This window comes from Benincasa hispida, chromosome 3 (assembly GCF_027475165.1).
Source record: "Benincasa hispida cultivar pf3 chromosome 3, pf3_genome.v1.1, whole genome shotgun sequence".
NCBI lineage: Eukaryota > Viridiplantae > Streptophyta > Magnoliopsida > Cucurbitales > Cucurbitaceae > Benincasa > Benincasa hispida.
Window position 1 is genome coordinate 58,274,405 of NC_143480.1, and position 72,089 is coordinate 58,346,493.

Sequence of the window (72,089 nt, forward strand, 5' to 3'; positions counted from 1 at the left end):
TTAATTTGAACACTTCAAATTGATATCATTCCAAATTGACTCAATTTATTAATTCAAAGTGTTCATGTTTTATGAGCTAGTAGAGGGACCTTATGGACCTACAAATCATGAGCTCCAACGATTTAAGATTAATTGGCTAAAACTCTTTAGACCAAATTAATTAGTATTCGTTAACTATCAAGTCACATCACTATAGCTCGATAATTGCACTCTCCTCATTGTAGATATATTTGTGTCCACTTGATTTAACCATAATCAGTAAGTAAACCCTTTCCAGGTTGTTCCTAATAATGGCTGGGTCAATATGTTGTTTTACCCCCGATATTACATCTAGCTCCTTAAGTTCCACTGATCCTCTAGTGAACAATTGACATGTAATCTAATCACTAAATCGGATCCCTCTCGGGCCAATGAGAGGGTGAGGCCCCTTGTTCAAGACCTGGATTCAGTACTTAAGAGAACAATCTTTCTCCTATCCCTAAATCAGGTAGACGTGAATTCCTTTCTGCACTCTATGCCCTCAGCTATCTACTCGGTCTTACCCCTAAAATGGGAGGCTTCTTGAGCTGGTGCTATTGAGCCAACCCTCATCTATGAAAATCTAAGGATAATCTCGAATAAATAGGAGTTCATAGTTAGCTCAGGATTAAGATCGAGTTACCTAGGTCATCTAGATGAAATAATCACCCTTAAACAATAAACAACGTTATAAAGTAAAAGTGATTTATTTATTGGTTCGATCTTATGTAAACCCATTGCGTAGGATGCCCCCACTCCTCATGTCAATACATGAATGAATCAAGATCACTTCGTTTCTAGCACTTTACAATAAATTGTAACAACTGCAGAGTGGGCTGCATCCAATAGTGTTACCAGAATAAGGCACCCAACCTTATTCGTATACTATAGATCATTTTGACTATTTACTCGAACCTTATCTATTTTTATGTCTCAACATACAGTTTCATATAATAGCCATGGATCTTAGTTTATTAGATTTAGACTTTATAAGTGCAATTTATAGATTTCAATAAAAACTTTATTGAAGTAATGTCGAATAACATCTTTATTGATAATAGAATATGTTTAACTTTACAAGCTACGAGTTTTAGGACATACAACTCAACACAAACAGGCCCTGCAAAGAGTCCATGATCTCTCTTGCAGTAGCTAATCTCTCGTTTTTCATAGACAATACATCAGATATATTGGCTAAAATATAAACCTAAGCCTTCTTATTAGCTTTGATCCATTTGTCATATGCATCCTGAACTGTTCGGTTTGTGTTAGGCTAGAGGGTGGAGGACACTCCTTCATTAAAATGAATTGGAGATCATCTATTACTAGTATCGTGTTAGTATTCGATTTGCATGTTCTGTAATTATTATCGTTAAGTTTTTCTAAAGCTAGCAGTTGTATAATGAACACATTGCTGAAAAAGTAAACAAGTTATTAGAGAATTGATTTAACTCTTTTTAATCTAATTTATTTAGCAAAAATAATATACCCGTTCTCATTATTCTTTTGCTACGATACTTCAGTGAGTCAGAATAGCCCCACCGAAGGGTAGTCAACTATTCCTTCACTGAATCAAGACATTCTTGACTAAATACTAATACCATAATAACTCTTATCCTTATAGTACTTAGTTACCATTTATTTGGTAAAAATCTTTACTAACACTTAGTAAGGCTTGAAAGTGTATACCCGCCACTTTCGAATTATAGAGATCAGAATCAAACAAGCCCTCAAAGGAGAAATAATTGTTTGAAAAAAGACCTACCCTATCCATTTCTGGAGTTCACAGTGTTCTGAATCCTATGTTACAACCGTCTAAAGGGATAGCCATCGCTAAACGACTAGCAAAGGGTCGCATAAAGCCAACCAGTAGGTGCAACGTAGGAATCTCACGGTGTGACCTAACGGAAGAGACTGTAGGACATGTTGACACACACCCTTCACCCACTTACTATGAACTACTTCCCCTATTCACCTTGTTATTGACCCACGCAAACACTTTCCGAAGGGAGGTTACCATAATAGCAACTTGAAGTCGAGCATGGATCTCACGGTGTGAACTTTTAAGGACATGAGAGCTAGAAATAATATATCTTATATACTATTAATCACGCTTGATCGATTCAGATTAATTGATTTTCGGGCTTATAGAGATTAGTTAATTCACATCGATTGAGTATCTATGCATGCATAATTTAAATATATGATATGTTGGCTGAAAACAATGATTTAATTTACATTGAATGGCTACTTGATCTGACAACCAAATGAATCCATCACCGTTTCATACATCCATTGCATTTTACTTTTTCCTGCTTGTTTTGAATTTCAAAACCACAAACCAAAACGCAGTTTTTACTGTTTTTCCACAGTCAAATATAACAGAAGAAATTAATTTTTCGCTTCTCTGTGGTTCGGCTCTTTACTTACCACTGTTGCTACGTTTTATTAGTAATGGGGGTAGTTTGGGTATTTTACAAATTTTCTTTTGACTAGAATTGCGGCTTATTAACGATGTAGGTTTCGATCCTATCAATAGGTAAGAGTAGTGTCTACGACTCAATATGCCTACCATTTTGGGGATTCGTCTGATTGGGGAGCTGGGAACGTAACTATACAAGAAGGATTTTACTCCTTCTCCACAGTTAGAGTAAGTAGAGAAATTGCTTCCTTAAGGGATGTGCTTGAACAATGTGTGTCACACTCTTTCCTAACCCGAAAGGGGTTTTGGTCATAGTTGGACTATGTTTATTATTCATTAGAGGGATCTATGGTACTTAAGGAGTTAGATGTAACTACAAGGGCAAAATGATAATTTTGGCTTAGCTGTACTTACGAGCAATTTGTGAAGGGTCATCAAACCTTTGATTGGTTATTTCTAATGGATACAGAAATATATTACAGTGCGAAGAGTGCAACTGTCCGTCTTTGGTGGAGTGACTGGCAATTAATGGAAGTTGGGTTATTTAATTAAAGAGTTTAATTGATTATCCAAGTACCATTTTAGCTTAAATCTATAGGTCCATAAGGTCCCCTCAGTAGCTCAATTGAGATTATAAATTACGGTTTTGGCATTAGTTTTCTTTTAATTTCTTTTTGAAATTTGTAATTACTCACATGTTTATGAGCATTAATGTGTGGCAAAGGGTCTATAAATTTGCTAGAGTCATTAGAATTGTTCTAAAGCTGTAATTGTTTGGTTCTGACAAAGAGAACAGTCTTTTTTTTTGGTGAAGAAAAGCTCACAGACCCAAAAGAGGCTCCGAGAACCCGACCCAGTTCAATGAGTTCCACACACGTATGCCTACTGATTTCGCGTCCGACCCATTTCGCATGCCCGACTTGCCTGAGATCTGAACCGGTTTGGCGTTTCCTCCCGCGTGTGCCTACTTCCACTTCCAACTCGTCAAGCGCCGACCCACTTCCCAACCTGCACGCCCGTTTCGCCTCCAGCCATTGACCATGCCTGCGCACGTTGACTAGTCGGTCCAGATGGTCTGGAACGATCCAGTTGACTTGGTTGAGCTGGTTTGACAGGTTCAACCTTGTTTTTGGTGTTTTTGAGCCAGTTCGAGTGGTTTTTGTCCGGTTTGGGTTTGTTCAAAGAGTTTGAGGTCGGTTCAAGGGAGCTGCTTGCTGGTTTTTATAATAATTTAGTTGTTTGTTTGTTTTGATGCCAAAATCGATCCACTTTACTATTGTTTAATTTATTATACATGTGATGTATTATATTGTTTTATTATGTGTGCATACAATATGTCATATAGTTTTTTTTAAAAACCCCAAAATAGGATAAGCATGTGGCATGCATTTGATATATTTTATAAGTGTTATAATGTATGTATGCAAGCTTAGTTTTAATATAAGTATTATATTAAAGCATATTTGTTTAAGTAAGCATGTTATAGATGAATGTTCTGGGGTTATAAATGTTATAATTTATTTTATAATTGTTATAAAATAACCTAAACTTTTAAAATCTATAACAAAGATAAGATGCATAATCACCTAGGGTTAACCAATACAAATCAATCATTTTTTTTAAGAGTTAGAATAGGTCGATTACTTGTAAAACAAGAGTTGTTTACTTACCCGGGGAGATCTTGTCTAAGGTTGGCGGTACTTAAGTTGACGGTTTATGGAACACCTCCTACCTGGAGATCAAACTTGCATATAAGTCAATAACCCTAGTTTTATGAGCATGCATGAGTGGTGTAAGGTAATAAAATTGGTTTATCACCTAGACACCATAGGTTAATCCCGATATAAGAGTTATACTAGGAAAAATCACCTAGATTGGGGTTGTTTAAAATTAGCCAGATAATAACCAAGTCAATACCCATTTTTCTAAAATAGAACACTTCAGTGGGAGTCGTAGTTGAGGCTAGAAAGTCATGCCCTAACTAACCTACATGCTCTTAGATGCAATTGGGTCCTCAGCAGCCATAAAGAACTGGAAACACATGCATTAAGATGCAGGATTCAACTATGGTGATTAACTGTCAGGAAAGTTGTGTTCAAATAATCAATTTGTTCCTTAAATCTAGATTAAACATGTGATGCAAAGATTCATGGACAGCCTAAAAAAACCTAAGCATGCTTATCTAATCTGTGCTACAAGGGTAAATTCAAAGCATGAACGACACAAGGATGTGTGCGAGCTTGAATTTAACTAGCGAAGACATGCATTTATGATAGGGGTGTCACTTCAACACATAAAAGCAAGTCTAAATTAAACAAGATTTAAGAAAAGCATAATTCTAGATTAAAACATAAAAATTGAACTAGAAACTCATCAAAATACAAAGAATGCTTAATCCAAGAACTAATCAAAAGATTACCCCATTAATTCATAGACAAACTAATGGGATACAATCCAATACAAATTCATAATCTGAAAATAAAATAAATCGAACCTATAGACACTAAATATCAAAGGGAATAGAAGAAGAATGAAGCCTAACTTTGGCCTCCATGCATTCAGCTCCAAGAGTTGGCCTAAACCCCCCAAAATTCGACATATTTTGACCTAGGGCCGAGGAGAGGGATTTATAGGATTCATCGCAGCGTTGCAACGCTTGGAATAGCATTGCAACGCTGATGCGACGAGAGGGAAGCGTCAGACAAGCAGTCCAATGCTTAGCCCAATGCTCGATTGCATGTGTGCTCAGCTCCATGTTCGTCATTCTTCACAACATTGCAACACTCTAAAGATGTGTTGCAACGCTGATGCTTCTGCCTTCAAGTTTTGGAGTGAAGCGTCGAGATGCTTTAGGACGCTGGCTTGATTTAGCTCAAAGTGTCACGACACTTGGTATAGTGTTGCAATGGTGCGTCCACTATCAGATACTCGCTAATCGATGCTCGACAGCTCAATACTCAATCCTCGTTCACTCGGTAGCATTTTCTTGATTACTCAATAGCCTCTTACTCGATGGTACTCGATGGTTGCCTCAAACTCGGTGGCATCTTTGTCTTTTCAACTTCTTTGAAGCCCGGATGTTCAAATTAACTCCAAATTGCTTCAAATTAATCCCATTCTTCACCAAATTATTAATTCTACCTCTTGATTGCTCGATACCAAAAATATAGGGAAATAAACACATAAAATCCACTAGCGAGCCCGAAATAAGCTAGGAATAATAGCTCTTCTTGAGAGCTAACACCTATGCAAATCAAATGATCCCCTTCAAGGAGTTCACAACTTACTTAGGATTAAGGTCAAGTCACCTATGGTCATTCTAGTGAAATGTAAGTCTCTTCATCAACGGTGTTCTATAGTGAAACTAGTCATTTCATAGTCCGGTCTTATACAAACTTTTTGTTTAGAACACCCCCACTCTCATGTCTCCACATGAATAATCAAGATCAGATAATTTATAGCAATTTACAACAATTTTAACATCTACAAAGAAAACCATATTCGTATTTTCACCAGGATAAGGTACCCAACCTTATCCATCTACTACAGACCGTTTCGATTATCTCTTAAACATGATCCACCTGTGTGTCTCCACTGTTGGAATGAGGAAGCAGGCAGCGGAAGTAAAACAGGATCATTAAGCATTCTAATTCATTAATTTTGGCTTTAAATTAAGCATGCTCATGAACTAAAAACAGAGTTTCAACATTAACCTTTGAAGAACACCTTGAATCATGATTCTCAACTACAATCTCCTTGTATTCAACTCGTGAACCTCCACAAGGACTTCCCTACTATTCTCTTGGTACCTTAGATTGAGTTGTGGGACTCAAAATAAGCTTGAATTGAAGGAAATTTGGAGGAAATAGTACTGATTTTCAGCAGCTTGGAGAACTCTTCTTCAACACACAGAATTTCAGAGTTTCAACAACAGTTGCATTCCCTACTTCCACTCAAAATTGCAACCTTATATTGCATGACTTTCATGCAACTAATAGCCTTGCATGAATCACAACTCCAACTTGAATTAATTAAGAATTTTGAAGTGGAAGAGTGATTGAGTTGCTAGCTTTAAAAAGTGGAAAAATCCCACTTTTGTGGGTTTTTCCATTTTCCAATTTTTTAACTTTTTCTTTTTAATTTGAAATTCTTTCTAAAATTAAAACTTAATTTTAGTTTTAAGTTTATATTTTAAAACTGAAATTATATTAATTTTACAAAAGTTAATTCAAACTAATTTCTCTAATAAAATTAATAATTAACAATTAATTCAACAATTTAATTAATTTTTCTAATTAATTTAAATATCAAATATTTAAATTAATTTGTCACCAATTCCATTATCATGAATCCCTATTCATGAATTTAATATTTAAATAATATTTAAATATTAATCGATTCTCCAATTCTGTTTAATTTCAATATTAAACGTGTAATTATATCACATCAATTCCCTTAATTTGAATTTGAATGTTTCAAATCAACTTATCACGCTATTCTAAGACTAATCCATTTGTGAGCTAGTAGGGAGACCTCGTGGACCTACAAATCATGGGCTCCAATGGTTCGAGATTACTTGGCTAAACTCTTTACATAGAATTAACCTCCATTCGTTAACTACTGGGTCACTCCACCAAAGCCCAGAGTTGCACTCACCTCACTGTAGATATATTATGTCTGCACGATACAACCATGCTTAGTAAGTTAACCCTTCACAGGTTATTCATCATAACGTTGGGTCAAAAGGCTGTTTTACCCCCAAGATTACCTCTTGTTCCTTAAATCTCACTGATCCTCTAATGAACAATTGGTATGTGATCCGATCATCAAACCGAGTCCCTCTCGGGCTAATGAGAGGATAGGTCCCCTTGTTCAAGACCTGGAGTTAGTACTTAAGGGAACAACCTCTCTACTATCTCTGAAAGTGGGTAGGAGTGAATTCCATCTTGCACCCTATGTCTGTAGCTATCTACCCGGTCTTACCCTTGAAATGGGAGGCTTATTAAGCTGGTGTTGTTGAGCTAACCCTCACCTATACAAATCTAAGTATAATCCCGAATAAACAGAAGTTCTTAGTTAGCTCAGGATTAAAGTCACAAGTTACCTAGGTCATCGCTTTGAAATAGTGACATTTAAACAGTAAACAATGTTATAAAATAAGAGTGATCTAACTCGTGGTCCAATCTTGTGCAAACTCATTACATAGGACACCCCCACTCCTCATGTCATCACATGTACGAATTAGGATCACTTCGTTTGTAGCACTTTACAACTCTTTGTAACAACTACAGAGTGGGCCGCATCCAATAGTATTACTAGAATAAGGCACCCAACCTTATTCATATACTATAGATCATTTTGACTATTTACTAAAACTTGATCCACTTTTATGTCTCCACATAAAGTTCAAGTACTCATATAATAATTATGGATCTTTTAGTTTATTGGATTTATTTCTAAAACGAAATAAGCAATTCATATATTCAATGACAACTTATTGAATTTTCAGAATAAGTTTATTGCTTACAAACCACGAGTTTTAGGACATAAAACCCAACATCCATATACATGTTTAAGTTACAGAAGATAACCTTGAATCTTAGTTTATTAGTTTTGTGGGTTAATGCTACTAAATGTCAAATAAAATACTACTTATATTATTAAATAAATAAATTATTTGTACATTACAATTACAAACTATAGAACCTACGAGATTTAAGGTATCAACCCCAACATATAGCCCAGTAGTTGCACTCTCCTCAATATAGATACATTTCATTTCACTCAGTATAACCATGATTAGTAAGTCGATCCTTCACAGGTTGTTCGCAATTACAACTGGGTAAAAATTACCGTTCTACCCCTACAATTACATCATTCTTAAATCCCACTGATCCTTTAATGAACTATTGATTTGTGGTTCAACCACAAAACCAAGTTCCTCTCTGGCTAATGAGAGGGTAGGGACGGGTTCAAGACTCGGAGTCAACACTTAAGAGAACAACCCATCTACTATCCTTTCGGGTAGAAGTAAGTTCCATCTTACACGACTATATCCCTAGTTATCTACTAAATCTTACTCCTAAAATGGTAGGCTTATTGAGTCGAAGAACTTGGGCCACTCTCACCCATGTAGATTAAAGGATAATCCCAAATAAACAGAAGTTCATTGTTAGCTCAATATTAAGATCAAATTGCCTAGGTCATCATTTTGAAATAGTCAGGCTTAACAGTAAACGACGTTATAAAGTAAAAGTGACTATTTTAAGGTCCGGTCTTATGCAAACTCATTGCATAGGGCTCCTTCACTCACATGTCTTCACATGAACGATTCAGGATCACTCGTTTGTATCAAATACAAAGTGGGTCGCATCCATAGTGTCCCTAGGATAAGGTACCTAGCCTTATCCCTATACTACAGACCGTTTTGGCTATTACTCGAACTTGATCCACTTTTATGACTCCATATATAGTTTAAGTATTCATGCTATAGCCAAGAGTCCTTTGTTTATTGGATTTAGGGTTTTTCAATGCAATTAACATATCCAATAACATCTTTATTGAATAAATCACAATAACAACTTTTGTAAAATAGAATCCGTTTATTGTTTACAAACCACGAGTTTTAGGACATAAAACATATAAAACTCTCACTTGGACTAAAATTCCAGTTGGGTCACTTAATATAATATTGATTGTGAGAGAAAAAACATAAATACAATAAACTAGGGCATCACGTACCCATGGCTTCTCCCACTTTCCCTAGATTTACATAACTCGTAGTCTTAGACTCGATAGATTACCCTCAAACACTTTAGCTATGAGGGACTTCATAAATAGATCAACAATTTGCACTTTAAGACTATTTGTTTGACGATCACGTCTCCTCGTTGTATAATCTCTCTGGTGAGATGATATTTGCACTCAATGTGCTTCCCACGCTTATGGCTTCTGGGTTTTTTAGAATTTGCAACTGCACCAATGTTATCATAATAGAGGGTGATAGGCAGATGCATATTTGGAACCACTTCCAAATCTGTTAAGAACTTTTTAAGTCATACAACTTCCTTTGTCACTTTACATGCAGCTATGTACTCAGCCTCCATGATGGAGTCAGCAATACAACCTTGCTTTATACTCCTCCAAACTACTGCTCCTCCCTTTACAGTGAATACTGATCCCGATGTAGACTTCCTTGAATCTTTTCGATATTAAAATCAGAGTTCGTGTATCCTGTAAGGATAAAATCCTTAGCGTTATACACGAGCATATAGTCCCTCTTTCTCCTAAGATACATGAGATATCCAATGATCATATCCTGGATTGGATTGATACCTATTGACTATTCCCACTGCATAGCATATGTCGTGTCGTGCATATAACATGACATACATCAAGATACCAACTGTTGATGCATAGGGAATACATCTCATATCCTCAACTTCTTGAGATGACTTAGAACACCGTTCCTTTGACAGATGAACTCCATGCCTGAAAGGAAACAAACCCCTTTTGGAATTCTACATTTTATATCTAGAGAACATCTTGTCTATATACGATGCTTGAGACAAGGTTAACGTTTTACTCTTGTGATTTTGAATGATTTGGATTCCAAGAACATATTGAGTCTTTCCCAAATCTTTCATTTAGAATTAGGTTGCTAGCCATTACTTAACGTCAGTAAAAAAATCCTACATCATTCCCAATGAGTAGGATGTCATCAACATACAACACAAAGAAAGCAACAATGGTTTTGACAATTTTCTTGTGGACACAAGGTTCATCAATAATCCGTCCAAAGCTATAGGATTTTATCGTAGTGTTAAATCTTATTCTCTGGGATCTAGATGATTGTTTTAACCCATAAATGGGTTGTTTAAGCTTTCAAACATTTTTCTTTTGACCTTGTTTAATGAACCCTTCTGGTTGAGCCATATAGATACTCTATTCAAGATTGTTATTTAGAAAGGTTGTCTTGACATCCATTTGCCAAATTTTATAATCATAAAATGTGGCAATGGACTAAAATATTCTAATCAACTTCAGCATGGCAATAGGGAAGAAGGTTTCTCTCTGGGTATAATCCCTTGCCACTAATCGAGCCTTAAATACCTTATCGACTTGGTCTCATTTCCTTTTGTAGATCCATTTACATCCAATAGATTTTACTCCATTCGACTGATCTAAAAGTTTCCATACCAAATTAAAGTACATAGACTCCATTTCTCGGTCCATGGCTCTCATCTGATGGTCTCGGTCTACATCATGCATTGCATGTTCATAGGTTAATGGATCCTCAATGGCGTCATCGGGTATGACGACATGAGTTTTGTTAAACTCATGTAACAGTGGGGTTGATGGACAACCCTCCCACTATGTCAAGGCACTCTTAACTCTTGAGAAGGATGTGACTGATCAGAATTACCAGCTTCATCAACAAATTTTGTTGAAAGATCGACTTGATTAATAACTTTTATTGGTTTATCTGTAGCTTCTTTGAAAATTTCACTCAATACTAGTTTATTACGAGGTTGATGATCTTTCATGTGATCTTCCTCTAAGAATGTAGCGTTTGTTAATAAAAATACTTTGTTATCTTGAGGATCATAAAATAGATCACCTTTCGTCTCTTTGGGGTATCCTACAAATAGGCACAGTTTTAAACGACGTTCCAATTTTTGTGAGTTTTGCACCAACACATGTGCAGGATATCCCCAAATTTTGAAGTGATGTAAACTACCTTTATGTCCTTTCCACGACTCATATGGTGTTTTAGTAACACTTTTTGAAGGAACCATGTTCAAATTGTATATAACAGTTTCTACTATGTATCCCCAAAATGAATCAGGCAATTGAGCATAGCTCATCATTGAAAGAACCATGTCTAACAAGGTTCTATTTGTCCTTCCCGATACACTATTCTGCTGAGGCATGCCAAATGCTGAGAGTTGAGATTGGATTCCATGTTCTATTAAATAGTCCTAAAATATCAAGTCTATATACTCTCCACCTTGATCTGATCGAAGTGTTTTAATTGTTTTACCTAATAGGTTCTTAACCTCTGCCTTATATTCCTTGAACTTTTCATGGGCTACAAACTCGTGATACATTATGTAAATGTATAAATACCTTGAATAATCATCAATAAAACTAAAGAAACACTCATACTCTCCTCGTGCTTTGATAGTCATTGGACCACAGAGATTTGAATGCACAAGTTTTAAGGATTCTTTTGCTCTAAGACCTTTTCTTGTAAAAGATCTTTTCTCCATCTTACCCTCAAGACTCCTCACATAGAGGTAAAGAGTTGTCTTCTAACTGACTTAGGAGTCCACTCTTAATCAATCTCTCAATCCTATTGAGATTAATGTGGCCAAGTCTTAAGTGCCAAAGATAAGTATTAGGAGAAACAACTGTTTTAAACATCTCAGTAATTAAAATAGCTTTTTCCTTAGTTGGTCTTAAAACATTTAAATTGTTTTCAACTTTAGCTGAACAAATTTGAACAACTCTAAGCTAATAAACATTTCATTAACTTCAAAAGATACTTTGTATATTTGTTCTAACAAACAAGAGATATATATTAGATTCTTTCTTATATTAAGAATTAAAAGTACATTTTTCAGTAAAATGAATCTATCCCCAAAAAACAACTTCAAGTCTCCCACTTCTTTAGTTGAGACGACCTCTCCTGTTCCAACTTTGAGAGTTGTCTCACCTTCTCTAATCTGTCGCCAGGAACTAGTTTCCTGAAAAGGAATACAAACATGGTTAGTGGCCTCTAAATCTAGTATCCAGGTAGAGTTATCATTCTCCACTAAACATGTTTCAACAATGAGTAAATCATATTCACCTTATTTTACTTTCTCAAATTTCTTCTCGGCAATGTATTTTGGGTAATTTCATTTTCAGTGCCCATATTCATTGTAGTGGAAACACTTTTCTTTGTTCGTAGCTTTTCCCTTGCCTTTGTGGGTTGCAAAAGCCTTACTTTTCCCTTTTTCCTTCTTTTTCATTTGAATACTCTTATTCTTTGAAGTGGAAGGTCCAGACTTAGTTCCTGAGGATGATCCCTTTTGGAACTTCTTTGAGATAACAACATTTGCTTCCCCTTTTTCTCCCTTAGTCTTCATAAGAGACTGGCATGTTTGGAGCTCATTCAAGAGAATAGTTAGATTGTGCTTAATCTTGTTCATCATCGCTTTTATGCAGAATTGTAGGAAACTCTTTGGAAGAGACCCCATGATAAAACTAATCTGACTTTTCTCATCAATGATAGCATTGTTTACCTCCGCTATATTGAAGTGGACCATCATATACAGAACATGTTATCTAAAAAAGATTTCTTCCTTCATGTTGGAGTTGTAAACATATTTGAGAGCATCGTGCCTGATAGATTAGGATAGTTATTCAAACATTGCCTGCAACAGTCCATGATCCCCTTCGCGGTGACCATGTTCTTGTGTTTCTTAGCCAGAACATCAGATATGCTTGTCAAGATATAGATTCGGGCCTTACCATTTGTCCTAATCTTTCTATCATAAGATTCCCAAACATTTTGGTTTGTTGACAAGCCGAGAATCAAAGAACATTCCTCTGTTAAAACGAACCTAAGATCATCGACTACTAGTATCGTGTTTAAATTTGATTTCCAAGTTGCGTAGTTGTCTCCATTTAATTTTTCAGAAAAGAATAGTTGAACTAATGAGCTAGACATGCTGAAAAAACAAACAAGTTCTATTAGTGAATTACTATTTAAATCCAATTAAGTTTTAATAAAAGTAATCATGTACATATATTTCAATGAGTCAAAATAACCGCTACCGAGTGGTAGTCAATTACTCATTCACTAAACCAAGACCTTCATGACTAGACACTATACCAAAATAACTCTTATTCCTATAGCATTTAGTTATCGCTCGTTTGGTCAAGAACTTACTAACACTTAGTAATTCTTATAAATGTTGTTGGGTTTTCTGTCCTAAAACTGGTGATTCGTAAACAATAAATTCATTCTGTAAATTAATAAAGTTGTTATTGAAGTTTGATTCAATAAAATTGTATTGAATATATGACTTGTTTATTTCGTTTTTAGAAATAAATCCAATAAACTAAAAGATCCATGACTATTACATGAGTACTTGAACTTTATGTGGAGACATAAGAGTGGATTAGGTTCGAGTAAATAGTCTAAATGATTTATAGTATATGAATATGATTGGGTGCCTTATTCTGGTAATGCTATTGGATGTGACCCACTCTGTAGTTGTTACAAGGAGTTATAAAGTGCTACAGACAAAGAGATCCTGATTCGTATATGTAGTGACATGAGGAGTGGGAGTGTCCTATGTAATGAGTTTGCACAATATTGGACCACGAAATAAGTCACTCTTACTTTATAACATTATTTACTATTTAAGACTAACTATTTCACAACGATAACCAAGGTAACTTGATCTTAACCCTGAGCTAACTATGAAGTACTATTTATTTGGGATTATCCCTAGATTTTTCAGAGGTGAGGGTTGGCTCAACAGCACTGACTCAATAAGCCTCCCATTTCAGGGGTAAAATCGGGTAGATAAGGGGACATAGGGTGCAAGATGGAATTCACTCCTACCTGCTTTCAGAGAAAATAGAAAGGTTGTTCCATTAAGTGCTGACTCTGGGTCTTGAATAAGGGGCACCACCCTCTCATTGGCTCGAGAGGGACTTAGTTTAATGATCGGATCGCAAACCAATTGTTCATTTGAGGTCAGTGGGACTTAAGAAACAAGAGGTAATCTCAAGGGTAAACGGTCTTTTGACCCAGTCGTTATTATGAACAACCTGTGAAGGGTTAACTTACTAATCATGGTTATATCGAGTAGACACAATATATCTACAGTGAGGGGAGTGCACTATGGGCTTTAGTGGAGTGACCTAGTAGTTAACGAATGGGGGTTAATTCAGTGTAAAGAGTTTAGCCAGTTAATCTTAGATCGTTGGATCCCATGATCTGTAGGTCCACTAAGTCCCTCTACTAGCTCACAAACGGATTAGGGTTAGAGTAGCATGATAAGTTGATTTGAAACGTTCAAATTAGAATTAAAGGAATTAGTAATTATATGTGATATAATTACACGTTTAATTTTGAATTAAACAAAATTGAAAAATTGGTTAATATTTAAATATGATTTAAATATTCATGAATAGGGTTTCATGGTAGTGAAATTGATGATTGATTAATTTAATATTTGATATTAAATTAATTGAACTTAATTAAATTGTTTAATTAATTATTAATTATTAATTTTATTATAAAAATTAATTATTGAACTAATTTTTGTAAAATTAATAAAAACTCAAATTTAATTAAAGAATTAAAATTGAAAAGTTATTTTTTAATTTTTAATTTTGGAAAAGTTTCAAAATTGGAAAAAGATTGGAAAATGAGAAAAATTGGAAATGTGGGAATTTCCCACTTCTTCCTAGCAGCTCATTCATGGTTCCACCATTGTTACAACTCAAATTCTCAAGCATGAGCTGGAGTTCATGCAGGATGTTGATTTGCATAAAGTCATGAAATATAATAATGAGATCTGAGTGGAAATGAGAGAGAAATCGGTTGCATTTTGCTGAAAGAAAGTGGTCGAAGAAGTGTTCTCACACTGCTAAAAACCAGTTCTTCACCTCCAATTTCCCTTATTCAAGCTTGTTTTGAGTCCCACAACTTAATTTAAGGCTCCAAGAGAATAGTAGGGAAGACCTTGTGGTGGTTCACAACTAAAGGAGAAGGAGATTGCAGCTAGTTTTCGTGATTCAAAGGTACTTCAAAGGTTAGTGTTTAAACTTTGTTTTTAGTTCACGAGTGTCACAATCACCCTTTTTGAAGCTTCACTTAGCGATTGTGCAGCACTTGTTTTCGCTCACAAACAAGTCAGCCAATTCAAATACAAAACATCGATGGCACACCGGATGCCTCTCGCAACCTCCATCCCCATTTTAGAGAAAATAGTTTTAGAAAACGGGTTTGAAGAAAAGGTTTTTGCAAACAGTTTTAATGTATGAAAAGAGAAGAGAAAGATTGTAGTAGGCTAGAAAGCAATAAGCAACAATAACAGCTTTATAACATACTACTCTGGGTATGGGGAAGTGATGGTAGTGCAATATGAACAAAAACAATCCGCCACCCTTGCATATGGAAATGGGCGAGCGATCACTCACTAAGAAAAGTACATACAGAACTAACTACCTAGCAAAAGAAAATACATAGAATGAAAGCATAGTAAAAAGAGGTAGAGGCAGACATGCGGCCATGGGCAACACACCCTGGACAAGCATGACTGTGACAATGAGCATGCTGCTTTTTAAGCCAAAATTAATTAATTAGAATGCTTAATGATCATGTTTTGCTTCTGCTACTTGCTTCCTGAATCCAACAAATGTAACCCTCCCTTTTCAGATCCTAAAGATCGATCCCAACAAGCTACCAATTGGAAAGAGAATGTTGAGAACCGAAGAGACCCTATGGAAACTTAACTCTCGATTACTTACTAATCTAGCCTTACAAAGAGAATTTCTGGCTAAGTGTGGGTCGTGCTAAAGGGTGTTTGAGCATCGAGTGAGCACTAATAACTGGTAGAAATGCAAGTTATTGTAGCCTTTTATTTAGAATTATGAGGGTTAACAAGTAGAATATGCGGTGTCATACTAAGAATTCATGTGAAAAGTGAGCTTGCGTCGATCAGCATTGAGAATCTCGGCTAATCCGATATTATGTGAAAAAACATCTATTTTTGTAGCTATCGCAGGAACTGATCACATGCAGTGAATCCCAGACCATCGCAAGCATATGTTCATCGCATGGATGTTGCGGCTATTAACCGCATGCATCCATCGCATAGAGGTTGCAGATACAAAGTAATAACTATGATAGAAGGATGAACGTAAGGTTGGTGGAATGCGATGGTACTTCGGAAACAAAGCATGAACGCATACCTTGGGAGTGCCAAAAAGATGATGTTGACATTTCACCTACCACACCGTTAGTAACAGAGATTCAGAGCAGGTCCATCGTGCCATTAGTGGTAGAGATTCAGAGCAGGACCATTAATGTTGTTGGCGATTGAGCTCTATAAATAGAGCCTTAGAGCCTAACTTTAACTCACCAGAGCTTCTGCCTTAATGCAGATCCTTGTGATCACAGATGAGAGCGTGAGAAGACATTCTTTGAGAGTTCTTCATTCATTCACCCATTTCGAGTGACGACCGGAGCTTTGTCGGAGATAGATCTCGAGAGAGACTACTCCATCATCCATCCATGACACCACCAACAGCCTTGACACACATTTGATGAAAGCAAGAGATTGCCTACATCTAGCCCTCGATCTCTCTTCTACCTCTGTATTGTATTACATTTTGGCTTAAGACATTAATACATTTTGTAATCAATGCATCTCATCCTTCAATTCCATCTTCATTTACCTCTTCTTTATCATCCTTTACTTTCATTGCAATGACTAAGATCGATTGCAAGAGGATCACATACTTAATCATGCAGCATAGACATAGAAGCATGTAGCAAACCACTGAGAGGTGTGCGTTGCGCGAGTATAGTAAGTAAATCCTCTTTGCTTAGTGTGAGGTTGTAACAACACTTGTCTTTGAGCGGTCACAATGCTTGTCTATGAGCTGATCAACGACGACTAACTGCCTGAGAGGGTAAGTAGTGGAACTCACTGAGCAAAGTAAGCAGTGTTCCTAGAGATAGGAATAATTTTATGTCAACCATGCTTTATGTGATTATCTTGTCTTATGAGTGCATCTTCATCATTTGGACATACTTGGGAGAGTATTCCAAAGAACAAATCTAGGCTTGAGAGAGTCAGATTGGATCACATAAGCAAGAGTAGAAACTTAGGAATAAGTTCTATCTGCTATCTACACATCGCATGCGCCCTAGAAGTAGGATATGGTGGTATGTGACCACCTTGTTTTATGTGTGTTAGATCGCATAAGCAAGAATAGAGACTTAGACATAAGTTCTATCGACATTTTCACATATGCATCACATGCGTATATATTTGTGTATAGCATGATCGCATAACTTGTGTTGGCTAGGGTTACCCTTGCTATCAAGCTTAATGATGCGGTGAAGTCATCCCCTCGACCATTTTATCTATTTTTCCATGCATCTTATTACGCGTTAACAGTTGTCGCGTCTCTACCAACTCTCATAGTCATACTTCCATTGCTTAATCTGTTTAGTTAGGAGTAGGAGTAACGCATAGTTCTTTAACTTCATTATTCTTTTATTATTCGCCGCAAACACATTACGTCGCAACATTTACTTATAAGTCCCTGAGTTCGACCTCAGATCACCCCGAGAAACTTGCGTTCTTGTTATACTTGGCGAGAGAGCAAGAAAACTTGTGGCAGGAATTCATGACCATCGACGCTAGAGATCAATGCATATCATAAGACGCATGCATATTTATTCTCCATTTTTCCACCCATCAAGCACCAGGCGAGCATCGAGTAAATGCTGCCAAGCGTTGAGTATAAGTGATCGAGAAGTGTCGAGCATTGAGTAAAGGCTATCGAGTGTCGAGTATAAGTGAACGAGGAAAGAGGCGAGCGTCAAGGGTGAGCGAGGAAGGATCACGTGTCGAGTTTGAGCATTGAGCGAGGAGTGTGCATCGAGCGAGCTCTCAGCGCCGAGTTTTCCTATCGAGTACTTAACAGAAAGCCTTGAAATTTTTCGTCGAGTAAGGGCCTCTCTCCGTCAAGTTTTCCCAACGAGGATCGAGTTGCTTGAAACGCCCAGTTTTAGACTTATCTTTTAGTTACCTGGACAGATGGCTTAATCTTGGACCTTGAACTCCACTAGTGGGTGAGGTAGCTTAAGGAGATTCCATGTAAAAGGTTGGACAGTAGTATAAAAAGGAAGAGAACTTCAAGGGCTCGTTTTGGACAATTTGCTTGAGCCAACAAGACATTTCTACGTGTCTAGTTTCTAAAATTGAGCCTTTGGAAGGAAGATCTCACCGGAAAGAGGGCTAGAGAAAGAAGAAACGTAGATCTAGATCGAACAACGTGAAATTTCTAGTTGAAAAAGGTAACATTGTTATCACTCTTATGAGTAAGTTTGTAGAAGGAACTTTTGCAAGATAAGGCCTGGGGTTTGAGTTACTTATTTTGGAAGCTAAACTTAGAAAATGTTGGACAAGCAAGCAGCTTCGCGGTCTAGGGCCACTAGGGGAGATTTAAAGCTCCAGATCAAACCACAAAGAGTTTTATGCTGAAATTTTGAGGTAACATTGTTGACACGATTCCGAGCATGTTTGAAGAGGGAATTTTCTTAAAATGAGTTCTAGATTTCGAGTTATTGACATTAGAAGCTGAATATGGAATTTGTTGGGCGAACAGGCAACTACTTGTTAAACGTGGGCTTGGCACCCCAAAACCCCTACTAAGTATTGGGTGTAGACATCAGGAAGAAGGTGACCTACTGAAGTTTAAGCCCTTTTAAATTTGACTAGGTACTCAATGCTCTAAGGTAAGTTAAGAAAATTTGAAAGTGAATTGTATAAATGTGAACTTAATTCTGAAAGCGAGTTAAAAAGGGAAACCATGACTAGTAACTAAAGTAATTTGATGTATTCATAAGGTTGACATAAGTAGGAGAAGCTCATCAATCATAAAAGTATTTCCCAAAGGCTGTAAGTGACTCTAATGCTTACAAACATTTATGAATGATTTAACAAGTCATGCTTTTATGAAAAGTCACTTATTGATAGCCAGCCTCAAACGTTTACCTAGTTATACCTTACTGATGTTTATGAATGCTTGGTAGGTAAATTCATAGAGTATGGATAGTTATGATCCGGGCATGATGTTCTTAAGTAATTAATGTCTAGTGCTTATGAAGTATGTTGCCCTAGACATAATCTGAATGGTTAGTGTATTCTACTAGGGAAAGTTGGGTCTATAAGACAAGCTAAGTGTGAGGTCTAGTTGAAAGATTCCTAGTAATGCATGTTTAGCTCAATACCTCGAAGTGGTAACCGAGTTTAGAGGCAGTTGATGATAGGATCCTCTCTATGTACACGTAGGGTCAGTATGACTAGGAAGGTGATGGACAGAGGATCCACATCCCAAGAGATGAATTCAAGTTTCAGTAAAACTTATTAATGAAGAATGCTATGCATTGAGTGGGCTCCATATTAGCAAAGACTACGAAGAGGGCTAAACTATGTCATTTAGTGATAATTGTTGATAAGTTTATAGGTTTCAAGCAATTAAGCTTCATGAGATCGCTTAACATTTTCCTCAAGTAAGTACTTGGTTGATCGCATGCCAAGGTAATATGATAGCCTTATTTCATATAAAGTATCCTAGGGTGAAGCATGCGTTCTAAGGACTGTAGCTAAGTTTCCACAAATGCTAAGCATAAAGCTACGTTCTGCAAGATTTATAATATATATGATGTTAAGCATGATATATCTTTAGTAAGTCAGATATTGAGAACATGGGAGGTGTCTAGGAAGTACCTAAGGTGTTGATGGTGCTTAATAACTCCACGTGCACATAGAAGGTGCGAAAGAAGAGGCCGAAGTATGGGTCTCCTAGGCCATATATTAGTAACTGAGGCTGAAGTATGGGTCTCTTGGCATGATGTAGATGTTAGAAGCTTGAGCGATGAATGCTTGTTCTTAACTAAGATTCAGGAAGTATTCACATAACCTTATTATGTTTTCTACTTTAAGTGTTATGAAGTTGTTCGATGAGCTACAGTTAAAGACATAAGTAATGGTCCGAAGTGACACACCTCGACTAAGGTGATAGTGGAAGTTGGGCTGGAGGGTTCCTCTCCCAACCAAGCCGAGGATCAATAATGTTACGCTCAAAAGCAGACCAGAGGAGTCACTTTCTTGCAAAGATATTTAATGTTGAAGTTGAGACCTAAGGGCCTCTCAGAACTGATGCCTATGATGCCTATGTTATGGTTAAACTCTAGTAAGAGAAGTTTATGTAATTACTCGCTTGGCTAATTTCTCAGTTTTCTGCTACGTTTTCAGTTCATGATCTCTTTGTTAAGCATGATTGATATATATATGTCTTTTACGTTTCAAAGGTTGGTCACTCACTGGGCTTCTAGCTCACTCTATTTAAATATCTTCGCCATAAGTAGCGGTCACACACTAAAAGACGACTCTACTATTGCTCTGCCACTCAAGACCAAAATGTTAGAAGCCTAAGGGAGGGTTTTGTATAAAGTAGTATGCATGGTTTATGTCTTGTAGGGACTAGTTGAGTGTGTTGGGCTTACTACTTATGTAAAGTGTAGAAGTTGTACTAATGAAGAGTAATGTAGAACTCTGTTAATGTTTGTCGTTTGTCTTAAGTTGATGTGTGAGTATATATATATATATATATGCATATCAAGGCTCTAAGTCAGGTTAAGCAGGATAGTAGGGAGTAAGTGCCAACAAGAGGGTTGATAACTGCTACGGTCATATCTCCTTATAGGTCTAAAGGGTAATTTGGGAGGGGGTATGATAGAGATTTTAAATCTATATCGCATACTTTAAGGGGGAAAAAAGGAGTTGGAGAGAACTTGGAGCTATGGTTTTAAGAGATATAATTCAACTTCAAACGTCAATTTTTTCAACCTCAAGCTTTGTAATTTCTTCCTCTATTTAAAGAGGAAATCATGCACATCAAATTAACCTTAAAGTGACAGCAAATTAAAGGTTAATTTAGTGGCATTTGAGGTGTTTTAAAGACGTGAAATGTAGGGAAAATCCACTACCTCAAAATTTTGAACTTCTAAAATTCAAAATTTAAATGAAAATTAATTTTCTTAAAATTAATTCAAATAATTAATTTTCAAAACAATTTTAAATAAAATTAATTCTAATAATTGATTTTAAATAATCTAATTAATATTATTTTAATAATGAATATTTATTTTAAATAAAATCAATTTTAATAATCAATTAAACAATTCCATTAATAATATTAATTTAACATCAAATATTAAATTAATAAATAACACCAATTCCGATCATTCATGTGTACAATATTTAAATCATATTTAAATATTTTCAGTTCTCCATATCGTTTAATTTATAAGTAAACGATAAGTTGTTAAACATATCAAATATAATTAATGCTTACTTCATAAATAAAAATTTGAATGTTTCAAATTTTCTCATCATATTGTTCTAAGGTTTAGTTCGATATGAGCTAGCATGGGGACTTATTGAACCTACAGATCATGAGCTTCAACAATCTGAGATTAACTAGCTAAACTCTTTAACCTAGTTAAACAACATTCGCTAACTATCGGGACACTCCACTATAGCTTAGTAACTGCACTCTCCTCACTGTAGATATATTTCTATCCACTTGATATAACCATGATTAGTAAGTCAATCTTTCATAGGTTGTTCGCAATTACAGTTGGATCAAAATTACCATTTTACCCCTATAATTACATCTTGTTTCTTAAGTTCTATTGATCCTCCAATGAATAATTGATTTGTGGTCCAACCACCAAATTGAGTCCCTCTCAGAACAATGGAAGGGTGGGGCCCCTTATTCAAGACCCATGAGTCAGCACTTAAGAGAACAACCTATCTACTATCCCTAAAATCTGGTAGGACAATTCCATCTTGTAGGACTATGTCCCCAACTATCTACCCAGTCTTACTCCTAAAATGGTGGGCTTATTGAATCGGCAAAATCGAGCCACTCTCACCCATGCAGATTAAAAGATAATCTCTATAAATAGAAGTTCATAGTTAGCTCAGGATTAAGATCGAGTTACCTAGGTCATTGTTTTGAAATAGTTAGTCTTAATAATAAATGTCGTCATAAAGTAAAAGTGACTATTTCGCGGTCCGGTATTATATAAACTCATTGCATAGAATGCCTCTAGTCGCTTGTCTTCACATGAACAATTCAAGATCACATCGTTTGTATTAAATACAAAATGGATTACATCCAGTATCTCCAAGATAAGGTACCTAGCCTCATCCCTATACTATAGACCGTTTTGGCTATTACTCGAACTTGATCCACTTTTACGTCTCCACGTATAGTTCAAGTATTCATGTTATAGCCATGGGTTCTTTGTTTATTGAATTTAGGGTTTTTTAATGTAATTCACATATTCAAGAACATCTTTACTGAATAAACCTCAATAACTTTATTGTAAAATAGAATTCGTTTATTGTTTACAAACCACGAGTTTTAGGACATAAAACCCAACATTTAAAAAGAAAATAAAAGATTAATCTTATTTCTAATTACATTAGAAAAATGTTTAGCATAGGTCTAGGTGTGATCAACTTTAAACCATTTAAAATTATTTTACTCTATGTTTGCATGCAACTTTAGATTATAGATTTTAATTCTAATTTCATTAACCTATAACACTTATAAGGATTAACGAAACAATTAAATCCTAAGCCATGCATCTAATGACATACATAAATATATAACAGTTATATTTCTAAGGTAATGTCATATTTCATGCATTTCCATTTTCATTACATAATATAACACATATATTATACAATAATTAAAATAAATAACACATCCATTACATAATATAACACTTATATTATACGTCGTACAAATATAACTTTTATAATAAAGTATGATGCATGGACATTTTAATATCCATGTAATCATATAATATAACTCTTATATTAAATATGATGCATGAGCATGTTTAATTAAATCATGCAATTATATAATATAACTCTTAAATTAAAAACTCTTATATTATATTATATGATTCGTGATTTTATGTTTATCCTATGGTGAGATTTTAATCTATATGATATACAATATGCTATATAAATAATAATTCATAGATCACATGTTTAATAACAAAAATAAGCAACAATGGACCAAAATTGGCATCCTAAACAATTAATTAAATTAATATAACAATTATATTAATTTAATTAATTAAAAAGCAAGAAAATTAATTAATTACAAATTAATTACAATAAATTCAGAAAAAAGCTAAAAAAAACAGCTTGAGAACCGCTGCAAGTTGCTCGATCCCACGACCATGAACTGCCTAATGTGTGCGTTGAAGGAACTCGGAGCATCGCAACGCTGCAGTTGAAGCATTGTGAGGTTGGCTTTTGTGTTGCCGTAACGTGACCCTATGCTACATGCAACGTCATGACGTTCAGCTGCAACATTGCAATGCTGTTGTCGAGCATAGCGACACTGGGCTACCTTACAAAGTAAGGCACAACGTCGCAACGCTGTGCTCTACGCTGTAGGGCAAAATGCTTCCTCTGCTTTGGTCTCCAGCCCAATCTCGCTCCAATGGCCATCAAACTCTTCAGCAACCAAAAACCAACAGGTGACACGGAATTACAGACTCGATAGCATAAATGAAATGCCCAAGTTACCAGGTAATTACAACTTTAAACACTTTAAAACAGTAAATCTATGTCAATTTTAAAACATCCATGTGCAATACCACATACCTTCAAAATGAAATAACCAAAAATCATACCAACTCCGTGGTTAAGTTAAAAAACGAAATTCAAAGACAACCCAACTCTGATAGCAATTAAAGGGAATAGAGCAATAATGGAAACGATGATAAATATTCACCCTTAAGCATACTTCTAATGGAGTTACAGAGATGAAAAGGGATAAGAACACTAACCCTTGAAGATTCAATCTTCTCATTTCCTCTCTGGTGTGATCACGAACGTGTTTCTTCTCTCGAACCCGAACAAAAACAATGAACACAGCAGCAAACTCTTTTCTCCTTGGATACCACTACAAAGGAGTATTCCTTGTTATCCCCGAGGAGAGAATCACAAAAGAGGAATGTGCTTCCTTGTGATTAATTTTGGTAAAGGAAATTTTGTATTCTCGATAAGAGAGCAACACAGAGAAGAGAAGAGGAAGATCAAGATAACGGAGAGAAAATATCAGTGAACTACTTCACGTGAAAACCAACAATTGGTTTTTCTCCACCACCAAACTCCTCTGCAAAAAATTTGAGATATATGAGAGAGAGAGAAATAACACTCAAAGGAGTTATTGATTTTTTAATTCAAAATTTGAAAATCAAATTTTATTTTAATCATATTAACTAATTAATATAATTAAACTATAAATTATATCCCATATATTATATAACCTACAATTTATTATATCTAATATAACTTATAGTTTATTATTCTCTCATATAACTATAGTATTAATATGAATCATATCCATATTAATTTTAACCTACAGTTTCTATATGAATCACATTCATATAGTTAATATTTGAATCATATTCAAATATTTATCTCTTTCATTAAACTATATAATGTATCAATATACATTATATTAATTGTATCTCATACAATTAATTCCCTTTAATTAATTTGAATGGTTCAAATTAAACCAAAATTAATTTGATTCTCATTAGTCCTTATAGAGCTAACAAGGGGACCTTATGAATCTACAGAAAGCTCCAGTGATATGAGATTAATTGATTAAACTCTTTAATTAAATTAATCAATATTCATTAACTGTCGGTCACTCCACTAAAAATCGATAGTTGCACTCTTCGCACTGTAGATATATTTATGTGTCTATTGGATACAACCAATCAACAGCGTATTGACCCTTCACAAATTGGTCGTAAGTACAACTGGGTCAAAATTATCGGTTTACCACTATAGTTATATCTAACTTCTTACATACCACTGATCCTTCTAATGAACAATTAGTCATAGTCCAACTATAACTAGACCTCTCTCTAGCCAGTGAGAGGGTAAGGACCCTCATTGTTCAAGACCCGGAATCAGTTCTTAAGGGAGCAATTCATCTATTTACCCTAACAAAGGGAATGAGTGACTTCCAACTTGTGTAAGCAAACTGTTGTTAACAATTATTTTATTGACAACAGTTTGCTTATACAAGTTTACAGACTACGAGAATATAAGAGACTTAGGAAACAATCCCAACAAGAGGAAGATGGGGGATGAGACTTACAATAATTATTCACCAATGTACAAAATAACTCCCTTGTAATGGGAAGTTAATTTTATATAATTAATATTATATTAAATCATATTTAATATAATACAATTAAATAATTAATTAATTAATTAACGATTAATTAATTATTTTAATATCATAAATGTAATTATGGATTTGAGTCATATTAAAATTCACCTCTCTCATAATCATAGTTTAAACATGAATCTAATCTTATTTATATTAATTTCAGCCTATAGTTTTATATGAATCTCATACATATAATTATATTTGAATCTCATTAACACACACATATAATAATATAAAGTTCAATTTTGAATCTCATTCAAAATTAACTTTATATTATAATGTATCCATATACATTATATTAATTGCATCTCATACAATTGATTTATATTCCCTTATTTAATTTGAACGCTTCAAATTAATTCAAAACTAAATGATTTTTGTTTTATCCTTAGTGAGCTAACAAGGAGATCTAATAGATCTACAGATTAGAAGCTCTAATGATACGAGATTGATTAGCTAAACTTTTAAATTAAATTAATCAACATTCATTAACTACAGGTAACTCCACTAAAGGCTCCATGGATATAACCAATCAATAGTAAGTCAATCTTTCATGAAGTTCCCGTAATTACAACTTGGTAAAATTACCGTTTTACCCATCTAATGAACAATCGGTTTATAGTCTAACTATAAACTAAATCGCTCTCAGGCCAGGGTGAGACCTCATTGTTGAAGATCCAAAATTAGCCCTTAAAGAAGCAATTCATCTACTTATCCTAAAGACGAAAATGAGTGAATGTCATCTTGTGTAGCTATGTTCCCAACTCCTTAATTGGACAAATCCCTAAATTGGTATGTATTTTGAGTCTGCGAAACTGGTCACTCTCACCGATACAAATCAAAGAACTACCCTTACAGAGAGAAGTTCATAACTTAGTCAGGATTAAGGTCGAGTTACTTATGGTCATACTATGAAATATTAATCTCTTCAATTAACAGTGATATAAAGAGACTAATCATTTTGCGGTTCGGTCTTATACAAACTTTTTGTATAGTATACCCCCACTCGCATGTCTCTACACAATTTGTATATCTACCACATATTGTTCAAGTTACATACAATAACCTTGGATCTTAGTTTATTGGATTGAGTTATGTACAAATAAAATCTCTTTATTTTATTAATTAAAAATTCATTTACACAATATTACAAACTACGAGATCTACAATTTCTAATCCCAATAGATTAGTAATAGACACATCTCTAGATCATAAAAGTAGAAAGTCTATTAGTAATAAACAAAAAAAGAATTGTTTGTTAGTGATAGAGGTTTATCAATAATAAAATATTTAAATGGGAGAAATTATTTTAAATGACAAAACTATTTAAAATATTTTCAAATATAACAAAGTGTCTATCAATTATTGACGATAGTAGTCTATCAGTGTCTATTACGATAGATAGTGACATTTTAATACATTTGTAATTTGGTTCATTTTACTATATTTGAAAACAACCCTTTAAATAATCTATTAGTGAATGCTCTATTGATGATAAAAATCTATTACTGATTGACTATATGAATGGTATTATATGTAATACACCAAAATTTTTTGAAAGTTATCATATTTGTAAATTATAATTTGTGTGATATATTAATTTTATTGTTATTATTATTATTATTATTATTATTATTATTATTATTATTATTATTATTATTATATCATGTTTATTTCCATAAAAAAACGTTTATTATGGCGATGATTATTATTATTATTATTATATCATGTTTATTTCCATAAAAAACGTTTATTATGGCGATGATTATTATTATTATTATTATTATTATTATTATTATTATTATATCATGTTTATTTCCATAAAAACGTTTATTATGGCGATTACTAAATGTCATTAATACATTTGTTTTAACAAGGTCAAGTAACAGATTTTTATTAACATCATATATACATATGTATAATTTTCTTGATGAGCGATTAAGGACTACAAAATTATCAATAAAGGTTGTGTAACAATTTTCAATATCATGATATCCCAAAATTGTAGTAGTGGTTTTTTTTTTATACAATTAATAAAGGAAGAATCGACAACGAACTTCATAATTTATAGTACACTCGAATGTCAATTGAGTTATACTTGATTTAGTGATTGTTTAATTTTTTTCATCTTCATGTGTTTCTCTCTATGCATTTAAGCAAAAAATTACATGATAAACTTAATTGTTGTTTTGATAGCATTTTGGGAGAATAATAATTTTCTTTGGTAGTTTTATTTAAGTTAATTTTAAATGGAACTCAAGCCGAATTGTCCACAAGTAGCTAACAAAGAATCTAAATTGTTTATTAACTTGATTTTATATATTAAAAAAAATCGTATCTCCTAATTGGGATATGCAATTGCATCTATTCGCACCGAAAAATATGACATCGAGTTGAGCCTGTATTATGTTGATTTGATGATGTGGTTCAATCTCTAATACTCGATCCTCTAATTCTGTCTCAGTTGAATGCGTATGCTTGATGCGATGTGGTTCAATCTCTAATACTTGATCCTCTATAAAGTTTAATGCGTACGCTTGACTTGGGGAAATGGAATGTGCGATGTACGGGAAAACGAAGTGTACGATGTTCTTGAAGTTGAAATCTTGGAAAAATGTTTGTATTATTGGACGACTTGAGCTTCAAATAGTGGTTCAGTCTTCAAGAATTAGATAGTTTCTAGGCTCTTGACTCCAATGAAGAAAATTCCTTTATATATGAGCTCTCAGGTTGACTTTATGGGTTTGGACTTGATTGATCCATGAATTTTACCCTTAGACCTACCTAATTAGATTTTGGGTCTTAATTGACCTTCGGGCCAAATTAAGCCTATTTTTAAATTCGATTGGATTTTAGCATATAGAAAAAAATGAGGAACAATAACATTTTTAGTAAACCAAGTGTACAACAAGTGCTCCATCTTCCTTTACTCCAAGATTGCCCTCTGGGTTCCAAAAATACCCTCAACATAAGTTAGCAGATTTAAGTCACAATGTTCCTTATTTTTCTCTTTAGTTAGATTTGAAATTTAAATTTTAATATATCTACATGATGATTCTTTAAATATCTAGTTCTTGACATTTATCAGTAGGGTTTTTTTTTTCCTTTTCTTGAAGCTTACAATGTATTTCCCTTTTTAATTTTGGTAGATTCATAAAAAAAAAAAAAAAAAGTTAATTATTTAAATAGGGATAATTTTGTTTAATTACAATGTACTTACATTTGGTAGATTTTGGAAGAAGGAAATCAAATATGTTTAATTACTATGTATTTCTTTTTGTGGATTTGGTATGGGTTAAATTGTAAAATTGATTTTTTTTCCCTTCTGAATTGGGTAGATTCGGTAGGAAGGTAAATGAAATTTGCTTAATTAAATTTTTTTTTTTAATTATTTTCCTTTATATTCTCATTTTTTTTTAACTAAATCAAATCGGCTTTATGGTAAACCAATTTTTTTTTAAAATTATTGTTCCTATATTTTAGGATTAGTTCAATTTTAAGGTTCGGGGTCTCTTCGGATTTTGCTCATTAGTATTTTGAGTTCATGAGTATGTTCGTCTTTTGCTGATTAGTATTTTCTATTTATAGAATTCAATTTGTTATATTTACAATTTTGAAATTTTTTTGCTATTTTTTCAAATGAATTTTTAATTTTTGTTATTTTTCTGATTAGCCCCCTTAATATTTAATTGACCAAAATAATTAATTTGATCCACTGGTAAAAAAAAAAAAAAAAAAAGAAGCACATAACATAATCGGGATTCGCCAATTTATTTCTTCAATTTCAACTTGTTATTAGTCTAAAATTTCTCTAAGATTTACTTTCATCACCCTAAGTATAATTAAAATGGCTAAGATATATGCGATCCACAAAAAATTTAGAGGTTCTAATTCTCTTACTCTACTTGTTGAACTCAAAATAATAATAATAAATAAATAAATAAAAAAGAAGGAAATATTTACTTTCATATTAGATTTTTCTCAAACTTCTGAAGGTTAAAATGACTAGTTCAATACTGAAACAATCCAAATAACAAACCAATAATGGTTTATTGCATTTCAACTTCTTTTTTAACTTTGGTTTCATGGCAGTTTTGACAACAGTTGTTATGGTGTTAATAAATTGAAATTGAAATTTGGCAAAGACAAATTACTTTATTCAGATGCATCAAAATGAGATTTGCAATTAAGACTAAGAAGTCTCAAATAAATTCACATTACAAAATTACATCCATCCATCCTAAAAAGAGAAGATGATGGTTAAATAAATGGCCAAAGTAATTTACATTCTTCTGATTTTACAATTTACCTGTTCATGATCAATATACTTCACCGATCGATCCCTTCGATCCTGTCTTCGACCTCAGAGTACAACTGTCGCAATTTTTCGATATTTTCCTCTGATGTTTCCCAATATCCACGCCCGTTTGCCTCCAAGAATGTTTGCACCAACTTCCTGAACGAGTTTGGATTGGTTTTCATCAGCCTGTTCAGCATCTCCTCATCTTGGATGAACGTTGTGTTAGCTTCTTCGTAAACCCAGTTGTCGACTTGGCCAGAAGTTGCACTCCATCCAACCGTATTGGTTAGCCTCTTCTCGATTTCTCGGACACCCTCATAACCGCTCGACATCATTCCCTCGTACCACTTGGGATTCAATAACTTGGTTCTTGCATCGAGTCTCACCGTCTCAGCGAGCGTGCGAACCTGTATGTTCAAAAAGATTAATTTACAACTAAATGTGATACGTTTATATGAGTGAGCTGAGAACGTTGATGAAGATTTCTCACTTGAGCATTAGCTGTAGTGGTATCAGCAATGTAGGCATTAGGCTTCTTGCCATCCTTTCTCAAACCTTGAACCAAATTAGTTGGATCAGAATCAAAGTAATGGCTGACATCAGTCAGTGAGATCTCGGATGAGTCGAGGTTTTGGAATGTGGCATCAGCCGTGCTCAGGGCCATTTCGAAAACTTTTCTCTTCTCCATCATGCCAGCTCCAGGAGCATCACAGTCAAAAGCAAAGGACTTCCTACTCAGATACATGTCTTGGAGTTGCTTCTCATCATTCCATGAAGAATTCTCAACAGCAAGATTTATGTTGGATGAGTAAGATCCAGATGCATTTGAGAAAACTCGAGTTGCAGCTTCTCGAACCCCGATACCAAGGGTTTGAGCTTGTTCCACTGCATGTTTCCTGACAAAGTTCAGCTCCTCAGGCTCATCCAATTCCGCAACCATCTTCACTGCTCGATCCAAGAGGTTCATCTGCATAACAAATTATAAAGCTTGTGTATAAAACAAGAAATCAGAAAGCTTCATATTGTAAATTACTGAGAAATGTAGGATTATCCACCTGATTGATGAACAGATCCCTAAAAACACCCGAACAGTTGACGACAACATCGATCCTAGGCCTTCCGAGCTCTTCAAGACTCACAGGTTCTACCCGGTTGACACGACCAAAAGTATCAGCAATGGGCATTACACCGATCATCCACAGAACCTGAGCCAAGGATTCACCATAGGTCTTAATATTATCAGTTCCCCACAATACAAGTGCAATTGTCTCGGGATATTTTCCTCCATTTTCAATCTTTTGCCTCTCTATCAACCTTTCCACCACCACTTTTGCACTTTGCATTGCTGCTGTTGTAGGAATAGCTTGTGGATCAAGGGCATGAATGTTCTTTCCAGTCGGTAAAACCTTTGGATTCCTAATTGGGTCACCACCGGGGCCTGGCTCGACGTATTTTCCCTCCAAAGCCTGTTTCAAACTGCCCAATTCATTATCGGTAACAACAAGCTTCAAACACTCGGCCAAGAACTCAAATAGTTTCCTAAGCTTCTCCCTGTCTGCCCTGTAAAACTTGGTGTTTGACAAGTACTGAATCCATGGTTCATTTATGCCAAATCCTAAGATTGAGGTGAGCTTATCACCTACATCGACAACTTGACCCTTACTGTTGGTTGATCTTTCCACAAAGGCAGAAATGGCCCCACGTGATGCCTCGGTAATTTGTCGAAGAAGCTCAACATCCTTCAATATTCCTTTGTCATTCCCTCGGTACACATCTTCTATGTTTCTACCAACTGTGTTTGCTAGTATTGATGGAAGAGATGAAATGTCATCTTCAGGACGGTCAAGTGCAGCGATGTTAACCAATGTTGCTACTGCCTCCATGGCAGATGGTGGCTCACCAATGACATGAAGTCCACAAGGTAAAAGGCGAGATTCGATCTCCATGATCTTTGAGTATACCTTCCCGACAACAAGGTCACGGTCTTTTGCTGGGATTTCCTCTCCCTCCTCAGGTAGTTCAACATCCTTATCGAGATTACATTGTCTAGCAGTACTGACAATCGAGCTAACAATCTGTGCCCCACGACCGGTATCTTTAAGCGATTGGTACGAGGAAATAAGCTCACTCAATTGCTTAAGGCCCTTGTAAAGCCCTGCATTCTCTGCTGGGGGTGTCAAATAGCTAATGGTATTAGCATAGCTACGACGTTTAGCAACTGTAGCTTCAGACGGGTTGTTGGCTGCGTAATAGTAGACATTTGGAATGTTTCCAATCAAACTATCAGGATAACAAACATCACTCATTCCAACTTGCTTTCCAGGCATAAATTCAAGGGAACCATGAGTTCCAAAGTGAAGAACTGCATCAGCCTTAAAGATATTCTCAACATAAGAGTAATATGCTGCAAAACCATGATGGGGGCTAGCAGATTTGGAGAAGAGAAGTCTCATCGGATCACCCTCATACCCGAATGTTGGTTGAACACCGATGAAGATGTTTCCATATTGCTTTCCATATACCAGCAGATTCTCTCCATCAGAGTTTAAATTGCCAGGAGGTTTTCCCCAATTCTCTTCCAATGCTGTGGAATAAGGTGTTAATTGTTGGTATTCACGAACATTCATTTTGTAAGCAATGTTGAGATTTGGGCTGTTGAATTGCGCCTCTTTGTCATGAATAACTTCTTCAATCAAAGCTTCAGAAGTTTCGGGAAGGCCTTCAACATTATATCCGTCTTTCTTGAGGTCTTTTAAGACGGAGTAGATGGATGAGAAGACATTCAAATATGCAGCAGTTCCAACATTTCCCTTATCAGGAGGGAAACTAAAGACGGTTATAGCCAACTTCTTCTCAGCCTGCAAAAATGCCAATATTTATCATGAGATGGAGAAAATTTTCAACCATTTCCTAGCATAATATGTCCACCAAAGTGTAAAGTTACAAGCATATCAATACTAGATATAGTTACAAGCATACTTTTATTCTTTCCCGTTACAACAGCTTTCATTGTGAAAAAAATGAAAGAATACAAGAGCATAAAAAAAAAAAATCAAATCCACAAAAAGAAACCCAACTAGCGAAATGAACTTCAACTAGATAAAATGATTCCTATAGTATAATTGTAAAAGTCTTCGAAATTGAAGATTATATAGTTACAAACATAACAATATCAAGATGTTGGATTAAAGTTCGATGTTCTTGAATCCAAAAGAAACAAATATTCTAACTGCTAATTTTCGAATATGGAGGCTATTTCGATTAGTTATAGAAGTGAATACCTTAGATTTTCTCTTAAGTTCAGCCCATTTGATTGCCCTGGTGCAGAGCTGTTCAACCCTTTTGTGAAGTGCATGAGATTTCCCTACAATACATTATCGAGAATGTTCAAATTGCTCACGTCCTAGCAAATATTTGACTCTTTCATGAAAAAACCAACAAACAGAATCCATAATCTTCCAGCTATTTCGGCATCAAGAAGACTATCAGAAATGACGATCTACTTGAATTATGAATATCACTTGTATAGTGAAGAACCTTTTACATACCTGTTCGTGGGTCCCGACCTGAGAAAACGATAGGTTCCATGCCACCATCGAGCTCGGGTAGAGCCACCTGAAGTGCCACCTGAATAGGGTGCAAACCCAAGGTACTATTAAGCCATTCCTCAGTAGTTTGAAACACCAAAGGCAAAGCAACAATGTAAGGAACATCAAGCTTTGTGAGTGCTTCGACAGCCCTTGGATGGTCCTGTCTAGCAGGCCCTCCAACAAGAGCAAAGCCAGTGAGTGACACAACCGAATGCACAAATGGTTTCTTCGTCACCGGATTGACAAGATACCTCTCAACCGGTCCCGAAAAGTCAAGCCCACCAGCAAAAATAGGAATCACTTTAGCCCCTCTTGCCTCCAACTCCATGATCACAGCAACATAATGACTCTCATCACCAGTAACAATATGACTTCTCTGCAAAATGAGCCCAATAACAGGAGCATTACGATCCTTCAACTTCTCATTAGCATCTCTCCTTGTTCCATACCAATTCAAATACTCCTTCACGTCATCATACATACAAGGAGCCAAAGGGTGCCAAATTCCAGAGTCTAAATACAAAACAGGCTCAGAATACTCTATCTTAACCCCTTTCAAAGCAGGAACATAAGACCCAGATATCATTTTCAAGAAATTTTGAAGATTATCAGGTGACCCACCAAGCCAATATTGCAAACTCAAAATATAGAGCCTAGCATCTTGAGCCTTATCACTAGGCAAATACTTCAATACCTTGGGCAATGTCCTCACAAGCTTCAACATACTATCAGCAAAACCAGCAGATTGTTTCTTCTTCTTAAACAATTGAAAAAATGGGCTCTTAGATTGCCCCAATTGTGACATACTGAATGACCCGAGTTTGTTCAACCTCATCACTTCAGGCATTGAAGGGAACACCAAAACGGCGTCTAGTCGATCCCGTTCCTTCTCAACAGCAGCTTTTACCTTCAAAGCCAACTCCTCAACGAAAATCAAAGACCCAATGAACACATTGGCATCTTCCAAGTCTTTACAGAACGTTTTGTAAGTCGATTCATCACGAAGCTCTTCAACTAAATAACCCACAACTTCAAAATTGGCGTGGATTTTGTTGCCGTTGAGAGCTTGTACGGCGGCTGTGAGTGATGATTGGTACTGAGCTTCAAGAACAACATAGACGATTTTGACCGTGGGAAGGCCGTTGGAGTTGTCTGGAACGACACGTCGAACTTCAGGACTGGTTTGAGTGAAAAGGCCATTGCCAATTGCGGCACATTTCACTTTAATGGATGATTTAGAAGAAACGCCGATATGGGTTCTTTTGGGAATGAAGGAATGAAGAAAGAAATGTTTCTGGGAGAAAGAAGATAACTGGAGCTCAGATTTTGAAGCCGCTAAAAATGGCGAGGATACTAAGGACGCCATTGATGACCTTAACAAAAAAAACCTGTAAAACAAATCGATCAATAAATCAAACCTCTGAGAAGAAGAAAAAAGGTTAACAAGGGTTTAATCTTTGGATTAAGCTTTAAAAACGAGAGATCCCACAAGGGATTTCTTCTTTTTCTTTCTCTATCATTCGAAGTTGCAGAGAAATGGGTTTGGGATTTTAATGGAGAAGAAGAAGAAGAAAAGGAAGAGAAACAGTTGTTTTGTGAAGGTAGTGGTGAGTGGAAGGGACACGTGGCGAACTGGGTCATCAGGGAATTTTGAAAGTTAAGTGTATTTTTTAGGTTTAGCTTCAATTTCAGCCATGGAAGAGAGAGAGAAGAAGACATCCATTATTATCTGAATGGGGCTTTTTTGATGGAATTTGCTGCAATCTGATTGGTGGAAATGGATTTCATCAAATTTCTAGTGCAAGTTTGAGTGGAAGGGTGGATAATGAGATAGAAAATTGGAGATTTTTTTGGTTTAAAAAAAATTGCATTAAATTCCTAATTCTTGTACAAGATTCTTTCTACTTGGGTTTGTGTCTCTAAAGAGAAAAAGGACTGATATTTCTTTGTGGCCTTTAATGGGACCAATGGAAGATAGTAGTCCTTTAGCTCTTCATGTACAAGGCTACCCTTCTTAATTCCTCACCATTCATTTCAGTTCACATTATTTATTATTATTATTATTTTTTTTACTCATTTGCTATTTTTACCCTATAAATTTGTGGTAAAAAAATTTCTCCTTTCCTTAACCAGCAGAACAAGTAGTGATTTTTTTTTTTCAATTTGAAAATAAAAGAGTTGATGAAAACATACATATATTTCATTTTTAAAAATATGTGTTTGATGGTTGATTTAAAATTTTAATTTTAATTTAAATAATTGGTTACTTATAATCAATTTAATCATATATTTATGAACCATAAAATTACTACTAACTAAATATTGTATTGAATATAAACTATTGTTACTTAATTTATGAATAATTTTTATGTTATAAATTGTGTATAACTATTATTTTATAAATATTATATAATTTATGATACACTATCTTATGCATATTTTAATTTTACAAAAGTTAGTTGAGTTATAATATAAATTTAGAGGATTTTCAAAAATAGAAAAATAAGGGAAACTATTTACACAAAATAGTAATATTTTAATCTTATTTGATAGAGACTGATTGAAGTCTATCAGTGTCTATCAGTGATAGAAATTGGTAGTAATTTATCATTGATAGACATTAATAGAAGTATATGAGTGTCTATCAGTGTTTTTTTTTTTTTTTTGTTATTTCTGTAAATAGTTTGATATTTTTCTATCGATGAAAATTTTCCTATAAAATGCTACATTTATTCAAGATTTTTTCTCTTTATAATTATGTATTTTAAATTTTCAAATTTAGAATCTGATTATACTTCAGTATTGAGCAATAGTTCTTTCAGTCGATTAATTTTAGCGTGACTAAAAAATTATTTTTGTCATTTCAAAGTCCTTTCCCTTTGAAATATTTGGAAATCACTCCAAAATTTGTCTTCATTTCATTTATTTATTGACATACCAAATTTATCCCTGTATTTAAGAATCTTTTTTTTTCTTTTTAGTAACTTGGTATAGTTTTAAAGCTACTTTGAAATCCAACGTACCAATTCAAATCACTTTTAAGAGTTTGAAACCAAAAATCAATATGATTATATGATACAAGATTAATTGTTGATATCTGTTTTTAAAATCATTTCTTAAACGTGAATGTTATGATGAAAATTTTTTTGGGCTAATTCTTGTCAGTGAAAGTGAGTATCGTAAAGAATGTTGAAAGAAAGACAGAAATATTATTTTGCAAAAGACAGTAATATTATTTTACAAAATATTGGAATGTTGTAAAATTGAGGAGTAGAACTAAATGACGCATGGAGAAAATATAATATAGTAATAAATAAAATAAATTAATAAAAGTAGAAAATATGAAAATTATGATTTCTCTTTTTCTTTGATTTTTCCTCCAATAATTCTTACCAATATTTTTCACCAATGTGTATTTTTCTTAAATCCACCAAATGTCACTATTTATAGGCAATTTGGCAAGTATGAGGTGGAATTACATGAACACTAAGAGTTTGTGTAGGACATATGGACAACATGCATAAATACACATGAGATTAGTGGGAGAATGGCATTTGATATTTTGAACACTAAACATGGACATCTATTTTTGTACTATAATACTCCCCTTAGATGCCCATTAAAAATATGAAATATGCCTCATAAAAACTTTACTAAGCAAAAACCTAATGGGAAAAAAATCCTAGTGAAGGAAAAATAGTACATATTTCATATAATCTAATAATTCTAAAAGAATACAATATATTTGCCCCCTCGTGGAAACATCATTTGAGATCACTGAGTCGCCGTATTTCAATGTTATGCATCAATTTTTCAAAGGTTGTGGTAGGTAATGACTTCATAAATAAGTCTGTCAGGTTATTCTTCGAACAAATTTGTTGTAGAGTGATGTCGTCATTTTCTTCAAGATCATGAGTATTGAAATATGCTTGTTTTATCTTCTTGAATATATCCTCCTTTGATTTGTACTATATATGCTATATTGTCTTCATATAATATCATTGGAAGATTTTTACTGGAAGACAAACCACATGTTCCATGAATGTGCTAAGTCATTGATCTTAGCCACAAACATGAGACTAGCCTCGTGAATTACAAGAATTCCAGCATGTTTTGAAGAAATAGCTGTTATGGTTTGTTTTGCTAATCGCCAACAGTTTCTCCACATGTGAATAAATAACCTGTGTGAGATCTAGCTTTGTGTGGATGAAATAAATATCTAGAATCTCATAACCAACTAAATTAAGATTTTATTTATTTGACTAAAATAAACTCATATCGATCATTCCTCAGAGATAACGGAGTATATGCTTTTGCATTCCAATTTCTTTTTGTTGGAGAAGAACTATATCTAGCTAATAAATTTACTAAAAATACAATATTTGGTTTTGTATTATTAGCAAGATACATAGGTTCATCAATTGCACTAAGATATGGCACTTCGGGACCAAAAATTTCTTCAATAAAATCTCGAGTTCAAAATATATCTTTTCTTTATGCCTAATGAACGAACTTTCATTAGAGTGCTTAATGGATATGTTTCGTCCATGTAGAATTTTTTCAAAAATTTTCATGTATAAGTTGATTAATGAACAAATACCCCATTTATTAAATGCTCAATTGATATATGAAATGGTAATAGATTAAAAACATGCAAGATAAAATAAAGTGCAATGGACATATGAAATGGTAATAGATTTGTGTGGTTCTCGGATCAAGTAGCCATTCTAAATCATTGTTTTAAGCCAACATATCATATATTCGAATTATGCATGCATAGCTACCCAATCGATGCGAATTAACTAATCTCTACAAGCCCGAAAATCAATTAATCAAAACCATTCAAGCGTCCTAATTCGTAATTAAGGCTGGAAAGACCGTGCCTCAACTAACCTACATATTCCTAGATGCAACTGGGTCCCCAACGGCCATAAAGAATTAGAAACACATGCATTAAGATTTAGGATTCAACTATGTTGATTAAGTGTCAGGACAGATATGTTCAAATAATCAATTTATTTTTTAAATCTAGATTAAACGTACGATGCAAAGATTCAAGACCAACCTATAAACTCATCGAATAAGTGCTACAAGGGTAAATCCAAAGTATGGACGATTACAAGGATGCGTGTGAGCTAGAATTTAACTAGCAAAGACATGTAATCATGATAGGGCGTTAATCCAACACATAAAAGCAAGTCTAAATTAAACAAGATTCAAGAAAAACATAATTATGAATTAAAGCACAAAATTGAACAGAAAACTCATCAAAATACAAGAATGTTCGATCTAAGAACTAAATGAAAAATTACCTCTTCGATTCATCAAACCAATGGGATATAATCCAAAACATGTCCATAATCCGAAAATAAAATAAAAAAAACTAACCTAAAGATATTGAAAATTGAAGGAAAAGGAAGAAGGATGAAGTTTTACTTCGACCTCCATCAGTTTGGCCTCCTAAATTCTGCATGTTTTAACCTAGGGCTAAAGGGAAGTATTTATAGGAAAAATCACAGTATTGCAACGCTGGCATTGTGCAACTTCAAAGCGTTGCAATGCTGCACATTCTGCCTTAGAGCGTCAGGCTAGCGTTGCAACCCTGTGATAGTGGCAGCTTCGTAATTTTCACTCTTTTGAAGTCCGTCAGCTCAAATCACCTCCAAATTGCTTCAAATTGTCCCGTTTGACTTTGATTTGTTGGTTTTACCTCCTTGATGCATGATACCTACATAATAAGACAACAAACATATAAAATCCATTAACGAGCCTAAATTAAGCTAAAAATAATAGCTTTTTTTAGAGCTATCAAGATCCTTCATCTCAAATTCTTTCTTAAGATATGTTATTGTTTTTTAAAGCTCTTCAGGAGTTCCAATTATATTTAGGTCATAGACATATACTGTTATAATATTAAATTCTGACTGTGATTTCTTTACACACAGACATATTAGATTATTATGATATCATTCTTTCAACAAATATCCACTCAAGCGATTGTATCATATTCGTTCTCATTGTTTCAATCCATATAGTAATCTATGTAACTTTATTGAATTCCAGGGAACTTGATTTATATGTTTCAGGTATCTTAAATCTTTCTGGGATTCTTATATAAATGTCATTATCAAGAAATCCATATAAATATATTGTGACAACATTCATAAGATGCATGTCTAGACTTTCATACACAATCAGACCAATTAAATATCTTAGTGTAATTGCATCCACTATTGGAGAATACGTCTCCTCATAATCAATACAAGGTCTTTGTAAAAAACCATGAGCAAGTACTCTTGCTTTATATCTTATGGCTTTATTATTTTCACTTCTTTTTCCAACAAATTCTTATTTATATCTCACAGGTCTGACACCTTCTGGTATTTGGACTACTGGTCTAAAAACTTGATGTTTTGAAGGAGAGTTTAATTCTACTTAGATTGTTTCTTTCCATTGAAGTCAATCTTTTCTATGATGAAATTGTTCAACATATTTTGGTTTAAGATTCTCATTTTTAGATATAATATCTGTTAAAAGGAAATTAGGGTTTAATCCTAATTATTTATTTTTTATTATTATTTTCTTTGTGGTATTTTCATTCATGTATTTTCCTTTATTAGTTTATTAATGTCTATTTATTTACCTTGTAGGAGGTTGATTATGTACTTTGGTATATTCAATAAAATACAAAATTAATATGGTATCAAAGCATTAGCTTTTATGTCATTGAACCCTAGCTGCCAAAGTACTGTTCATTCTCTATCGATTGACGAAGGTTGAACCATCACTCATTTTTTACTTGTTTTCTCTCTGCCCATATAATAGGGTTTTGCCTTCTTTCTAAAAACATGTCATTCGTGTAGATCCTTTCATAGATCTACTGCCTAAATCCATGTTCAACCCGTTTCTGCTCGGCTTTATGCACAAATTTGAATCCCTTCATAGATCCCAACTATCTTGCGTGCTTAGATCCATTCCATCTGACTTTTAGGATCTGCCATCCTCAATATTTAGGTCATCGCCTTGCACCAATTTCAGTTCTTCCTTGTCTTCGATCCACCACTACATCTACCCTGCCCATATAGCTTCGATGAGGCTCAGATAGCTCCGATGAATGGCTCAGAACCACTATCATACTTTGCCTATCCTCTGTCGTGCAGACGAAATCTTCCATCGCGCATTCTGACTACTACAGCAGGATAAGCATCCTAATCAAAGAAGGAAGAGTAAAAGGCTTGAAAGAGCGTTGGCGGTTGAGTCTGTTATGGAGGTTAAGGACCGCAACTGAAATAACTTTCAGTTCTGTTTGGAAGTTGATCATTTAAAGGAAGGAAGAAACAAAAAGGGTGGCACGAAAGTTTTACATATCTGGAGTCGGGAAGGTGAGCTCTCTAGAGTGGGAGTTCAAGTATACCATCGTGTAGTCTCTATCGTCGTGTGCCGATTATCATTTACTTCTTCTAAGCGATCGAGTAGCAGAGTCCAGCGATCGTGTAGTAGTTGGTAAGCGATCGTGTTGTAATCTGTAAGCGATCGTGTAGGAGTTTGTAAGCAATCGCGGAGTATTTTGTAAGCGATCGTCTAGTATTACTTGGCGATCGTGTAGAACTTGTAAATGATCGTTTAGCATTTGGTAAGTGATCGAGTAACAACTGTAAGCGATCGTCTAGTCTTGTTTAACTCTTATCGTTCAATGAAGAACTCATTCATCGTTTAGCTATTGTGTCGACCGGTTACGTTAATAAAAGTCCTCTTAAGGATCAGTTTCCTAACAAATTGGTATCATAGCAATCCCTGGGCAAGCATGGTTCATAAACGTTTTGAAGAGAAACTAGAGTTGCTTGACCAAGAGATTTCTGGACTCAGAGTCGAAATGCAGAAGTTGCCAATCATAGAGAAGAATTTGGCGTCGTTAGCGAAGAGCATCGAGTGATTGGGAATGCAGGTAGAGAAACATCAACAGATGCTCATTTCCTATGTTACGGAAATGGCTAAAGGCAAGGCAAAGGTGGCGGAAGAAGCGGAAGGATTGAATACTAATAATGTCTATGGAACAAATAGTTCGGTGAAAACAGCCAAGGAAGAAACGATTTGCGACCGTAGTAAATTCAAGAAAGTTAAAATGTCGATGTTTAGCGGAAGTGATTCAGACGCATGGTTATTCAGAGCAAACCGCTATTTTCAAATTCATAAGTTGACTGAATCTGAGAAGATGACAGTGGCGCTTGTGAGCTTCGACGACGCCGTATTAGACTCGTACCAGTCGAAGGAGGGCAGAGAGCCATTCAAAGATTGAGAATACTTGAAGAAAAGGATGTTAGTCCGATTTCGGTCTTTAAGAGAGGGATCGATTTATGGAATATTCTTAGCTATTAAACAAGAAACGACTGTGGAGGCATATCGAAATATGTTCGATAAGTTAGTAGTGTCGTTGCCTCATCTGTGGAATGAAGTTCTAGAGGAGACATTCATGAACGGATTGGCACCATGGATAAAGGCGGAAGTTGAATGTTGGGATCCCATTGGATTAGCGCAAATGATGTCGTTGGGATAACGTGTTAAAGATAGAGAAAATGCGCGGGTTGAAGTGGGACGAGCGCGAACATACAGAGGTAAGTTCCAAAATTCGAACTCTTCAAAATTCAATACTAAAAATGTGAGTAAGTTAGTAGACGAAAGTAGACCGAAAGAGGGAGGGAAGACTGGAGAGTCATTTTCGATGAGGACCATCACCTTACGAGGAACATCGAATAACGATAATCGGAGAGAAATTCCGACTAGAAGATTAACAGATGCTGAATTTCAGTCGAAGAGAGAAGAAGAGCTCTGTCTCCAGTGCGATGAAAAGTACACTATTGAGCATCGGTGCAAAGAGCGGGAGTTGAGAGAACTGAGATTACTTATAGTGTAGGCGTCCAGTGAGGAATGGGAGATGTGTGAAGACGACAAAGTTAGAGAAGAGACGTTAGAACTGAATATGTTGACGCTGGCAAAGAAATTTTTGCCTATTGCTGAACTGTCTGTGAACTCAGTTGTGGGATTGACTAATCCACGAACAATGAAGATTAAAGAGGACATCAGAGGAGAATCAGTGGTGGTGTTGATAGACTGTGGTGTTACACAAAAACTTTATAACAGAAGGTTTAGTGAATCGTCTACAGTTGAATATCACAGACACGACTAATTACGGAGTAGTTTTAGGATCAGGAACTGTTGTGCGGGGAAAGGGAGTCTGCAAAAATGTGGAAATGAGGCTAGGAGATTGGAGAGTGTGTGATAGTTTTTTACCATTGGAGTTGGGGAGTGTTGACGTGATTTTAGGAATGTAGTGGTTACATTCCTTGGGAAAAATAGAGGTTGACTGACGGAACCTCACAATGACGTTTACTCATGAGGGTCAGAATATAACTTTGCAGGGGGATCCAAGTCTCACGAAGGCGAGGATCAGTCTAAAATGTATGGTGAAAACTTGGGAGATGAAGATCAGAGATTCCTAGTTGAATGCAGACTGTTAAATGGGAATGAAATAGCAGCTGAGCATGAGGAATATAAAGCAGTCGAATCAGTACCAGAGTCTCTATCAGAGTTGCTCAACCAGTTTCAAGACGTATTTGAATGGCCCGGAGAGTTTCCTCTTCATTGGAATATTGAGCATCACATTCACTTAAAGGAAGGGACCAACCCTATAAACGTTCGTTCGTACATGTATGCATATCATCAGAAGGCCGAGATGGAGAAATTAGTGGAGGAAATGCTAGACTCGGGCATCATTAGGCCGAGCACCAGTCCTTATTCTAGCCCTGTTCTACTAGTTAAAAAGAAGTATGATGGATGGAGGTTTTGTGTAGATTATCGCGCCCTCAACACTACTACTATTCCGGATAAATTTCCAATCCCTGTGGTAGAAGAACTTTTTGATGAACTACATGGAGTTGCCTTCTTTTCGAAGCTAGATTTGAAGTCTGGCTATCATCAAATTTGAATGAATCTGCGGGATGTGGAGAAGACAGCCTTCCGGACACATGAGGGGCATTATGAATTTCTGGTAATACCTGTTAGTTTAACTAATGCACCTTCTACTTTTCAAGCATTGATGAACCATATATTCAGACATTATTTGCGCCAATTTGTGTTAGTATTCTTTGATGATATATTGGTGTATAGTCGAAACTTAGAAGAACACTTGCAGCATTTAGAAATGGCATTATCAGTCTTAAGGGAGAATGAACTCTATGCTAAACAGAAGAAGTGTCAGTTTGCAAGAGATAGGGTGGAGTATTTGGGGCACATCATTTCTAAACAAGGTGTGGGATCGATCGGAGAAGGTACGGGTAGTGTTGGAGTGGTCGGTGCCTAAGACAATGAAGGAGGTGCGAGGATTCTTGGGCTTGTCTGGTTATCACCGAAGATTTGTACAGAATTATGGCAGCATAACAGCGGCTTTGACGCAAATTTTGAAGGGGGACGTTTCGATGGACAGAGGATACTCAGTTCGTCTTTGAGAAGCTCAAAACAACTATGATGACACTACCTGTGTTGGTGCTTCCTGATTTTAGTATACCATTTAAGGTAGAGACCGATGCATCCGGGTACGACATAGGCGCAGTGTTAATGCAATAGCGGCGACTGATCGCTTTTTACAACCATACTCTGTCCTTGAGAGATCGTGCGAAGCTAGTGTATGAGAGGGAATTATTGGCATTGTCATGGCCGTGCAGAGTTGGCGCTCTTATTTGTTAGGACGACGATTTACTATCAAGACCGATCAGAAGGCTTTGAAATTTTTGCTTGAACAGAGGACGATACAGCCACAGAAGTGGGTAACTAAGTTGCTTGGGTATAATTTTGAAGTGATATATCGCCCGGGACTGGAGAATCATGCCACAGATGCCATATCTAGGGTGGAGATAAAGGCTTAGTTGGCTCAAATATTAGCTCTTACTTTGATTAATATAGCTGTGATTCAAAAGGAAGTTGAGCACAATGACCGGTTACAAAGAATTAAAGACCGTGTACTGAGGAAGGAGGATGGGGTGCAGGATTTTTCTCTACAGTAAGGCATGCTGAAGTATAAATGGAGGTTAGTACTTTCTAGCACCTCATCGTTGATCCCTACAATCTTGCATACGTATCAAAATTTTGTGTTTGGTGGCCATTCCGAATTTCTGAGAACATACAAGAGAATAGCAGGGGAGTTATATTGGGAAGGAATAGCAGGTATGTCAGAAGAATAAGTCGCTAGCCTTGTCACCAATTGGATTATTGATGCCACTGTCTATCCCTGATGTTGTATGGGCTGACATTTCAATGGATTTGATTGAAGGATGACCAAAGACCCGGTATGATGTGATCTTAGTGGTTGTGGATCGGTTAAGTAAATATGCTCATTTCCTGCCTTTGAAACACCCTTTTAATGCCAGTATTGTAGCCGATAAATTTTGTAGAAAAATAGTTAAACTGCACGGCGTGCCGAAGTCAATTGTGTCGGACTGGGAAAAGGTGTTTGTGAGTCACTTTTGGCAAGAGTTATTCCGACTATCGGGTACCAAGCTCCATCGCAGTACGGCTTATCATCCTCAGTCAGATGGTCAGATAGAGGTGGTGAATCGCAGCATGGAAATGTATCTGAGGTGCTTTTGTGGAGAGCGGCCGAGAGAATGGATTAGCTGGTTGTATTAGGTAGAATATTGGTATAACACTATGTATAACGCTTCTGTTGGTTTCTCCCCTTTTCAGATTGTGTATGGACGACAACCCCTAGTGCTGATTTATTATGGGGATGATTGTATTGCCAATGCAACTTTGGACCAACAAATAAGAAATAAAGATGCGGCGTTGTGCGTGCTCAAAGAACATTTGAGGGTGGCTCAAGAGAAAATGAAGAAGTTTGCTGACAAAAAGCGTCGTGATGTTGAATTTCAAGTTGGTGATTAGGTATGGCTAAAGTTACGGCCATATCGCCAAATTTCAGTTCGATAAAAGAAGTTTGTGAAATTATCTCCCAAGTATTATGGACCATATCAGGTGGTTGACAGAGTGGGAGCAGTAGCTTACAAATTGAACCTTCCGACAATGGTGTCCATCCATCCCGTGTTTCATGTGACGCAACTAAAGAAGTTGGTTGACCAGCTGGGAGGGGAATCATCTGTGGATCCTTTAGTCGATGAAAATCATACTTTGTTGTCGGAACCAGAAGTTGTTTTGAGCTTCTTTCCATTGAAGTCAATCTTTTCTATGACAACATTGTTCAACATATTTTGGTTTAGGATTCTCATTTTTCAGATATAATATCTGTTAAAAGGAAACTAGGGTTTAACCTAATTCTTTTATTTTTAATTATTATTTTCTTTGTGGTATTTTCGTTCATGTATTTTCCTTTATTGGTTTATTAATGTCTATTTATTTACCTTGTAGGAGGTTGATTGTGTACTTTGGTTTATTCAATAAAATACAAAATTAATATGGTATCAAAACATTAGCTTTTATGTCATTGAACCCTAGCAACCAAAGTAATGCTCATTCTCTATCGATTGACGAAGGCTGAACCATTACTCGTTTTCTACTTGTTTTCTCTCTGCCCATATAATAAGGTTTTGCAGTCTTTCTAAAAACATGTCATTCGTGTAGATCCTTTAATAGATCTACTGCCCAAATCCATGTTCAACCCGTTTCTGCTTGGCTTTATGCACAAATTCGAAGCCCTTCATAGATCCCAAAAATCGTGTGTGCTTAGATCCATTCCATCTGACTTTTAGGATCCGCCATCCTCAATATTCACATCGTCGCCTTGCTCCAATTTCAGTTCTTCCTTGTCTTCGATCCACCACTACATAGCCATATAGCTTCAATGAGGCCCAGACAGCTCCGACGAACGGCTCAGAATTGCTATCATACTTTGCCTATCCTCTGTCGTGCAGATGAAATCTTCCGTCGCGCATTCCGGCTACTGCAACATGATAGGTATCCTAATCAAAGAAGGAAGAGTAAAAGGCTTGAAAGAGCATTGGCGGTTGAGTCTGTTATGGAGGTTAAGGACAGCAACTGAAATAACTTTCAGTTCTGTTCGGAAGTTGATCGTTTAAAGGAAGGAAGAAACAGAAAGGGAGGCACAGAAGTTTTGCATATCTTGAGTTGGGAAGGTGAGCTCTCGAGAGTGGGAGTTCGAGTGTACCATCGTGTAGTCTCTATCGTCGTGTGCCGATTATCATTTACTTCTTCTAAGCGATCGAGTAGTAGAGCCCAGCGATCATGTAGTACTTGGTAAGCGATCGTGTGGTAATCTGTAAGCAATCATGTAATAGTTTGTAAGCGATCGTGTAGAAGTTTGTAAGCGATCATGGAGTATTTTGTAAACGATCGTCTAGTATTACTTAGCGATCTTGTAGAGCTTATAAACGATCGTTTAGCATTTGGTAAGTGATCGAGTAACTATAAGCGATCGTCTAGTCTTGTTTGGCACTTATCGTTTAATGAAGAACTCATTCATCGTTTAGTTGTTGTGTTGACCAATTACGTTAATAAAGTCCTTTTAAGGATCAGTTTCCTAACATAACACCAGGTGCAAGCCACGTCGCCCATACCCAGATCCGTGTCGATGCAATCCTTCAAACCTAGACCCACAATTATGTGTCGTTTCTTGCAAATGCATTCATGCCCTTTGCTATCGAAGTCATGGTCAATTGAATTGTAGGGTTGTCTATTTTTTTCTAGTCTGGTTCACTATTTCTAGTTTGATCCACTTATGGTTTGGTTTGATTCAATTCAACATCTTGCCCAACCAATTTTTTGCTTCAGCAACTGTTGGTTAAATTAGAATTCAGAAATTTCTGTTTGGTTCGATTTAATTAATTAGTTTCATACCATTTGGTTTGGTTCAAGTTGGTCCAATTTGGTTTATTTGCAATTATTGTAAATCCACTATTAAAAAGGAAAAAAAAAACTTTTGTGAGTCTTTGTTTCGTATTCAAATTGGTCATTCATGGGTTTTGTTTTAGATTTCTATATGAGGATCTTTCAGTCCATAAGTTGTTGTAGGTTTTGTTATAGATCTTGGTATGAGGATCTATGTTTCTCACTCAAAAGTTCTTTTTCGTTCTTCGTGGGTTTATGTTTCCAGTCTACTTTGTGTTTCTATTCTTCGTGGGTTTCCATTTCCATCCCAGATCTGCTTATTTGTTTCAAAAGTTATCTTTGCAAACTCAAGTTGTTCATCAATTACCACCTTGAGTTTGAAGATGGTGTTAAAGGGAAATTAGGGTTTATTCCTAATACTATATTTTCCATTGCTAATCTCATTAGAATCGTGATCTTAGGTCTATCTCCACCAAGTTTTAAAACATTTTTAAAACCATGATTCAAACCTAAGTCCGCATGCATGTCTTTCTTATAGATTTTAGTTCTAATTTCCTTATAAACTTTATAAAAGAAACAACTAAAACTATCCACATTGTCACACAACTAGGTATTTATAACACTTATAAATTTAACCTATGTGTCATGCTTCATGCAATATCCATTCATTACTATATAACTTATATACTTGTAATGAACCAAGGAAACATGCTCCATACACCCTTATACTATAAAACTTATAATATAAAGATGATGCATTCTATGCTTTATGCATGCATAAATATAACTCTTATATTATATGATGCATGAGCATGCTCTTACGTAATTTAAATCATGCTTATCTAAATCATAACACTTATAATAAAGAGATGATGCATGACCAATACATAACCTAAGGTGGGATTTCTTCTATATGGCATACCATATGACATATAAATAAACACACATCCTATGTACATTCACAAAGATTAATGGATCGGGATGAACCACCTCAAAACTAGAAATAAAAAAAATTCTATCTATTACATTTTCCATCGAGTAAACCGGTTCACAGGAAAACCGGGTCTTGAACCGTCCGGGCGAAGCTTCTATCGTTTAGTAAACGCGGTCGGCTATACGATCGTTTAGCTACAATCGAGTACCAATAACTATGTGATGAAGCATGAGGTACCCGATCATCCAACACATAAGACAGAAACACGCGAGTTCTAAACGATCGTTTAGACGACAACGTAGCTGTGAAGTACGATCGTCTAGACGATCGCTTAACAAGCGATTAAGTAAACGATTTACTCTGCGATAGTGTAGTCAGGTACTAAGCGATGAAGCTTGCTAAGCTACACGATCGTCTAGTGCACGCGCGTCAACCTGTTCCTGAGTATCCGATACTCTACGATCATCTACCTCATCGTTTACACAACCCGACCAACACCTGGTCGTCTTCATCCTCGCAGAACAGCAACCCTTGCCTTGAAGCTTCATCACGAACGACTCACAGACTCAAAACACTTTGAAATTACAGACTCAATAGCAAGTTAATATGCCCAAAACGCAAGGGCCCTTACAATTAACTTCAAAATGTAAAAGAATTTAAACAACCAGAGGCTTCATCCTAGAAACTCCATTAATCCACATCCACATAACTATTTAACGATTAAACAGAGAGCAGATATGTTTTACCCACCAAGAAAGTAAATGTTATTCTTTGCATCAATGAATTTGGAATATCAGAATCTGGCTCTGATACCAATTGAAGGTACTCTTATCAAAGAGTACCTCTGAGCAGAAGTGAGATCGTTCCAAACTCATTGCGACGGAATTACTGCATTCATAATCAAACAGAATAGATATGCATATAACAACAAATTACAGGCATGCTTTGAAACTTAAACAACACAAAGATCGAAATACGTACCAGTTGAAGAACTCTTCTTCGCCTCAAATCTCGTTCTCGCCAAGGAAGGCTCCTCTCACTCTCGCTGAGAATGTCCAAGAAAATCGTCCACCAAATCACGGTCATCTACCCACGAACGGCCTCTACACCAACATAGCAGTAGGGAGGACACCACCACTTAGAACCCTCGGTATTCTCAGTGTGAGAATCCAAGAGGTGTGGACTCTGTTGGATTTGGTAGAGGGAAGGACGAAGAGAAGATCGAATACCACAACCAAGCAAGTGGGAGAATATCGAGTGTCTATCGTATAGATGATGCTTAATCGTTTAGGAAGAGGTACATGATCGTTTAGTAAAAGAGCCACGATCGTATAGACGATTGTCTAGTAAATGCTCGGGCGCACGATCATTTAGGAAAAAAGCTAGACGATCATTTAGCAAATCCTATGTGATCATTTAGTAAAAGCGCGCGTGTATATGATCGTTTAGAAACGTTAAGCTATCGTGTAGGCTCTCAGTTTTCTATGCGATAGGCAGTATACACTATGCAAGGTCCCCCTACTAGCTCGGAAATGGATTAGCTCTAGAGTAGCGTGATAAGTTAATTTGAAACGTTCAAATTAGAATCAAACAGAATTGGAGAATTTATATTTAAATATGATTAAATATATGAAGATGGATTTGTGTAAAATTAATTTAATATTGGATATTAAATTAACTAGAATTATTTAAATTGTTTAAATAATTATTTATTAATTTTATTAGAAAATTAATTTATAAAATTAATAAATTTTGATTTTATAAATCAAATGTGATTTTTAAATAAAAAATGGATTTTGGAAATAGAAATTACACAAATGGAAAATTGGGATTTTCCAACTCCATCTTCAAGTAGCTCACTAATGGTGCACTATCTTCAAGCTTTAATTACTCCAAGCATGAGCTGTATCTCATGCAGCTATTCTCTTTGCATGATGGTCTACAATATATTAAAGAGATTGGAGTGATTTTTAGGCAAGGCAATCGATAGAATTTTAGCTTAAAAATTCGGGTTGAAGAAGGTGTTTTTCTTTAGGTTGCTGCTGTGAGCATTCTCCAAGTTCCCTTGATTTCACTTATTTTGAGCCCACAACTCAATTTAGAGCACCAAGAGAATAGTAGGAAAGATCTTGTGGTGGTCTACATAAAGATTTGGAGGAATCTATAACTGGAAATCGAGATTTCAAAGGTTCTTCAAAGGTATGTTTTGAAACCCATTAATTTCTGCTTGAGCATACTTTTGTTTCTACCAAAATTAATGAATTAGAGTGCTTATTGATCCTCGTCGCTTCCTGCCTACAATCCAACATATAAACTACTCTCAGAATGAGGTGATTTTTAACCCTCCTATGAAAGCTAGCTTTAAGTTTAAAGGGGCTGCAATCGTGGTCCCGCCAAAAGTAATTTCAGCTATGAAAACCAACAAGTTTCTTAACTAAGGTACCTGAAGTATCTTGGCCAGTGCGGTTGACACCAAAGAAGTTGAGTTTTCCTTGACTTCAGAGCTAGTGATAAAAGATTACCTAGATATTTTTCTATAGGATCTCCTAGGATTGCTGCCACATCGGTAAAGTAGACTTTACGATCGAGTTGGAGCTAGGCATAACTTCTATTTTGAAAGCTCCATATAGAATGGCCCCAGCAAAGTTGAAAGAGCTCAAGATTCAGTTGCAAGAGTTGCTGGATAAGGGTTTCATATGCCCAAGTATGTCTATCATGCAATGATTGTTTTTAATTGTTTCATTTATTTATAATTGTTATAACTAAATGAAATTAGAATTAAAATCAATAATAAAGCGTTGCATGCAAATCTTAGTCTATAATCATTTTTATTTTTTTTTTTAAATATGATTGAGACAGACCTAAGATCACATTTCTAATAAGATTAGAAATCTAAGTTTAATCTTTTAAATCGGTTTAATAGGATTAAATTGATTCTTAATAAAAGATTAAATATGTAACAAATGTATCTATAAGGGACCTTTTATCTAAAGTGGGTTCTGGCTAGGCTGGGGTAATTAAGTCGATGGAAACGTTGCACCCCTACTTGGGAATCTACCTGGAAAAGTGAATTAGATAGATTTGTTACATGCATGCAAGTTTGATCAAAGTCTACTAAAAAGTTTAATGACACTTCGATCAAAAAATTTTAATCATCAAAGACAAGAGTTGTTTTTTAGCAAATTAAACAAACACTTAGATAAAATTAGTAGCCGGATTTTCCTTAATTAATTAACCCTTGGTAGAACACTCAGTGGGAGCAAAATGGGGTATATGATAATTCATTTTAACCTCTACACGTTTCTCCCTAAAAGTTCACACTGTAAGATCTACTCTTAGCCTCGAGGCACTGATAACTTGTAGAAATACAAGTTATTTATGCTGTTTTATTTAGATTATGCGGGAAAAAGAAGAAAAAGTTGCATCGTAGTATAGAAATTGGCTTAGAAATACGAAAATTATAAAGTGTCGTGAACACACCTATTAACCCCATTGTGATGGCGAAATGGAATGTCCAAGTCTTTGTTTTGCAGGAAATAGGTCACCGCATGCGTTAATTGCTCGAGGACAAAATGCACAGCGCATCTACACAACATGTGGTAATTGATCAAGAACGAAAAAAGATCAACGAAATTGCAGCGCATGCGACGATCGATCATGGATTCAATCGATCAACGCATTTCCACCGCATGCAACAATCAACAAGAGATCAAAACAACTACATCGCATGCGGCAATCGATCGAAGATGTGAAGAGCAACACATTCGCATGAGATTCTGACAAGTGTACAACGTTTCTGTTGTACTTTTCTGAAAAATTGATCATGGAGCAGAGCAGACATTTCCATTACGCCATGGCAGGAATTATCAGATTTACAAAGTGGGACCACTAGTACAGAGAGCCAAGGTCTATAAATAACTTCCTTGAATTCAATGTAAAGGAGGCTGGTCTGAAGAGACAATACAAAGAAAATCCGAAAGAACGACGAGACAAGGCTGAAAGGTAAGTCTCTGAGAAAGAAATTCTTTCTATTCCCGAAGAAAAGCTCTGTGCAAGAGGTCACTTCTACCAGGAAAGCAAGCCTGAAAGGGAAGCTTTCCACTCCATCTCATCCACAAGCCGGAAAGCACAACGTCTCCGATTGGGACCTGTGTCAAGACATTGACACAATTTTCGTGTTTGTTCTTATTTTCCCCATTCATCTACTGTGTTCATCTTTCTTTAATCTTTCATTCACGATTTGTATTAGACGCTTATTTTTAGATTAAATATCATTATCGTAATCATTACCATCTCTCTGTTCTTTTCCATACATTCATCATCCATTTTCTCTATCATGTGTCACTAATCCCCTAGGTAAAGGGGAAGGATTAAGCGAGTGAGATAATCTTTGTTAAGGAAATCGGCTGAGTTTAGCTAAAGCCTGCTCGAGGCATCTTCACCTGTGAGCGCAGAAGTGAAGATGTTATTCTGCCTATCGAAACAAGGTTAGAAGAATGCGTTAACTAAAGCGAGAAGTATTTCCAGAGATGGAAACCACCTTGCATTCATCACTTCATCTCTGTTTCATCATAAACATATGGGAATGCAGCCGATCACTGAAAGGTGTAAGCCAAAGGAAAGCGTAACCTTAGTTGCGGCCTCAACAAGATTGAAGAACTTGCGATGTTCTTTCCCTCAACCCATTCTCTTTCTGATTCATTCACAAGACTTGCCACTGTCACACACCCTCCCAGATTACCCTCTTAATCTGAAAGAGGATATGACCATGGTAGTTACTAGCCCTACCGCCAGCACTCACCACCTTAGCCTTCTAATCTAAATGCTAACCTGTTAAACATTAATAATGTATGCATCCAGCATGCCTCCTTACGGTTCTACATAAGATTATATAAACACATGTATTCAGCCATGTCATAATATCTATGGAAAAAATATTTACAATTGGGCCCAAACATCTCTAACAAGGCCCTAGTCCCTCTCAAAACATGTGTACATAAACAGATCACCAACCTAAGTCTTCTTAATAAGTCAGGTCTTTCAGTGGCAAGCAGCAACATGATCAACCTTAAGGAATCTGACCACTACCTGTAAATGGAAAACACAGAAAATCTGTGAGCTGGTAGTCCAGTGAGTGACTATAGAATCATATTACATCATGCATCATCACTATAAACATGTAAGTATATTGATGAGTATCTCAAGAAACTTTCTCTAAATATAGCTTTAAACCATTCTTGTACATCATTATTCCTTAGTTGAGAACAAGCCTACAACGCTCTAGCTCCCAACGTCTATTACCGGCCAAGAGACCCATACTTCGACCTCCCTTTGGTGGTGTATGGCCTAGGAGACCCATACTTCGGCCTCTCATACAGAACTACCTACGTGCACGTGGAGTTTTCTAAGTACCGTCAATACCTTAGATACTATTACCCAGATACCTTCTCCATGTCCTTCAGCATCGGGTTATTTCGTAGCATAAAATTAAGTTTCATTGCATATCATTTACATAAGAACTCATTCTATCATAGCCGTCCTGTAGGAAGCATATTTCAACATTAGAAACTTAACTTTTGCAATGATTTCACAACATACCTTGGCCTGTGTTAAACATATACAAGCCAGGGAAAAGACATTAAGGTATTCATTAACCATTTTTTGCTTGAGGGAGTATAAATTCACCATTAACATCTATGTAACTTATTTGGCCTTATATGCATAAGTATTGAAAACATTAAGTTCACTTAGTCACTCACAACTCGTTGGGGCTCTTAACGGTTTATACGCCTCTCTAGCTCTTCTTGGCCTGAAAGGACATAATTCTCGGTTAAACTACTTAGAATTCTTAGCAAAATACCTCAAATAGTTCATTTACTAATGGAACTTTCATCAACACAGACAACATTACTAGCGAGATAATCATCATAAGTGAATTCATCCTTATGAGCGAGATCCTCATGAGCGAGATCCACATCATGAGCGAGATCCTCATGAGCGAGATCTTCATCATGAGCGAGATCAAGCTTTTCCTAGCAAAACTTTCATCCTAGTGATACTCACCTCCTCTAACAAGCTTTGCTTCCTCACGAACGAGATTCAACTCTCATTTCTAGTGCGATTTCCTTCTTGAGCGAGATCCTCATCACAAAATCAACGAGATTATCATCCTGAGTGAGATCCTCATCCTCCTCTTCTCGCTCTTACTCTCCATGGTGAGCTGTTTGCTTATTCTTCCCAAGCAGTTGTCTGCTTCTGCACAGATTCTCTATTTCAACTTCAAAAATTCATAACTCAAAATCCAGAATTCTTTTCAAGAAACTTTCTTCTACAAACTTGTTTATAATTGAGTTAACTTCCTTACTTAAAATTTCAGCTGAAAATTACTTATAGTTTGGCTTGGAGCTTCCAATCTTCACCTCGGGCCCCAATTAATCCGAGATTCTGCCTCTTCTGCAAATTCTTCACTTTTTGTTCTTTTTCTCTTGCAATCTTTCTCCGGCAAGACAACCTCAAAAACTAGATTCTCCTAGCTTTTAAATGGCACCAATTTCACTAAATTTGCTCATGCCAATTGCCGAAACCATGCTTTTGAAGTTTCAATTCCTTTTAATCTTCCTGCCGCCTCCCGAGTTCAAGGATTAAACCGCCACGTCACCCTCACATTTAGTGCCTCTAGCCAAAGCCAATTAGTGAACCTTTTCATTTTATGTGTTTTTATTTCCTTTCCTCCATAACTCCTATAAATAACATGGATTTCCATTAGTTAAATATTTAATATAACATTTCTTTGGCTAACATGCTTATCTAGGAAACTTAGAGTTTGGGGTTTACATTCATCTCCCTCTTCAAAGAAATTTCGTCCTCGAAATTTACCTGACATGTCATTTGAAAATTTGAGGATATCTCTTCCTCATTTGCTCTTTAGGTTCCCAGGTAGCCTTCTCGATTCCATGATTACGCCATAGCACCTTCACCAAAGGAATCGTCTTATTTCTGAGTAACTGGTCTTTTCTATCTAAAATCTCGATGGCCTCTTCCTCGTAAGATAAATCTTCTTTGAGCTATACTGGTTGTGTTGCTAGTATGTGAATAGGATCAAGCACGTATTTCCTTAACATTGACACATGAAATACGTCATGAATACGAGTTAGCTCCATCGACAATTGCAGATATATGCTGCTGGACTAACTCGTTCCACAATTTCATATGGTCTGATGTACTGCCGACTTAACTTTCCTTTTCTCCCGAACCAGAGAATTCCTTTCCATGGGGACAGTTGAAGAAATACCCGATCTTCGACTTCAAATTCTAGTTCTCTTCTTCACTTATCAGCATAGTTCTTCTGTCTATTGCGAGCCGCCTTAGGATTATCCCTGATAAGCGTCACATTCTCTGTTTTTATTGAACTAATTCTAGACCCAATAATTGTCATTCTCCGACTTCGTTCCAGCATACTGGGGTTCTGCAAGGTCGACCGTACAACGCTTCATAGGGAGCTATTTCGATACTAGAATGGTAGCTATTGTTATATGCAAATTCAATCAATGGCAATTGTGTATCCCAACTTCCATTGAATTGTAATACACAAGCTCTCAACATATCTTCCAATGTTTGTATGGTTCTTTCCGACTGTCCATCTGTTTGTGGATGAAAGTTCCATTAGTAAATACACAAGCTCTCAACACTATCAACACTGGGGCTTCATATTGACTGATTATCCTATCCACATAAATCTTAGCTAGATGGTCTAGTGTAAAAGTAACTTTTACTGGTATAAACTTAGCCGTCTTGGTTAGTCTATCGACTATTACCTAAATACCATCATATCCTGAGGGCGTCCTACGTAATCCAAACAGGAAGTCGATTGTCACATGTTCCCACTTCCACTCAGGCACTGGGAGTGGATTGAGTAATCCTGCTGGTCTTTGTCTCTCAGGTTTTACTTGTTGACAGACTATACATCGGTCCACATATTTAGCTATGTCTTTCTTCATCCCAGTCCACCAGTAAGATCTCTTCAAAGTTCTATACATCTTGGTGGTTCCTGGATGCATAGCGTAAGCGGAACTATGTGCTTCCTCTAGAATGGCTTGTTTAAGTTGTGGCTTATTAGGCACACATATCCTCCCCTCCTTTTCTAGTACATTATTTGCTCTCAGTTGAAAGTCAGCTTTGATAACTTTACTTACATCATCAGCAATCTTTTAAAGATCAGGGTCTTTCAACTGTTCCTGCTTAAGGTCTTCTACTAAGGTAGGCAGGCCTTACCTGGAATGTAGCTATCACTCCTCCTGACGGTCCCACTGATAAGGCGGTTCTAGAATTCCTGAACTCCTGCAATAGCATTCCTTTCATTGTACCAATAATGGCCATGGGTCCCGAAGATTTCCTACTTAGTGCATCCGCTACAACATTAGCCTTACCAGGGTGGTACTTGATGGAATAGTCATAATCTTTGATCAATTCAATCCATCTTCTTTGTCTTAGATTTAACTCTTTTTTATCATATATTTTAAACTTTTGTGATTTGTGAATATTCTGCAGCGCTCTCCAAATAGGTAATATCTCCACAACTTCAGAGCCAAAACAACTGCTGCCAACTCCAGATCATGCGTAGGATAAATGCTTTTGTGCTTTTTTAGTTGATGAGAGGCATATGCAATCACTTTCCCATCCGGCATCAACACACATCACAATCCTTGTCGGGATGCATCACAATAAATCTCCAGGCAAGGTAAACACTGGCGCTGATACTAGTCTCTGTTTCAGCTCCTGAAAACTATGCTCACATTCCGACGACTACTCAAACCTCACGCCTTTCTTGGTCAGGTTCGTCAAAAGAGGGGTTATCTTAGAGAAACCCTCCACAAACCTCCGGTAATAACCTACCAAACCTAAGAAACTGCGTATCTCTGAAATAGTCGTGGGTCATTCCCAATTAACTATTGCTTTCGTTTACTGGGAATCTACATTGATACCATCTATTGAAACAACATGCCCAAAAAATACCACCCGATCTAACCAAAAATCACATTTATTGAACTTAGCATACAACTGCCTATCTCGCAGCATCTTCAATACTATCCTCAGATGGGTTATATGATCCTCCCTACTACCAGAATATACCAGTATATCATCAATGAATACTATCATGAACTGGTCCAAGTAGGGATGAAATATCCTGTTCATAACATCCATGAATACTGCAGGGGAATTTGTCAGTCCGAATAGCATTACTAAAAATTCATAGTGTCCATATCTTGTTCTAAATGCGGTTTTAGGAATGTCAGCTTCTTTCACCTTCAGTTGATGATACCCCGATCTCAAGTCTATCTTTGAAAACACCGTGGCTTCTCTTAGCTGATCAAACAAATCATCAATGCGTGGTAACGGATATTTATTCTTAATCGTTACCTTATTCAACTGCCTATAGTCGATACACAATCTAAGTGTATCGTCTTTCTTCCTTACAAATAACACTGGAGCTCCCCAAGGCGATACACTAGGTCGAATGTATCCCTTGTCAACTAACTCATGCAGCTGAACCTTTAATTCTTTTAACTCAGTTCGCGCCATTCTATACGGTGCCTGTGATATATGAGTTATTCTTGGAATTAAATCAATAGTGAACTCCACCTCTATGTCGGGTGGAAATCCCGATAATTCCTTAGGAAATACATCCCGAAACTCATTTACCACGGGGACATCTTCTGGGTTCAGCTCTTTCCCTTGAGCAACCACTACGTGAGCCAGATAGGCTTTACATCCCTTGTTAAGCAGCTTCCTAGCTTTCACTGCTGATATCAGATTCCCTGCAGTTAATCTTTTAATTCCCGCTAGTATTGCATCCTGGCCATTTGATTTTCTGAGCACTACCTCCTTCTTATAATAGTCCACTGAAGCACGATACTTACTTAGAAAATCCATTCTCAGGATAGCATCAAACTCCAACAGCTCCAAGGGAAGTAAATCAGCATAAAAGTCCTAACCATTGATCAGTATCTCACAATGATTATAACATTTATCTACTATTATCACATCTCCCAAAGGGGTAGAGATAAATAACTCTTCAGGCATAGGCTCAACTAACCTGTCTATATTAGATGCATACATGCTAGATATAAATGAATGTGTGGCACCAGGGTCAAACAAAACATAAGCAGACTGTCCACGTAATATGACATTACCGGTCACAACATCTGGAGACTTCGCTGCCTCCTGGTGTTTCGCGGCATACACTCGCCTCTATTGCTGGGGTCGACCTACGACATTCTTCTGCTTGGCACCACTTGACCCTTCACCTCGATTTCCAAGCGCTTTTTCATTGGTTAACTGTTTGGGAGGTTGTCTGTTGTGCTGTTGGGGCGTCCCTGTTCACCTGAGGACAGTCCCTCTTGAAATGTCTTGCTTGTCCACATTAGAAACAAACACCTCTACCACTATAGCATACTCCAAGATGCCTCTTGCCACAATTAGGGCACGTCGGTTTTCTGTCTGTGCTGGCTATTGACTCACCAGCTCGTGGCATCTCTGGTCGGCTAACTGCACTGGCTGAGGGTCTCGATTTCCTTTTCCTGGATCCCTACCAACTTGTTCCCCTAAGTTGTCTTCCATTAGTCTGAGTTGCAACTGGAGGTCGGGATGTCTCTAGGCCATACTACTACCTCACTACCCCTTGGCAGCTGCTCACCATCTGCCAAACTCCATTCGACTCGTGTCGCCGTTTCTACTAACTGGTTAAAATCTAGCCAATTAGCCGTGGATGTCACCGAAGTTCTGATTTCTTTCCTTAAACCTTGTTCAAATTTCCTGCATCTATCTCTTTCCTTGGCAATGATCGAAAGAGCATACTGTGATAACTTTGTAAATTTCTGCTCATATTCTGCCACCGACATCGTTCCCTGCGTCAGTCTGAGGAACTCATCCCTTTTCACATCTCGAAACGAGCTGGGGTAATACTTATCTTCATAGGCCTTCCTGAACTCAGGCCATAACATTGCATCGATACTGGCTTGTCAGGCGGATATCACTTTCCATCATTTCTTTGCTCCTTTCTATAGTAGAAAGGTGGCTAGCCCTACTTTTATGTCCTCTGGACAACTCATAATATTGAAACATTTTTCAACTACATCCAGCTATAACTCGGCTTCAGTTGGGTCTGCTGTACCTTCAAATGTCATAGCCCTTAGGGCTTTAAACCTCTCAATACCATATTTCTTCTCTGGGTCTGCTCGTACTGAGCCCACACTGGCTGCTAACCTCTGTGCTATCCTGTCAAAAACCACATCTTCTAGCTGAGAATCTGCCCTTGCCTAGGGAGTACTAGACTCTCCCTCAGACGTCGTTTCCTGACCCACTGGATCATTCACCTTCTTTTTCCCACCCGATGGGTTCTTTCTAACCTCTAGGCCCCTATTGGTAGGGTCAGTATTCCTGCCTCTTGTCTGCTTACTCTGTCTGCCACTTTGCCTTGGCATTTCACCTATTACAATGTACACATGTTAGAGACTCACACTTTAGGGACTTAGACTTATGCATAAACTTTCCCTTCTATTCCCAGATTACCCTCTTAATTTGAAAGAGGATATGACCATGGTAGTTACTAGCCCTACCGCCAGCACTCACCACCTTAGCCTTCTAATCTAAATGCCAACTTGTTAAACATTAATAATGTATGCATCCAGCATGCCTCCTTACGATTCTACATAAGATTATATAAACACATGCATTCAGCCATGACATAACATCTATGGAAAAAATATTTACAGTTGGACCCAAACATCTCTAACAAGGCCTTAGTTCCTCTCAAAACATGTGTACATAAATAGATCATCAACCTAAGTCTTCTTAATAAGCCGGGCCTTTCAGTGGAAAGCAGCAACAGGATCAACCTTGAGGAATCTGATCGCTACCTGTAAATGGAAAACATAGAAAATCTGTAAGCTGGTAGCTCAGTGAGTGACTATAGAATCATATTACATCATGCATTACATCACTATAAACAAGTAAGTATACCGATGAGTATCTCAAGAAACTTTCTCTAAATATAGCTTTAAACCATTCTTGTACATCATTAAACATCATTATTCCTTAGTTGAGATCGAGCCTACAATGCTCTAGCTCCCAACGTCTATTACCGGCCAAGAGACCCATACTTCGGCCTCCCTTTGGTGGTGTATGGCCTAGAAGACCCATACTTCGGCCCCTCATTCAGAACCACCTACGTGCACGTGGAGTTTCTAAGTACCGTCAATACCTTAGGTACTATTACCCAGATACCTTCTCCATGCCCTTCAGTATCGGGTTATTTTGTAGCATCAAATTAAGTTTCATTGCATATCATTTACACAAGAACTCATTCTATCATAGCCTTCCTCTAGGAAGCATATTTCAACATTAGAAACTTAACTTTTGTAATGATTTCACAACATACCTTGGCTTGTGTTAAACATATACAAGATGGGGAAAATACACTAAGCTATTCATTAAACATTTGTTGCTTGAGGGAATATAAATTCACCATTAACATCTCTGTAACTTACTTGGCCTTATATGCATAAGTATTGAAAACATTTAAGTTCACTTAGTCACTCAGAGCTTGTTGGGGCTCTTAACGGTTTATATGCCTCTCCTAGATCTTCTTGGCCTAGAAGGACATAATTCCCAGTTAAACTACTTAGAATTCTTAGCAAAATGCCTCAAATAGTTCATTTACTAATGGAACTTTCATCAACACAGACAACATTACTAGCGAGATAATCATCATGAGTGAATTCATCCTTATGAGCGAGATCTTCATCATGAGCGAGATCAAACTTTTCCTAGCAAAACTTTTCCTAGCGATACTCACCTCCTCTAACAAGCTTTTCTTCCTCACCAACGAGATTCAACCCTCATTTCTAACGATATTTCCTTCTTGAGCGAGATCCTCATCACAAAATCAGCGAGATTATCATCCTGAGCGAGATCCTCATCCTCCTCTTCTCTCTCTCGCTCTCCACGGTGAGCTGTTTGTTTGTTCTTCCCAAGTAGCTGTCTGGGTCTGCACAGATTCTCTGTTTCAAATTCAAAAATTCATAACTTAAAATCCAGAATTCTTTTCAAGAAACTTTCATCTACAAACTTGTTTAAAATTGATTAACTTCCTTATCTTAAAATTTCAGTTGAAAATTACTTATAGTTTGGCCTGGGGCTTCCAATCTTCACCTCGTGCCCCGATTAATCTAAGATTCTGCCTTTTCTACAAATTCTTCACTTTTTGTTCTTCTCCTCTTGCAATTTCTCCAGCAAGACAACATTAAAAACTAAATTCTCCCAGCTTTCAAATGGCATTGATTTCACTAAATTTGCTCATGCCAATTTCCGAAACCATGCTCTTGAAGTTTCACTTCCTTTTTATCTTCCTGCTGCCTTCTCGAGTTCAAGGATTAAACCGCCACGTCACCCCCACATTTAGTGCCTCCAGCCAAAGCCAATTAGTGAACCTTTTCATTTAATGTGTTTTTCTTTCCCTTCCTCCATAACTTCTATAAATAACATGGATTTCCATTGGTTAAATATTTAATATAACATTTCTTTGGCTAATATGCTTATCTAGGAAACTTAGAGTTCAGGGTTTACATTCATCTCCCCCTTCAAAGAAATTTCATCCTCCAAATTTACCTGACATGTCATTTGAAAAGTTGAGGATATCTGTTCTTCATTTGCTCTTCAGGTTCCCATGTAGCCTACTCGTCCTCGAAACTTAGAGTTCGGGGTTTACATTCATCTCTCCCTTCAAAGTAGTGCATAAGCATAACAAGAACATTTTTTTTTAATATTCAACAAGTTTTTGGCACCGTTGCTGGGGACAAGAACTTGAATCATTCATTCATCAGTTGTGCAACGCATAAGCATAACATTATTTTTTTTATAATCAACAAGTTTTATAAGCAAAAGATTATAAATTTATCACTACAAGTTTTTGGCGCTATTGCTAGGGATTGGTAATGTTTATCGTTGAATAGTTTTGTGGTATTTTGCAGGATAGATCTCTGTTGTACTGTTTGTTTATCGCAGAGAGCAGGCTGACGGTTTATGAGTGAGACTAATCCAAAATTCGAAGCCGACCCAGAGTTCGAGCGTACTTTTCATGCGCGAGGACACCAGAACAAAATTAGGCAAAGAAGGAACATGGCGAATAACAACGAGAGGCCCGATGGGAATCAAGGGGTAAATCGGCCAGCGCAAGACCCTGTTTTTCTTGTTGCCAACCACAATATCCCAATGAGGAACTATGCGGCACCGAACTTATATGACTTCTCGCCCGGAATTTCAAGATCCACGGTTGAAGAGGATGCAAGGTGAAGACCCGCACACACATTTGACCAGCTTCATGGAAATGTGCAATACTTTCTCCATTCCCAGTGTGACTCCTGAGGGAATTAGATTATACCTCTTCCCATACACACTGAAGGATGAGGCGAAGAGGTGGGCTCATTCTTTTGAGCTAAATGAAATTACTTCGTGGGACTAGTTGGTCGAGTGATTTATGAAGAAATTCTTCCCGCCAACCATCAATGCAAGAAGACAGAGGGACGTGTTGAATTTTGAGCAGATGAAAAACGAGACTCTGAGCACCGCTTAAGTGCGATTCAGAAGATTGGTAAAGAACTGTCTGCACATCGGGTTTCCCGATTGCATTCTGATGGAGACTTTTTACAATGGCCTGGACAGATCAATGCAAGCAGTTGCTAATGCCTCCACAGCAGGGGGATTTATGGACAAGATCTACACTGAAGCCAAGGTCATTGGATCGCATTTCGCGAAACACAAATGACTGGGTAGACGACGAGTACGGGGGAAGAAGCCTAGAGAGAAGAAAAATAGAAAATGTCATTGTACCAGCAGATACAATGACAACATTGGCCTCACAAATGGCCGCAGTGGCCTCTCTCCTTGAGATGATGGCAATTAACCAGGGAACTCTCTCTTAGAGTGCAGCGTAAACCAATGCGCTGGCACAAGTGGCAGCGATCAGCTGTGAAAAATGTGGAGAGGGTCATTCTGCAGAAATGTGCCCATCGAACCCTCAAGTAGTGTACGCCATTCAGAATAACTCGTACAGCAACACATATAATCCGGGTTGGCGGAATCACCCCAATTTTAGTTGGGGAGGTAACAACGACCAGGAGGGCCAGAGGAATTCACAGAACAACTCTCTGGGAATCGTGGAAACCCTCTAGTTTTTCACCAGGGTCTGAATCAGAGTCATCACCACCAAATGCAATCTCACAACCAACCTTCCACATCAAAAACCTCTACAAATTCATCATCATTGGAAGCTCTGCTGACGCAATACATCGAGAAAAATGATGTAGTTATGCAATCGCAAGCATCTTCCATAAGGAATTTGGAGGTCCAAGTAGGGCAACTGGCAGCCGAGCTTCAAAATAGAACACCGGGAATGCTGCCAAGTAATTTAGAAGGCCCCGGATCTCATGGGAAGGAACAACGTCAGTAGTGACATTATGCAGGCATGTTTGATTGCCTGCGGGGATGCGGATTGCGGCAACCTTGAAGAACTTTTTCTCAATCAGCATCCCTAACATCTATCTCTACTGCTTTCTTTAATGCTTTCATAAATTAGTTTATTGCTTTGTTATCGCTTTATCAAATTAGTCTTACTGCTTTTTGAATTTACTTCTACTTCAATTCCAGTTGCGTTAATTTCATGCTTTATTGAATTTATTTACATTCCTATCTCAATATTGTGTTGAACCTAATTTCTGTGAGTGAATAATAAAAAGAAAATGAACACCGCAACGTCTTATCAACATGGATTTGGGATAAGCGTTGCGATGTTGATGAAACAAAAATAAATTATATAAACTTTAATAACATCTGATATGCATTGCAATGATGGGTGTATCTTGTGCTGATAGATACACTTTGCGCCCGTCTTCCACAAATGCATTGCGTTGAGGGGTGTGTTGTGCGCATATGTACGTTGCGCCCGTCCTCAGAAAAAACGCACTATGTCGAGGTAGTGTTGCACTGTTAGAAATACCGTGCGCCCGTCCTCTAGAAATGCGTTGAGTTGAGGGGTGTGTTGCGCTAATGCATACATTGTGCCCATCCTCCGCAAATATGCATTTGCGGTAACAGATGCATTGTGTTAAACCTTAACATTGCGCCTTTCCGAATAAAATAAAAAGATAAAATCTTCGTAGAGAGAGTAGTCGAATCGTTTAAGCTTCTGAGGGAATTATGACTTAGCAGACGAAAGGACGTCCTTTCTGCTAAATCATAATGGGAGGGGCGCGGCAGCAGGCTTTTAGAGAATATCGAAGCCTGCCACGCAGAGATTGCGTTGAGCCCATCAAGGCCCAACCTATAAATCTCACTTCCTTCAATTGAGAGCTTATTTGAATCTCTCGTGAAAGAAACCCTAAAATTTCCTCTGCATACCATACCCTTCCGATTTCCTTCCTCAAACCAAAATTTTCTTAACTCTTTCACTCAACCAAGCAAATGGCCAAACAATCTTCACACTCATCTTCCCTACCATCATCCCCTTCCCAAGCCCCCGTCACCGCACGGGAGGCGGCTTTCCTTACTGCTAGCTGCCATCTAGCCGCCCAGCTCAAGCCTTCATCAAGAATTGCTAGGAAACCTCGATGAAAGACCTCTGTAGCCAAACCACTCAACATCCGAGAGGGGCTGAGCACGGATAGTGCCCCTGCCACCAGACCTAAGGTGGCGTTCCCAGTACCTTCGACAAAAAGCGAACTCAAGAGAAGGGACGACAAAGAGTTATTTGGGAGTATTTTGAGTAATATGGAAAGAGAGGGGGGCTACCGGAAGCTGAAGTTGTAAACCAGCCCTTGCCTTCAGAGGAGGAAATGGCGGAAGCTTCGCGGAGAATGGCCCTGACCACTATGGATCCTAAGAAGACTATTCCAACAGACTCCAATGAGGGACCCATCTAGGATGTTTTGGAGGTTGTAGGAGCAAAGAAGCAGCCAGGGACGACCGAAGCGAAGAATGAGAGAAAAAGTAAAGAAAAATGGGTGGAAGGAGATGAAGCTACCCAGTTGAAGAAGGAGAAGAGAGAAAAGAAGGAGAGTGAAAAGAAACAACGTAGGTGAGAAGATAGGCGCCTGAAGAAGGAGAAGAAAAGGAAGAGGGCAAAAAGCCCAGATTTTGACGGAGAATCAACCATCGCAAGGGTGTAAGAGGGGATGTCAAACCAAGCCAAAGCATCAATGCAACCACAAGTTTCATCACCGCATGTCAGAATGGTTGCGACTGAAGATAGAGAAGATCCTAACATCACCCCTCTTATGCGGCGTCGCAAGGAGAATGCGCCGCAAGGGTCAACAAGTGACCCACTATTCTTTCAACGCATAGCAGAAGAAGAGGAGAGAAGAAAAAGAGAAGCAGAGGAGAAGCAAAAAAAGATGTCACGCGCGCCAAATCATCTTATCAAGCGATTTGGCCAGAAAACTGCATGATGAGGACGTGCACTGTGACAACGCAAGAGTGGCAGAAGAAGAAAAAAGAAGGCTCGAGGATGAGCAATGCATTTTGCTTGCCTCAGAGTAGTTTGAGAAAGAAATGAGAGAAGAAGAAGAAAAGGAAAAACGCTGCAAGGCCAATGTGCAGCGCGTCAGAGAAAATAAGAGAAAAGAAGTGGAGGAATGGAAAAGGGAAAAAGAAGAGCAACGCAAGGAAAGGGAACACAAACAAAGACAAAAATCCCACCTTGCGTCTGCTCAAGATAAGGGCAAAGCTAAAGTTGAAACCAGTGAGCTTGCGTCGACCAGGAGGCGTCCATCAAGAAAGAAAGAAAATGATGATATGACGATGGAAATGGGTTTCTTCCCTGCGTCGATGCCACTACCGGATCTAATCGCGAGTGTTATGTTGAAACATGGGTGGGAAACTTTCTGCCAATGTCCCTCCATTATTATTCCTATGGTAGTGAGGACCTTTTATCATGGCCAGCTCCATGACACCGAAGATGTGGTGATCATCGAAGGGTGGATAGTGCCATTTAGCGCAAAGGACATCAATGAGCTCTACAAGTTGAAAAACTTCCCGGAAGCACCGGGTAACAAGATAATTGATGATCCTAAAGAAGTACACATGGAAGATGCGCTGAAGGTATTAACGCAACCGGGCACCAAGTGGTCAGTTTCATTAACAGGCATTAAGACCCTTGCCTCCAACAAGCTGCTCCCAGAGGCGCGACTTTGGGTATATTTTGTGAAACGGCGACTTATCCCAACAACACATGACAAAACAATTTCAAGGGATCGAGTGATGGCCGCATATTGTATAGAGCGCGACATTCTGATTGATGTAGGCTAGCTGATTGCGAAGCAGATTCGAGGCTTTATTGGCCATGTGAGAGGCCAATACTTCTTTCCATGGACAATTTCGAGCCTGTGCCTCTTTGTGGGCATAGGCATTGACAAAGAGCCCATTCCTGAGGATCATGGCCTCACACACGAAGATCCTGAGAATGCTTCTCAAGGATTCCCCACATTCCCCCGAGCTTCTAACCAAAAGGCCCCTCGTAGATCTGAATGCGCCGCAACAACCCATGCCCAAGAAGCAGCGCCACAATCATAATGGAATGGAAAAAGTCCAAGAACGATCACCGCAAGAGCAAACCCAACTACCCTTGGACCCTTTGCCTTTAATCATTCGCCCGCTAAGCCCTCTAATAGAGCCCCTTTCCCCTCTTCCAGAACACTTCACAAACCTTCTTCTTGCTCCAGATTCTAACCTCGCATCTCAAGCTTCGTCCCTTAGCCATACATCTCCACCCCACTTTTCACCACCATCGCCCCATGTTAATGACCCACACGGTTTGGGAGCAGGCCCTTCCGCTCAACCTCAAACTGATGCTAGTGAAACATCAACGGTGCAACCCACCATCGCATCCCTTGCTACCGACTTAGCAAAAATGCGATCCCTCTTTTCTCAACAACTTAACTTCTTCTGCCAAACAATAATGGAGTTGCAGGAGAACAACGCAGAGTTGCAGCGCAACAATACAATGGTGCGACAGGAGATGGTTAACATTCAACGCAATATCTTTACCATCCACCTGAACCAAAGACAGATGGCAGCTGCAACCATGAGTACTTCAATTTCCTAACGGCTTATCTACATGGTCCCATGGTGCCTCCCTATCTTCAGCAACCTCTGCAATTTCAAGAAGCACCTCAACGAGCTCCTCCGCAATATCCTCCTCAAGATCCCTTGCCGCAACTCTAAATTTGGGGGTGTGCCACCATCTACGCAATTCTGCAATTTTTCTTTTCAGCCATTCATTCATTATTTTTTTTATATAGAAGCTATACCTTGAATTCTTTTGTACATGCTACAATTTTATGTTGCGATATTTATAATTCTTTGTATACTTAGACAAATTTTATACAATTGAGTAATTATTCTTTCCATATGTGTTAGCCTCTTTACTTTTATCATCCTTTTGTCAATTATTACGGTAATTCTTGTCTTTTATTTTGCGTTGTTTAATTATGCTGCCAGTTTTTTCTATTTTCTTTATGATTACCGCATCCGCTTGATCGCATCTGCTCAGATCTTCCCCACCCCCAAATTTAGAGATGCACAAGGTCCTCATTGCGTTATTTTGGACAGAATAGACAAAACACTTAGTCAAAATTTTGAAAAGAAGGTTTGAGCAGAGTCTTGAAGTATAAAAGGTAAAGCAGTGCTATTACTATGAATTGTCTAAGTGTTAGTCAGAAAGTGCAAAGTGTAAGAAATGTTACTAAGGGTATGCATATTACTCATCATGGCAACGCAATGAATAACGCAAAATATAAGACAAAGAACATCGCAATAATTAACAAAGGATCATAAGTATTGAGGCTAACGCATACAGAAAGAATAGTTACTCAGTTGTATTAAAATTAACTAAGTATACAAAGAATTACAAATATCGCAATACAAAATTTGAGCATGTACAAAGAATCAAGGAATAGCTTCTATACATGAAAATAATGAAATGAATTTATTCTTTGTATCTTGTTCAGACAAGTGCAAGGTTAAAGATTAACATAGTTCATCTGTTATCGCAAATGCATATTTGCAGAGGACGGGTAACATGCATGTATTAGCGCAACACACCCCTCAACTCAGCGCATTTCTGGAGGATGGGCGCACGGTATTTCTACTGGTGCAACACTACCTCGACATACTGCATTCGCTAAGGACGGGCGCAGAATACATACGCGCGCAACACACCCCTTAGCGCAATGCATTTGTGTAAGATAGATGCAAAGTGTATCATGTCATCGCAAGATGCACCCATCATCGCAATGCATACCGAATTTTATTTTTCTTTTTAATTCATCAACAACGCAAGTCGATAAGAATTTGTGGTGTTCATTTCTTTTTGTTCCGTCATTCATAGAAATTTAAAGACCACGCAACTAATGCCGAAAAGTAGGGAACTTAAGCAAAGCATGGAAATAACGCAATTGAATTAAACTGAAAGTAAACACATAAAGTAGGAAAGGCTATTCTAGTAAACAGTAAATAACGCAATGCAGAAAATCATAAAGGAAAGCTATAAAGAAAGCAATTAAACATAGATGTAGGGATGCAGATTGAAAGAAGTTTTTCAGAGTTACCGCAATAACATCCCTTCAAGCAGTCAATCCTGCTTGCCTAAGTCGATGGTCTCCATGCGTCGTTCCACATTGCCCCCATAGTAGGGCTTAATTCGTTGACCATTGACTTTGAATGTGTTGCTTCCATCTTCAGTTGTTAGTTCCATTGTGCCATGGGGAAAGATAGTCTTGATGCGGAATGGCCCAGACCAGTGGGACTTCAACTTCCATGGAAACAATCGCAAACCAGCGTAAAACAGAAGTACCTATTGACCCTCGAAGAACGTCTGGTTGCTTATGCGGTCGTCATGCTACTTCTTCGTTCGCTTCTTATAAAGCTTGGCATTTTCGTAGGCATTCATTCGCCACTCGACCAACTCGTTCAATTGCAACTTTCGGACTTCCCCCGTGCTTGACAGATTGAAGTTTAGCTTTTTGCTTACCCACATAGCTTTGTGTTCCAACTCGAGAAGCATATGATAAGCTTTTTCGAAGACCAGAGCATAGGGGGACATGCCTATTGGAGTTTTGAAGGTAGTTCTATATGCCCATAATGCTTCATCGAGCTTGGGTGACCAATCCCTCCTAGAGGTACTGAATATCTTCTCCAAGATAGCCTCGATCTCTCTATTAGAAACTTCTGCCTGACCATTGGTTTGTGGGTGATATGTGGTTGCAACTCTATGCCTGACATTAAATTTGGTCAACAAGTTGGCGATGATGCGGTTGATGAAATGTGAGCCTTCATCACTGATTAAGGCCTAGGGCATTCCATATCGGGTAAAGATATTTTTCTTGAGAAATTTTGCCACCGTGACCGCATCGTTCTTAGCGCATGCGATGACCTCAACCCACTTCGATACATAATCAACCGCGACCAGAATGTATTGATGACCTTCTGAAGGCAGAAATCGGCCTATAAAGTTGATTCTCCATACATCAAATAATTCAATTTCCAAGATTGAAGACAAAGGAATTTCATTTATTCTGGACATGTTCCCTATTCTCTGGCATCTATCGCACTGCACAACATGGGCATGGGCGTCCTTAAATAGTGGTTGCCAAAAATAGCTACTCTGTAGGACTTTTGCGGCAATCCACTGCCCCCCCAAAATGTCCTCCATAAGGGGACTCATGACAAAGCTCCAAAATGTGCTTGGCCTCATGCTCAGGAGTGCATCGACGCAAAATATGATCAGGTCCAAGTCGATACAAGAAGGGGTCATCCCAGAAATAAAATTTGACTTCATATCTCAGCTTCTTCTTCTACTGATATGAGTAATCTTTCAGTACTTGTCCTCAAACTATGATTTACAATGTCCGCATACCATGGAACATTAACGCATATCGACATTAGTAGCTCATCAGGGAATCTTTCTTCAATTTCTTTTTTTTTCTTCTGAACCTCGAAATTTTCTTGCCGTGATAGATGATCTGCAAATTGGTTCTTAGTGCCCTTCCGATCCTTAATCTCTAGGTCAAATTCTTGCAGGAGTAATACCCACCTTATTAGTCTTAGTTTCGCATCCTTTTTCGTCATAAGGTATTTGATCGAAGAATGATCAGTATACACCACAACATTTGTTCCAATTAAGTACTGTCAAAACTTCTCTAGTGAAAATACCACTGCGAGCATTTCCTTTTCCGTGGTTGTATAATTTTCCTGCGCATCATTCAACGTTTTGCTAGCATAATAGATAGGATGCAAAACCTTGTCCTTGCAGTGACTCAAGACTGCGCCCACTGCATATCCACTGGCGTTACACATCAATGCGAACGGTTGTGTCCAATCTGGCGCAATCAGAATAGGTGCAGTGATGAGCGCATTTTTCAGCGTGTGGAATGCTTCGGCGCATGCGTCATCAAAATCATATTCGCGATCAATCTCGAGGAGTGCACTTAGGGGCTTTGCGATCTAAGAAAAGTTGCGGATAAATCTTCGATAAAACCCAGCATGTCCCAGAAAACTCCTAAGTGTTTTCACATTGACTGGTGGTGGTAACTTGGAAATTACGTTGATTTTCGCTTGATCAACTTCCAATCCTGCCTTTGATATCTTGTGACCTACCACGATCTCTTCTTCAACCATGAAATGGCATTTCTCCCAGTTCAGCACAAGATTCGTTTCAATGCATCTCTTCAAGACTTTTTCAAGATTTGATAAACAGGAGTCATAAGTGTTGCCAAAAACTGAAAAGTCATCCATAAATACCTCGACTGACTTCTCCAAGAAATCTGAAAATATTGCCATCATACACCTTTGGAAGGTACCTGGTGTATTATAGAGTCAAAATGGCATGCGACGGAATGCAAATGTGCCGAATGGGCATGTGAAAGTTGTCTTATCTTGATCTTCTGGTGTAATCGCAATTTAGTTATACCCTGAGTAGCCATCAAGAAAACAAACGAATTCATTCCCACCAAGTCGATCTAACATTTGATCAATAAACGAGAGTGGAAAATGGTCCTTCTTTGTGGCCAGATTTAATTTACAGTAGTCCATACAGATTCTCCACCCCGTAGTTGTCCTTATAGGAATTAACTCATTCTTGCTGTTGGTGACGATTGTCATTCCCCCTTTCTTTGGAACGCATTGCAATGGGCTTACCCAACTACTATCGGATATAGGGTAAATGACGCCTGCATCAAGCTACTTCACTATTTCTTTCTTCACAACCTCCCTTATGGTAGGGTTCAAACAGCGTTGTCTCTCTATAGATCCTGTTTTTCCTTCTTCAAGATGAATCTTATGCATGCAATACGAGGGGTTGATCCCACGAATGTCTGCTAAGGTCCATCACAAGGCTTTTGCGTTATTTTTAAGGATCTGAATAAGTGCTTCCTCTTTTTCTTTGCTCAGTGAGGTGAAGATTATAATCGGTAAAGTGTTATTTCCTCCTAAATAAACATATTTGAGGTGCAATGGCAACGACTTATGGGTGGTTCTTCTAAAGATGGCTTAGTACGTTGCGTTGTTCGTTCAGTTAACTTGATTGTTTCAAATCCTGACTCAGTTTGTATTGCGGCACAATTTTCCTCCCACATTGCGCTGATCCCAAAGTTTTCTTCCTCCGATTCTTCTTGAGGCTCGTGCCAATGTTTTTCCTGCAGTTCCCCAACATATTGACAATTTTCCATATCACTTGGGTATTTCAACGCATTGAGAACATTGAACTTAACTTGCTGATCGTCGACCCTTATGATAAGTTTTCCTTTCTGTACATTGATCAGTGCTCGCCCTGTTGCG

The 72,089-nt window shown here is 37.1% G+C and overlaps 1 protein-coding gene across 1 annotated transcript; it reads right to left on the reverse strand.

Moving 5' to 3' along the window:
* Window positions 1–29,666: 29,666 nt before the first annotated feature.
* On the reverse strand, window positions 29,667–35,138 carry GUN5 (magnesium-chelatase subunit chlH, chloroplast, putative / Mg-protoporphyrin IX chelatase, putative (CHLH)). The gene is made up of 5 exons (XM_039021550.2): window positions 33,380–35,138; window positions 33,113–33,195; window positions 30,887–32,689; window positions 30,322–30,798; window positions 29,667–30,238 (listed from the first exon to the last, which is right to left on the reverse strand). Exons 1-5 carry the CDS (start codon window positions 34,785–34,787, stop codon window positions 29,861–29,863), a joined length of 4,149 nt encoding a protein of 1,382 aa, XP_038877478.2. The 5' UTR covers window positions 34,788–35,138; the 3' UTR covers window positions 29,667–29,860.
* Between the last annotated feature and the right edge of the window lie 36,951 nt (window positions 35,139–72,089).

Bases quoted from the DNA above. Each gene is read 5' to 3' on its own strand.
- GUN5 (XM_039021550.2), bottom strand. From the start codon at position 34,787: ATGGCGTCCTTAGTATCCTCGCCATTTTTAGCGGCTTCAAAATCTGAG. The intron at 30,799-30,886 runs GTGGATAATCCT...TTTGTTATGCAG, and splicing joins GGGATCTGTTCATCAATCAG to ATGAACCTCTTGGATCGAGC. The intron at 30,239-30,321 runs GTGAGAAATCTT...TTGAACATACAG, and splicing joins CCACTACAGCTAATGCTCAA to GTTCGCACGCTCGCTGAGAC.